The sequence below is a fragment of the Larimichthys crocea genome, chromosome III, assembly GCF_000972845.2.
Source record: "Larimichthys crocea isolate SSNF chromosome III, L_crocea_2.0, whole genome shotgun sequence".
In the NCBI taxonomy this organism is placed as follows: domain Eukaryota; kingdom Metazoa; phylum Chordata; class Actinopteri; family Sciaenidae; genus Larimichthys; species Larimichthys crocea.
In genome coordinates, this window is record NC_040013.1 from 38,316,152 (window position 1) to 38,388,240 (window position 72,089).

General features: G+C 38.5%; 1 protein-coding gene across 3 annotated transcripts; it reads left to right on the forward strand.

Moving 5' to 3' along the window:
- Positions 1 to 8,473: 8,473 nt before the first annotated feature.
- Positions 8,474 to 51,505, forward strand: smarca2 (SWI/SNF related BAF chromatin remodeling complex subunit ATPase 2). 3 transcript variants are annotated; one of them, XM_027277225.1, is made up of 34 exons: positions 8,474 to 8,588; positions 10,132 to 10,395; positions 10,491 to 10,620; positions 10,984 to 11,430; positions 12,286 to 12,387; positions 14,126 to 14,378; positions 16,065 to 16,191; positions 17,058 to 17,231; positions 17,710 to 17,883; positions 18,379 to 18,549; positions 19,209 to 19,259; positions 19,942 to 20,072; positions 20,399 to 20,456; positions 20,676 to 20,761; positions 21,216 to 21,363; positions 23,713 to 23,876; positions 24,811 to 24,877; positions 24,974 to 25,084; positions 26,643 to 26,885; positions 29,011 to 29,124; positions 30,656 to 30,760; positions 31,564 to 31,650; positions 31,879 to 31,925; positions 35,042 to 35,208; positions 37,070 to 37,233; positions 38,782 to 39,009; positions 39,381 to 39,458; positions 40,513 to 40,731; positions 42,600 to 42,823; positions 46,161 to 46,266; positions 46,471 to 46,572; positions 46,903 to 47,029; positions 47,673 to 47,806; positions 50,376 to 51,505. In XM_027277225.1, exons 2-34 carry the CDS (start codon positions 10,162 to 10,164, stop codon positions 50,409 to 50,411), a joined length of 4,809 nt encoding a protein of 1,602 aa, XP_027133026.1. In that variant the 5' UTR covers positions 8,474 to 8,588; positions 10,132 to 10,161; the 3' UTR covers positions 50,412 to 51,505. The 3 variants fall into 3 exon arrangements, with proteins under 3 accessions (XP_027133026.1, XP_027133047.1, XP_027133036.1); XM_027277246.1 differs by lacking the exon at positions 8,474 to 8,588 and adding an exon at positions 8,758 to 8,888; XM_027277235.1 differs by lacking the exon at positions 8,474 to 8,588 and adding an exon at positions 8,889 to 9,027.
- Positions 51,506 to 72,089: the final 20,584 nt, after the last annotated feature.

Consider the following 72,089-nt stretch of genomic DNA (forward strand, 5'->3'; position numbering starts at 1 on the left):
GTAATTATACACAGACATGCAAGAAGTAAATAGACAGCTTCATTCAAATTCAAATTAAAGGTGTCCATTTACTTCTTGCATGTCTGTGTACATTAATGGAAACATACTAATAAAATAAATAATAATAATTAAAAAAAAGAAATAAAAAACCCTAAATCTTACACACTGGACCTTTAAAGAAACAAGCCACAGATGTTAAACAGCGTTAAACAACATGTGTTGGTAGATCTTCTTATGCAAGACTGAAAGAGTAAAGCTGTCCAATAAATTTACTGTAGTGAAAATATAAAATCCCTCTGAAATGGAGTGTAAAGTAGTTTCATAACAACAACACAAAGACACTCAGTGTCTTCATATAATCAAAAGAAAATGTATCAGCATGCTATTGCACAGGTTACAGACAAGAAGAAGTTTGTATATGAACCAGTCACTAAACATCACAGACACCTATGAATACTCCCCCTGCTTAATACCATAACAAAACCTGAGTCTGACGAATATGACAGGTCAATCTGTTTGCGAATGACAACAAGTCATCACAAGATTCCTGTGCAGGGTGAAAAAGTTACATACACATCTGCTCCGAGAGAGAGGAGGGTAAAATGCCTTTTGAATGCGCAGCGGAGGCCTTTAACTGCATCCAGGAGAATGGCGAGGGGATTTGTATTGTGAAAGGCCTGAGAGGAGAGAGGTGGGGCACTTTGACAAGCTCTTTGTGAGAGGAGGAATCATATATTAATTGCAGCAGAGGGCGGCTGCCATCACTGTCAATGGGCTTTTCGTCTGCAGTTCCAGGTGAAATACCACAGGCTTGAATTCAACAACTAAATACTTACCTCGCGTATTGTTCTCTCAAAGTGAGGGCTGAGTCTCGAGTGAAAAGATGAAGGCTGATGTATCTGAAGGCAGTGCCTGATCCCGTTTGTCAAAAACATATCTGTCGTTACCTCAGTAATAGGTTAAGCCTCGAAAGCTGTCAAATAGCACAGGGTTGACAAAACATACATCATCTTCTCACACACTGTTAACTCAGATAAGAATGGTGTGCATTACAGCAAGTGATAACCTGTATAAATGCCTACTAATACACAGTATAATGTAAGTGTGCAAGTATAAGATTTACCAGTGCTACATTTTTGTCCTTTCTGGTTTATAATCCACTTAGAAAATTCAAACTGAAGCGTGATGAATCATTTTTAAAACCTGATTGTGATCAAAAGTGATTTAATCCAACAAAAAACACATTTGTTCGCGCAGCTTTATGTCAAATTCAGAGGTTCAGAGGTTCAGAGAAATGATGGAAAGGGAAAAAATTAAAATAAAAACACCACAAACAGACAACAGACGTGTGACAGACTGTTCAGTACACAGATGAAGGGAGCAGAGTTTGCATAGAGGTCAAAATCCATGTGAAAATACACTAGACAATACCATAATATATCATCCCTGTCAAGATGGTCAAACAGAGTCTACCGGATCTTTTTTTAAATTTCGAGACTGATGTACTGTGGTTCTGTTAAATGTCAGTCTCTCAATCTGTCTTACAGGGATCATCTCACAAAGCTGCTTGTTCACTTTCAAACATTTTCCACCCTTTTACTGTATTTTTGGCCACCATCATACCAGCTCAGGCCAAGGCAGCAGACAAGAAATGCTAAATGTGATAAGTATGCCTATTATACGTCTATTTTTGTATTGATGATTTGTTAAAACCTTAAAAGAATAGTTTACCTTCTTTCCAAGACTTAGAGAACATGCTTGAGCAGTGAATGCTTAGCACAAAAACTTGAAACAGGAGGAAACTATCCTTCTATCCAACGGTAACTCTAAAACTCACTAACCACTAACACTGTATCTTGTTTGTATCATCAGTACAAGAACCAAACTATACATTTGCAATGGACTAGTAAATATATTATGTATATTATGTTATTGTTATATAGTCCACCTGTTTTTGAAACTTGAAATATTTCTGAGATATCAATTTAAGTGAAAAGGAAACAACAGCAAATAAATCAGAAGACAAGTCCAATGATGTCTTGAAGAGTGTGTTTCAGACCGAGACAGGCTACTACAGATTCACTAGACATGTTGATCTTTGGCTTTTGACACCTCACTTTCAAACCGCAGCAGGTCAAACACCAGGAAAACATTTTGACCTCACAAGGACTCATATTTTTACAAAACAGAAGCAGCTGTCTATTTGAATTGTAAAAGTATCCATTTGAACACTGATTACATTTTTATCATAAATTCTTTCTTTCATTTTAGGTGATTTGTTGATAGAAAATGACTTTTCTACAGACTACAAACTGTCCATCGTTAAATTGTTAAATGCTCCAATTTGTGGGTGGAAAAAAAGCAATTAGTCCCAGCATGCCACACATACCATAGCATATCACCACCTGAGTTCCAATACAGAGGAACTACAAGACAAAACACATTCATACATTGTCTCCTTCAACATTGGATATTCACCAACAGACACATTCCTTTACAAATACAGATAGACATATTGTACCCGTCCTTACATCTTAACACCAGTAACCCCATTCCTGTGGATGTGCTTAAGATGAAGTGGTCTTAACAGCTCACAGATGCTCACCATGCACTGATGGTGGGCAGGTATTCAGGGTTGACTTCATCCCCCCTGAGCTGCACCGATTCACTGTGACAAGTTCAAAACACATGCTGGCGTTGCACTTTCAGCCAAGCCTCTGCTACAAGTTGAAAGGGCTGGAAACACATTTGGGTAAAAAGAGCCAAACTAACCATTTTGCTCTGTTTCATCTGTTTCATCCAATTCCAACCCGCGGTGAAAGAAGAGGGCACAACTCAATTACAGATGTCATTAACAGACATGTATCAAAAGCAGTTTCTTTTTTTTTTCTTTCTTTCTTTGCTTTTTTGTTTGTTTCTGAACTTTACTTGTCAGTCAAACTGTTCGGTCTGGTCTGTGATGTCTTTTTCCTTGGCTGATGAAGGTTATACAGATGGCGGAATAGGCTCTTCTCTTTGATGGAGCCCTCAACAATTTAAAGCAGCAACGAGGAACTAATCCACCCCTTAACACTTACATACAAAGAGAAGGCTTAGTGTTGGAGGGACGGTGGAACAAACACTTAAATCTTTACTTGAAGAGAAGTAGCAATACCACAGTGCAGAAATATTCTGTGAGTCCTGCATTCAACATTTTACTGAAGTTAAAGTATTCACATCAAAATATACTCTACTATTACCAAAAGTAAAATTATACATTATGCAGAATGGTGATTCAGAATAATCTATATTTTGTATTATAATTTGTGATGCATTAATGTGTTCATTCCTCAGTTAATTTTAATGACTTTATATTGTTTGGTAATGTATGACTATATTTATTATTGATTATTAATAATCTGTATCTCTAAAGTAATTAGAAATTAAAGTTGCAACAGTAACAGGGTACAATATATGCAAAAAATGTAAATGATCAAATATAGTATTTAAAACTTACAAAGTAATTCAAAATTGTGCTCAAGTACTGGGTAAATGTACGTAGTCATATCACATAGCTTACCTCACCTAAGATGGTCAGGAGCTGGATACAAGATGGTGCCCATTCATCTGAATGAACATTATCTTGATGAGCACATAAGTCAACAAAGTAGTTACTTTAAACGTGGCGCAGGTCCCTTAAACTTAACACAGTAGGCATTTCAAACATAACTAAACCTTTATCATAACAGTGTCTTTTCTTGCAATTTGGAAAGCACCAAGAAAATGTTATTGTTTTGCCAATAGATCAGAAAACACATCTGTGTGTCATTCTGGAGGGCGGGCAAACATATTTTGTTGTTTAATGTGGAAAGGTATTCTGTGATAGCTTTAAAGTTAACATTTATTTACACATAACTGTTACAGATTTCCTGTCAGAGTACCGAACAGTATGCACATCTGCTCATAATCAACATCTGTGCTTATATGTAATCTGTCAGCCGATATTATCAGGCAAGGTCATCCCTGATCATCACGCTTGGCCTGGGCCACCAGATGTCAGGCAGGTTGTAATATTAAACAGGGTGCTTTAACAATGAATGGCAGAACACCTGCAACAAAAGCAACTACAAAGAGGCTTCCTCTGACAGCATTTCCTCTCTTCTCAGCCTCCTACATGACCCCAGCACCATCTTGGAAAAAGATCTCAGCCTTGTTGCTCTGGACCAGACGCCAGTCCCTCGAGAGAGCTCAAAAGCAGCTCTCGCAAATTGAGCACCAGCAGGCAGGAATTGAGGGTGGAGTGACGGAGGAGGGCGCGGTGCACCTGCCCGTAAATTTTGCCGAACTTTTCCTGTCAGGGAAAGCACTTGAAGAGAGAAATAACAAACACTGGTCAGAGGGCCAGGGGATAAACCCAAAAGAGAAAGGGAGCAGCCAGTTGGCCAAAAGCAATGTTTAGGAAATCCTTTTCTGAGACGACGCAACAGCCGGTGCCAAACTGGACACCTCTGAGATCCAAAAGTCAACCATGCAGATACTAAACGCCTGTTTTTTCCAACAGTCTGTCTGAATGTGGATTGCTCTTGTAATGTTATACCCCATAAGTGTTAAGGATGACTAACGGATTCCCATCAATAACTTGAGAATGTCAGACAACAATACTACTGTATACTTACCAGTACATAGTATTAAAATAGCAATAGCATTATTACTATTGATAATGATGATGATGATAATTGAGAAGTTAAATAGCAAAAAGCTGAAAAGGAAGAAGAAGAAGAAGAGGCCTAGCTAGCCACTAGTATACAAATACACAATATACACATATACGTATACAAATTTGTCATTTGTGATGGCACTAACTAAATCACTGTCAACTAGCAAGTTCTGAGAACTTTTTTTCCTCTTTAGTAGCCTGAATTTGTATTGAATAAAATGATTGACAATCCTGAGAACAAAACGCAATAGGAAGTAAATGGCCCAGTAAAGCAAGAAAATAGACACAAGCTTAGAGAACTATTGTTATGACTGACTGGCTAGCGTTAGACAGGCTACCAAACTTCTACAATGACATATTTCAATAAGATGCAAGACGAGTTAGAGCAAGAAGCTGAAAAAGAATTATCAGCATAAATAAAGTAAGAAGTAAAATTTGAAAGAAGAAAATGCAGCGAGGGAACATAAAGATGACAGAAGAAAGGAAAAATAAAAGGGAGACAAAGAAAAAGGACACAAGAGGAAAACGTTCTTTCGGCTCCTAATATCAGTATCATAATTTATATGCAATGCTACTGTAATAAAAATTCTGTGGAACAATGACTGGGGAAAAGCAGCAACAAATCTAATGTAAACTGTAGCACTGGCTACTAAACAAGCATATTTGTTGGTGTCTGACATAAAATAAGTACACCACAATGTAAGCATTGGTTATTCAAATGAGACTATCAGATAACACAGAGTAAAAGCAAACAGCTGCCAAATGTGGCTCATGTAAAACTAATTATAACGCACCCTTTGTTTGCACACACCTGTGGATAAAAACAGAGTGTAGGTGTGTGTGTGTGTGTGTGTGTGTGTGTGTGTGTGTGTGTGGGGTGCGTGTGTGTCTATGTCTGCCTGTTGTCTAGAAATGTATGCCTGATGCCTGACGGTAAAATTTAATCCAAAAAACAGACCAAATTCTTTCATCTTTTGTAGAGCTCCTAAATATCATTTAATACAAATATCACGTCTGAAGAATGATAACACACAGTTTTGTTCCAATATGTTACAGTTGGCAAACTCTTAAAACTAAAGGTAGTACATCATCACAACATCATAAATGATGCTAAAGAACCTGTGCCAGAAATATATTTATTTATGTTTTCATTTCAGAGACATAATAAATGTTTTATAATTGGGCTTTTGCATTAAAATCAATTTTTTGTGGTGTAGTTTTGGGATATTTTCAAAGTAACTGGTGGTTTATTTTAATCTTTTACTTACAGAAAAAGAGAAAAAGTCCACTACTACTGTATGTTTTACTGATATGTAAATGGTACTGCATTCATACAGGAATAACATTTTGTTTTTGTTTTTATTACGTGTATTATAGCTTGACATTATGTACCGATGGATGTCTAAAGGACCATTTTGTGTATATTTATTATGTTACATTTATATATTTTGACAAATGATTGGAAACTGGTTAGACTAACTATATCTGATTTAATTCTGTTTTTTTCCACATCGCTATGAATGTAAAATAAACAAACAAAGAAAAATAGCAAGGCTGCAACTAATTAACCATTTTAATCCATTTTAATGCAGCTCTTCCCAGGTGCAAGGAAACCATTTTTTTTTTCAGTTGAATGTTAGATTAAAGCTATCAACTTTCTATTGCTAAATAACAAATAATTAAATTAATGAATTAATTAATTAATATAGCTGGCATGAATTGTAGTAGAGCAAAATAATAATACAATACAAAGACCCATAAGAAACACTGTAATTTTGTTATTTGAGTTTTTGGTACTCATAACATTTAGAATTCATCTTGATTTTTGTCAGACTTAAGCAATTTATCAAACATAAAACGAGAAGAAAGATGAATTTAAGGGCCCTTTTTTGCATTTGTAATGCATGTTCTATTGTTCAGCTCTTCCATTTAAAAACCTGTAGACTTTGAATAAAATGTCACGCCAGTGATTCACCGGAGCCTTTTTTACGGAGGGTTTCAAGGTGAATGGAAGCCACAACCACTAGTCCTTTCACTGCCAAATGACTGCGGCCGAACCCTTTCCTGGCTCGGTGAACTTGAAAGGAGTGGTGGGTTTTACCACAAAGTTAATTAGGTTTATTTATTTGGTTAAATTTACATTCAGGAACCCTGTGAACATCCTTTATGGAGATATATAAGAAAAGGCAGAATTGTTAAGGAGGGGAAGTTAGGATCAAAGTTTAAATGTGCGGCTTTGTGTATTGATATGTGAGGTATACAAATCAGGATGAAGTGCTTTGAATGTCTTACAAGGTCATCTAGGTGTCATCTCATCATCTCTTACATGCACATATATCATAGAAAGATAGATGATAGATCCTCCCATGAACTTGCTCTAATTTTTATTTCAATTTATTTGGATAAGATACACTTGATGTAAATGCAGACAAATTATGAACTGTGCTATGTAGAAACAAACTGGACAGAAAAAAAATAGATCATTTGAGTTTAAACAAACAAATACCCCAGTAAAAACAGCTTTACCTTTTCATAATGAAAACCAAACAAAGTTTCTATATCAGAAAGATGCAAATGGAGCTTGACTAAACCTGTACGTTATTTGCATGGCTTGCCTTTGAAAACCCACGTTGCTATCAGCAGACTTACTAAGTTAGTGTATGTAAATGAGAGCTGGCACTAAATCACTTTAGGTCTGGCATGTTTGTTTAGAGCTTAGATGTCTGTGGTTATTCATTACCTGCCAGGTGCTCCTGTGTTCAGGTCAGTTTATCGAAGCAACTGCTGATCACTGCTGCCATCTTGTGTTCTTTTTAAGGAGAACACTCGGACCTTTCAGGAAAGTGTAGCCTCTAAATAAATACTGAAGTAGGTTTGAAATGAGGAAAATACATTGTAATTAGGATTTAGGCTAGATTATTGTCTATCATGTTTAGCTATTGCAGGGCAATAGTTCCATATGTGTCTAATAATAAACAAAGGGCGGATGAATTACTCAATTCTTCTAATTAAGTAGTATTTCAGTCCAAACATAAAATAAATAAATAAATCCAACCCTGAATATCTAGGTTCACTTAAATAAAACTTCAGAAGCATTATTAGCAACATGTACATACATGTATCAACAGTAAAACCACTAATTAAGCAGCATAAACTCAGTTTTACATTACTGGATTATTGTTGCTACTTTATATATACAGTTGAGTGGCATCATGTTTTATACATTTGTTGTTGGTTTTGTATATCAAATTGTAATTTGCAACGTAACTAGTATAGTAACAGCTGCAAAATAACTGTAGTGTAGCAAAATGTACCTATTTAAAATAAAGTACTTCAAAACTATACTATAACTACTATAAAAAAAAACTATACCGTACTTTGTTATCTTACACCAGAGCTATGTGTAATAGTTTTTTTTTTTTTGTGTTTGTTTTTTTGTTAAAAGCAGGAAGAGAATAAAGCGCTAACACTCTTTCCCATTTACACTGGTGCTTATTACAGCATTAACCATAAGTTGTTACAATATAACTTTCATTTCATCATGGCGGAGGTCAAAAACACGACCGCCAAAGCTTTCATAGTAAACTTTTACACGAGTATGAGCTTGTTTGAAGTCAAAGTCACTCCAGCAGAAAGTTACAGTAATGGTTACAGGCACACGTTCACGCCCAAGAAACAACATGAGATGATCGACGTGTGATTGAGCCAATCACTGTAGGCGATAGGCGGGATTTCCGGTGACATTGACAAATCAGTAATGGTAGCTCAAGAAAAAAAGTTTAATATGTCAGCAAAACAACATCGAGGGGGAGTGAACTTATAGACAGCAGTCATATTTTGAAGAAACATTATATTTTCAGCTAATTGTGTGCAGTTACAGTTCAGCCGAAAGGTAAAATGACCGGCGGCGCTTTATTTTTCATACACATTGGCATGTAATTACTCAGCGTACTGCTTTATCCGTGCACACTCTCTGACACGCACACGGCGCGCTGGCTCCAGGTCTGTAACCAGAGCAGCCCGGGCTAGCTTCAAGGCTAACTCGCTAGGCTAGCTAACGTCAGCTAGCTCGTAGCTAAGTTCCCTCATCGATGCGGAGCGCCTGAAACGTCCCAGATGTTTGTTTACGTGACACCGTGCGCATCTGGGTGTCAACCTAAAGTTCACGCTCGTTCTTAAAAACATCGACAAGGTCATATCAAGAGCTTGACTTTGATCTAAACTTTGATTTTGCCCGCATATCCGTGATGGCTACCAGTTTTTTTGGGGGAAGCCATGATCCAATCAGAGTTCTACAAAGTGATAGTTACCAAGCTAACGCTGCTGTAACGGTACGCGGGTTGACAGAAAACAACGATATGACGTGAAAGCTTTCACATTTATACACTCTTTATCGCGCTATGCAGTCTGTGTGTTATTGGTAATCGACGTGCTTAGACGTATGTTAGTAACACTGTAAATACGGCCTGTTTTTGCAAACGTTACCTTTGCTGGAATTGAGTGGGCAGCACTGATAGTAGTCGTAATTACGGTAATGACAGCGTAAACGCGCCTATACGATGTCAGAGATGAATCGTGATGTTGTGCTTAAACAAAACAGAAATAAGGAGATGAGACGAACATCGGGCTTTAGTAGCTATGGAAAAGTGTTAGACAGTTTGTAGTTGGACTGAAGTGCTCAGTCTCATATGGCACTGTGTGTGTGTGCGCTCACATAAAAGTTTGCAGGCCACAAAGCCAGTGCATCTTTGCATGTCTGTAATCTACGTGTTATGCTGGATTTAATATATTTATAATGGGATCTTATGATCTCTGCTGATGTGAGGCACTTGCCATTATTCAAGTGTTCTTTTTATTTTACTGACAGTCGATAGAGATGGAAGCAATTACAGTATATAGCACATATTGTGTATGCATATTGCTACAAGATTTTCTATTGATTTGTTGGTAAAATACTTATGCATAATATAAATAATAATATTTTACAGACCTCACCTCAGTTCGTATACAAACACCACCCAAAGCAGATATTTTTTTAATTTATTTTGCACAGTGCTTAAAATGAAATAAAAAAGATACAGTGAAATGCTGCAGACACTGCAACAGCCAGTTATAATAAAGGATAACTATATAGTATAGTTATAGGTTTATTCTCTATAATCTATATATATATATATACTATATATAATATTCCATAAGCTTTTATTCAATATGAGCAGTTAATTTAATACTGAAGGCATGTTTTTTGAAATAAAAAAAGTATCATTCAGCATCTTTCATACATGAAATGCAGCTCATGAAACAAAAGATCAGCATCTTTCATACATGAAATGCAGCTCATGAAACAAAAGAGCAGACAATTTAAAAATGGTTAAGGTACATACTTTTTTATGGTGGTACTGAACTTGTCCTGTCCCTCCCTCTGTTTCCTGAAGCTGTCGGGTGCCCTCCCAGCAGTTCGGTAGATGTCCACCCCTTCAGACACGTCAGGTGGTATGTCCCATCCTGGCCCTTCTCCAGGGGCAGGTCTATCCCCAGGGCCCATCTTGGGCCCCAGCCCTGGACCCGACCCCTCACCGGGCTCTGTCCACAGTATGATGGGACCCAGTCCTGGACCTGGAACACCCAATGCACCTCACGGCATGCAAAGCCAGGGACAAAGTGATTACTCTCAGGATAGCATGTATCCTATGCACAAGGTAAAGTGTTAATACTGCGTATGCAGATGTCTTCAACAGGTAGTAGTAGTTATTACTATTTAATGAGATACACTGATTTTTTTTTCTATTTCCAGGCCATGGAGGGGATGAATGACAAGACCATGGCAGATGCGATGCATTTTGGTCACATGAAAGGTGTGGGTATGAGGTCTCTTCATAGTGGTATGGGGCCTCCACAGAGTCCAATGGATCAACACAGTCAAGGTGTTTTATTGCTTTGTTTTTAAATCTAAAAGCTTTCAAAGCAGGAACATTTAATGTTGATTGTTTAATTAAAGTTTTTTGTATAAAGGCAACTTTGTTTTGCACAGTGGCATCAGAAACTTGATCAGTACTTAATTGCAGTGGTTACTAAACTTTGGCTTGTGTCCCCTCACAAAAAAAAACACCTTACATGTTGCATGATTGCAACCAAACCAACCAAATGGTAATCTTGAGACTCCATAGATTTATGTCAGGACCCTTTAGTTGAGCTCCTACCCCCACACTTGGAACCACTGCGTTAAGGGTATTGATGTGAATTTTGGGCATATAAAATCATAAAACCTCCTTTCCTGTCTACTGTAGGATACATATCCCCCCATCCATCCCCCATGGGTGTCCATGAGCATGCTTCTAGTCCCATGTCCGGAGGTGGAGGTGGTGGGGGACCCACACCACCCCACATGCCTCCCTCCCAATCAGGCCCTATGATGCCCATGGATCCCCAGGGAGCCATGCCTAACATGTCCAACATGGGCCAGCAAGGACGGGGACCTTCTGCTTTCAGTCCAGTCCAGCTGCAGCAGCTCAGAGCTCAGATCCTGGCCTATAAGATCCTGGGCCGTGGGCAACCCCTACCTGAAAACCTCCAACTGGCTGTTCAGGGCAAGAGGAGCCTACCCACACTGCAACAGCAGCAGCAGCAGCAGCAGCAGCAACAACAACAACAACAACAACAACAACAACAGCAACAGCAGCAACAGCCACAGCAGCAGCAGGCACCTAGTGCAAGCCCTTACAACAGGCCTGCAGGTACAAACTGGTCACTGCGATACTGTGGGTTTTATTATGAGCAAATGTATATCGTGCAGAATTGTCTTGGTACAGTGCAGGCTCTCCTAAACCCACAGTTTACAAACCAATTTTTTGTGATCTGATGCAACATCTCTGAACAAATTTCCCACTTTAATATGAGCTCTGTGTCAACCATGAGATGTGATCCAGGTCACTGCCAAAAAAATGAATGGTTCATATTTCATTGTGGCCAAGATCTGACCTGAGAGCTTTCATGCCTGTAATGTAGCCTGGCACGACCAATGTGTCAGCCTACACTGGAAAGACAGGTGTGATCATGACCAGAGACCTGACAAACTCAAGCTCCTTAAAAAAAAAATCAGGTGTCAGAGATGTTTTTTACGGCAAACATCACAATAATGCTGTCAACATAACAGTCAGTTTCAAAGTCAGTAAGTGTTGTAAACCATTGGTATGATGGAAATTACGTGACTGATGATACGTAATATTTAAAATATCGTGTCATGTTTTCTGGGAGATTAAAAATGGTCTAATGGATAGTAAACAATATCAGTACAGATTGTTGTTTGAAATACTTTAGGGTTAGTCAGTTAATGTTTTCCTCATTGATTAATCTGCAGATTTTTTACAAGTAATTGAATAACCGTTAAATCTATAATATGTTAGAAAAAAGTTAAAAATGCCGTTCACAGTTTTTTAATTTTTAGTATAAGGGAGGAGATCTTGCAGTGAGCTGTGGCCAGGCCGAGAGGAGGGTGCTGACCTTTTGCAGGTCTTGTGTCTTGAGAATTTTCTGTACAATCTACAAATGCAGATTAATCATTAAGCTATGTATTGTTATTGTGTTGAAAGGTATGCCAATGGCACCTATGGGTGGTCCCCAGTCAAGTCCCTGCCCTACCCCAGCCATGCAAGGACACAATCAAAGCACAGGACCCAAGCCTTGGTCTGATGGTAAGTCCGTACCCTGTAAGTGTGAGACAAATTGAGCTGTAGGGTTAAATGTGGGGGCTAAAACCATGATGAGCTGCATTAGCTTTGACTTACAATACACCCTTTCATTTCATCATAATCCAGTCAGTTAGTTGAACTGAAAGGTTTGAGACTGACCAGGCTACACCCATCTGTTTGATGTACAGTCTTACTTCAGATTCTCTTTGAAAGGAGACTAAAGTGAATTCTTCGAAGCTTCACTGTGAAAAGATGCTACAAACCAGGGTTGACTTAAAATACAGTGTAATAGCAATGCCTTTGAGATGACATATTATTTTCTGCTGCACAGACGCAAATCTACCCTGAATATACAATATGCATATGTTACTGGTCATCTGGACAACTGTGTTTCTCTCAAAGCCGAAACAATTGAGAAGGCACGTGATGTTGATGAACAAGACCCAAATCCTAACTTGGATACATACAATACAGTCATAAACTAAATTAAAAAAATAAAAATATTACAGTTAATAATTGTTATCATGAAATAAATTCCCAGACTGAAGTCTAAGAGTGTAAAAAGTCACAGAAGCAGCCAACTATTTCTTGGAGACATTAAAAATGTATTATTTGATTTCCAAGCTTTTGAAGCAAGTTTTAATACATATTTTTATGAACATTAGACCTTGTGCCAGGGAGAGTCCCGGGTGGAAGGATCATAGCTGTCATTAAAATTACAGGATTTATCCATTCATTCATCCATCCTAGTTGTCTCCTACTACACACACCAGCAGCAAAAACAACTTTTCCAGGTCTTTGCATCAGTTACAAGTGCTAGTACGTAGGTATCTATAGGAAATCTTATGCTTTACCAATTATTCTGTAATCTTTTTGTAATAATTTATATGAGTCTCTTGAGTTTACAGCTTTCACATATTGAGATGACATAAAGATGTACCTCTTCTGCATGAAATGATTGTGACAACGTGATTTATTCTTGATAGATAAAGTGTATCTTCTCAAAACTTTATTGATCAATCTCTTTAAAACATATCACGTTGAAAACTAAACCACAATTAACCTGGTATGTATAAATCGGAATAAAAAGAGGAAAACTTGCAACTTTATGGGCAACAGTGTATAGAAAATATACTGTATATATAGAAATGTATGCATTTTCAATCATAACCTTAGATTAAACTCAGCAGTTTCACAATTACACGACATATAGTTAGGTACAGGTACAAGTATTTTGAATTACAACAAAAGTTTAGAGAAACTCAAAAGTAACACAACTCTCAAATTTAAAGCTGTTAAAAATTAGGTAGTGACAAAGCGACAGAGAAACTTTCCTGGAGCCAGGCTTATATGAAGGTGTTGGTACAAAAACAAGACCAACACGTATTGACAGTATATCAGTCTTCACAACGATCAAAGAGCCGGAGGAAGCCTGTTACATAGTTAAAGACTTTTCATATTTTGCACTTTTTTAATTTTTTTTTATGGGGAATCATTCTCCTCTTGTGGACAGTACTACAGTATGCTCTGTACCTGTACCTAGCACATGCTTTAAATTATCCAAGTAGTGCTTCTCTTTTGTGTGTTATATTTGTACATATTATACGTTTGTATAAACTCATATCACACAGTACATCAATATTAGAATGACTGGGTTATTTTGTGATTTGGATCGTCCCTGTATCAACCTGCCTGAGAACTGAGAATTGGCCCAATAACAGAAAAAGTCATTGCTGTCCAGGTCAGGGTGGTGAAAATCAAGCCAATTCTCAGAAGCACCTCACCCCGGCTGTCAGTGGACGTCCATCCCCTGCACCACCTCAGGCCTCTGCCGTGCCACCTGGACCCATGCCGGGCAGCTCAGTGGCCCCTCAGCCTCCCGGGCAGCAGGTGTCCCCTATGCTCCAGATGCAGCAGAAACAGAACCGCATCACTCCAATCCAGAAGCCCCAGGGCTTGGACCCAGTGGGGATCCTGCAGGAGAGAGAGTACAGGTATTAATCTGCCATACCTATTTAACACTAGTTTAATAATTTATTCATTTATTTGTTATTTGCTGTGTGAAGCACTTTGGGCTTCATGTTTGCATGACAGATCCTATATAAATAAATTAAGTTTGAGTTTGACAGATCTTCCAGGAAAAGGATGTGATGTTTATGCATGCTCCAAAATGTCTTTTCCCTCTGCTTGCCTACAGTGTCTCTGGTGAGCATCATTGTGAAGTTTTTTAAAATAAAACTGTCACAACTTCTGGTTCTTAGATATACCACAAACAAACATAAAACGCTCCTTTTTTTTACACCAGTTGTCTCTGTTGAAATAATATAAGAGTGATTTCAGGCTGCTTTTTGCATGGTGGGGTCTAATCTTTTTTCAGTAATGGGACTGCTCAAAGTAGGTATGTGGTTGAAGAACTTTGCAGGAAACTTTTGGGTCACAGTCAAGTCAAGACTTTATTGTTTATATAGCCTATTATCACAAATCACAAGCACACACAGAGAGAGAGTTTGGTGTTTAACCGTGTGTGCTATATCCTGTTTTTTTAGTTGATTAATGCACACTAATTGATGCATACTTAATTTCTAAATAGGCTAATTACTAAAACAAGTCTTTACCAACATTACAGCGGTAAAGTAAATACTCTTAACACTGACTACACAGTGCAATATCGTGAATTACAGAGAGAACATCAAGATATTGAGTGTCATGAACTTTATAGCAATAATTTGTTACTTCGAGGGAGCCCTTACCTCCTCAAATGCATTGGTGGGTTAAGTACTTGACTTGAGCTGTGAAGGTGTGACGGAAGTATAACAGGAACATTTTATTGGTATGACTTTTACAAATACATATCCGAAACATCACATCATGTGAACACAATTACAACAGAGACAAGAAAGAGATATGAGTAAGACTCACAGGCCTCAATCTTGCTTTGGCTCTGAGGCTTGTTTTTCTTTATACGACTCCAAGGCTCTTGTTTTGATGATTTCGTCTTAGTGCTCTCAGATCACCCTTGACAGGCTGCATTGATCAAGAAATGCTCAGAGACCAGAGATAGCTGACCTCTCTTCACCTTGTCTGTCCAATTAGGGCATCTGAACAACAGTACCTCTGTGAAACTGTCGGGAAAAGTCCTACGTTGTAATAATTTATTGATAAATGTCTGAGGCATCGTGACAGTTATTTAATCAAATCAGTAATTCCAACAGTAACTTCACTTGTTGAAAACTTGAAAAACTAAATTGTTGTTCATAGGAACAGTTGATAACCATTACTAAAAAGAATGAACTGGTTGTGCATCATACTAATATTTCCCCTATAGGAGGGTATATTATTTTTCTTAAATACAATGAATTATTCAGAATGTCATGCAACATATTCTGAATTATTTAGGCCCATAATGAAAAATAATTAAGTAGACAGATATATAACATAGAGAATAAATTAAAATTAATAATTTCACTGATACTTGAAGGACATTTTTCTTGACTAAACCTGGCTTACTTCTGGTAATTATAACTTTGTATCTGGAAAGTTAAGTTTAATTTATTCTAGGGTAATTAACCTCTATGCCCTGTCATGCATTTATTATGAGATTTTTCCAGGGTAGCTGTTTCTTGTTTTCATAAAGAGTAGTTTGGTAAAGTTTGACCTACCATCTTCTTTACGTTCCTCAGATTGCAGGCTCGGATTGCACATCGAATCCAGGAACTGGAAAGTTTGCCAGGCTCTCTGCCCCCGGACCTGAGGACTAAAGCCACAGTAGAGCTCAAGGCACTGCGTCTACTCAACTTCCAGCGGCAGGTACGCAGCAGTTGCCATGTTTCATGTATACTGTGACTGCACAGAATGAACATTTACCCAGAATGACTCACAGCTGAGGGAGTTCAATCACTGACACATTGCTGATTTCCTTGCTGACTCGTGCTGATCGAATTCCACCCAGTAGGCGTTTTGTTTTTTTTGTCCTTCGTTAACTCTTTAGGAATATTTTAAGTTCCTCTGGAGTCAAACGTTTTGAAAGAGTGATGAAATGAGTTACTATTACTGTATAATACACAAATTACACAAATGTAGTCGTAGTCATCTAGTCATCAACTAATGCTTATTTTCATGATGGATTATTCTGCTGAGCATTCTCTAAGAGTAATTAATTATTTGTTTGGTCCATGAAATGCAAGTAACATCCTCAAATATCGTCCACAACGCTAACATATTCAGTTATAGAGGACCAGTAAAGAAACCAGAAGATGTTCACATTGGCGAACCTGAAATTAGAGACTTTGGCAACTTCTTAAAAATGACCCAAAAATGAAAAATGAATTATCACAACGGTTGGCAATTGATTTAGATGTTGACAACTAATTGAAATAATCATCCAATTATTGTAGCTCAGTCAGTTTGCTTGATTAAACAGTAGAGGTGTGAAAGTGGTTGCTGTTAGTCTCTCCAGTTTCAATTAAATATGATAAAAACAATACTAATAATAGTCATTTATTTTTCAGTTGGAACATGTTTTATTTTGGGCCTTAAAGCACCTCTCAGTGCCATTAAAAACCTGATGATAATTGGTTTCAGACCATAAAATAATGATGCCTCATAAGCTGCAGTTTCATGCGTTATCTTCACTTCTGCTTGTTGTTGTTCAAAATGTACTGTCTTCTCCCCAGCTGAGGCAGGATGTGGTTGCATGTATGAGGCGAGACACAACCCTGGAGACGGCCCTCAACTCGAAGGCTTACAGACGCAGCAAGCGACAAACGCTAAGGGAGGCACGCATGACTGAGAAGCTGGAGAAACAGCAGAAGCTCGAGCAGGAGAAGAAGCGTAGGCAAAAACATCAGGTGATCCACACTTTACTGTTCATGAAAGAAATTCAGAGAAAAGCAAAAATGAAAAAACAGTACAGCAGCAACACTGTTTTCCAACATGTGTTGTTCTAGTTATTGCACAAATATGTCATGAATGCCATGGAAAGAAGTGCTGTCATGGTAACTGAGATTTGTGTAAATCATTATTACTTTGAGCTCAGTAAACTTCAGTGCTTTCACCATCCAAAAGTTTCTGCAAGTAGCAACGGAAAAAAACATTAAAATGAAGAAGAGAAAACATTCAGACACACATTAGGCTGTTTCTAGACAGTGGACAGCCACAGAAGACTTTTATTTTAACGATGTCTGAAAGATGAAGGTTTACAAAGCATCAAACACTCCCTACATGTTCAAATGAATCCATCTAAAGTAGATGACAAAACTGACAATGGAAGTGGACTCGGAGCTTAATGATTTCATGACTTGTTTTTTTGTTTTGTTTTTTGTTCAGGAATATCTTAACAGTATCCTTCAGCATGCTAAGGACTTCAAAGAGTATCATCGCTCAGTGTCTGGTAAAACCCAGAAACTCACCAGAGCTGTTGCCAACTGGCACACCAACACGGAGCGGGAACAGAAGAAGGAGACCGAGAGAATCGAGAAGGAGAGGATGAGGAGACTTATTGTAAAGAAATATGAAATATGCATTACACCTTACAGAAATAATCATGGCAGCCTCTGCCTCATTGAAATTCATTTACAGCTGCAGGAGGTCAGAATAAGCAGCACATTTTGTCACCAACTTAACTGATCATTTAGAGATATACTGACAAACAGCACAACACAACAAACAAACACTGAATATATATACACACACATATAACAGTTATGTCACATACTGCTTAGTTAATTTTGTACTCATTTAAAAGTAAACCAAAATCTGTGACACTGAACAATCTACTGCATGCATTTGCATGACAGTTGTATTTGTAGTCTAAAATATGTATATATTGCTATAATTATTAAATGTGTACGGCCAATTTTATGACAATAACTTGAATTAAGACACATGTTAATGTGAATTTAATCTGATAAAGGCCTAGGATCCGAAACAAACACTGATTTGGTCTATTGGATTGATGCATTAGCACACCAACTCCTGTCACTGTCCCCCACTTAGGAAGAAGATGAAGAAGGCTACCGAAAACTAATTGACCAAAAGAAAGACAAGCGTCTGGCGTATTTGCTGCAGCAGACAGATGAATATGTGGCCAACCTCACGACCCTGGTGTATGAACACAAAGCTGCCCAAGCTGCCAAGGAGAAGAAGAAGAGAAAGAAGAAAAAGAAGGTGAGAAGAGAAATCGATTATTTACAAGATGTTGCTTTGTGCTCTTGGATGTCTGAACACTGGAAGCTTCTTAGCCGTCCGTGTGACATTCAATTTCAAACCTATTCTTTCCTGCAGAAGATTTCAAATTTTCGAAATTCGTTACAAATGTATACTGTAGTAGTTACTTCAGATTTATGGTCAGAATCTAGGCAAACACATTGTAATGTTGTTGTGGTGTATATTCTGAGAAATTCAACCCAACCCTCCCTTAGAGCACCGATTAACTGTGACATGAATAGTGTGACATGGTGGGCTGAGAGTACATACACAGAACTAATCTGTGTTGTCTTTGACTGGAGCGAACACCTGCAGACTCTCAGCTGCTCACAATCCCTGACACTGATGTTAGCCATTTGAAAAGACTTTTTCTATAATCAAATACTATAGAAAATATATTTCGGTACACTTAAATGATCCTTGATAATCCTTCCTTTGATACCTCTAAAGAGCGAGTGACCTTGCCCCTTAATACAGAGGAAACTATGGCATTGAAAGCAACCATTACTGAGAGATTACGTGATGCTGCTATTACCTATACTACCAATAAACCCTGCTGTTTTTTAGAATAACATTTGTAATGTGTGTCAGCTGAACTGGTTTATGTGTTTGATATCTAGAAGGTGGATGGAGATGGCGAAGGCACCAGCGCCATTGGTCCTGATGGAGAGGTGAGCTGCAGTGATTTATTCAGTGAAAAAAGCTCCAGAAATGCACAGCACCAAACAGCCACAGTCAGATACATTGTGGATCATTCAGCAGCTGAAGAATCAGATATTTCCCACAGGAGCTACAGAGAATAAATATTGGATCAGGTGGCCATAAACACGACTGATGAATGATAATGTTGCCCCATAACTTCTGGATGTGTAATTATGAACGGTTTTGGCATATCAACATAAAAGGTGGTTAGGGTTAGGTTCACTGATACATTATAGCTATAATTACCCTGTCTGAGGCAGACTGCACCGAAGGTGAGAGCGCAACAAAAGTTAGTTTATCTTGTAAATGATGAAACGAAACACAAATCTGTAGTGTTGTTTCTCCCTCACAGCTCCCCTCTGCTTTTAGTTGTACTCTCTGTGTCAGGAATATACACCAAGGCCTTGATGAGCAGCAGTTGTTTATCTTTAAATGGGGCTGTTTAAGTCTCAGATATTAGATTTTAATGTGCGCTCATGGTGCATTATTTCCACCTGTAATTATGTACATTTCAGTGAGACCACGTAGTAATCGTAAAATAATGATTTTATCTGCAGTCCAGCAGTTTAGTAATGGCTGCTTGTTAAGGTAGTATTTATAATTGTGATGAGGTGATCAAATTTCATACCTTGTGGATTGTTTGTTGTGCAGCCCATGGATGAGAGCAGCCAAATGAGTGAGCTGCCAGTCAAAGTGATTCAGACAGAGACTGGGAAGGTTTTGCAAGGAACAGACGCTCCCAAATCCAGCCAGCTGGAGGCCTGGCTCGAGATGAACCCTGGGTGAGTAGGAACCGAAATGGTATCGACTGCTGACATCCCCCTGAAATTAAATAGATTTTTGTAGTATTTATAATTGAGTTTCTGTTCAGCCATGGTGGTTATCACTGCTTATGCTATCTTTTAGTCGTTTTAAACGGAAACAAAGCACTTGTGAGGCTTTGTGCTTTTAAAGGATGATTAGTTTATCCAGGTTGAATAAGGATTCATTCAGATGCCATCCCAAATAAAGGATCCACCCCACACCCCTGCCTATATATTATTTTGATATGTGACAGATGCGCCGACTGAACTTGTTATTTTCCTTGGTTTCATGGCGGGTCATCCAGGTATGAAGTTGCCCCGCGATCAGACAGTGAGGAGAGCGGATCCGAGTTTGAAGAGGAGGTCAGTAACTCTCTCATTAATGAGCTCCCACAGAGCAACTCTGCATATGCTGTACGTACACACACTGAATCCACACATCAGAATCCACCAGGGGGCTGTAGCTGTATGCACTTCAGTAATACTATTTCTGATGATTTTTATTCCCAATACAGCTACTTCTGTTATCTGTCTGTTGTCGTTATATGTATCTGTCATGTGTTATCAATTTTGCCCTATAAGGAGGAAGAGGAGGTGGCAAAGCCAGAAACGGAGGAGAAGATCAATGCCAGCGGAGAATCTGTAAAGGCTGCCAAGCACATCATCGAGTATTGTATTCCTTCTCACTATCACTCAGATTCACTTGGCAGGACACTTTTTTCATCCAGTTAGAAAGATAAAAGATGTACTTCCTTTTAGCAAATGGTTTAAATGGATATTAAACATGAAAAGTTGTAAACATCTTCAAAGGATTTCAAAGAAACTCCCTCTGATTATCCAAGCAGGAGCCTCACGTCAGGGTAAATCATTCACGGTTCAACACACTGAGATTAAAGAAAAAGTAACAGAGAATGAACAGAAAAATATATAAAGCTGTGTTTTGACCTTTTACTGGATCTAGATGTTTCCAGAGAAGCTGTTAACAAGAATCTCTGGCTGAGCTTTGAGCTCCCGGCACCAGACACTGCCAGGCCTCAAAACTGATCATTAAAATCAATTCTAAAGAGCACAGTTCAGTTTGGGATAGAGGAGTCTCAAATACTCTCTCGTCTACTTCTACAGGTCGGCCAAGCAGGATGTCGACGATGAGTACAGTGTTCCTACTGGACAAACCAGCTCCCAGTCTTATTACGGTGTGGCCCATGCTGTCATTGAGAGGGTGGAGAAGCAGTCGTCGCTGCTGATCAACGGCACACTCAAACATTACCAGGTACACAGATACACACACACACATATGCGTGCATTGCTTCTTATTTCATAAACTTTTCAAACAGCATTTTGCTGGGTTTTTTTTGCTCACTTTTTTTTTATTCATTTAGATTTAGATTTTTTATTTTCTATCCAAAATGTTTATCACATTAGTTAGTTTAGTTTTGTCTGAAATCTGAGATGATGACTTATTAACTGATAAGATGACGTATTTGAAAGGATACTCATCATTTCTTCAAATGCCTATCTCTACCTGGCCTTTTTCAGCACAGTCAGTATGCAGTGCCGAGGTCAGGCCCTCTGTCATGTGTATCTTGCTACATACTTCTGTTATTGCCCTCCTGGAATTGTAGTTCCACTTTTTTCCTGTAGTTTCTTTTTGTCTCCTTTACTGCTATTCTTCCATTGTATCTTCTTTTATATTTGTCCATGTCGCTGGACTGCAGCCCTAATTTGTAGACTGCACTGTCTGAGTCTATATAGCATGGAAGAAGGTTCTGGCAATCCATAGTTTCTGATTTAGCTGTAGTTTTGGGTGCAGTTGCTTCACTGGCTCAGTGATTCCATTGATGTCCAACAGTGACATTGATGGCGTAGATGGTCTTTGAATGTGCTGCTGCGCTGTGACGCAGTCACATTAACTTTTTAAGGTTAGAAGGTTTTGACTTTTTGTCTCGTTCTGCTAATCAACGTGAAGCCGCTGTTGTGTTTGAAGTGTTTACTCTGACAAACCCATCTTCAGTTGAACTATGTTGGCACAGTATGATCCAAATTATACAGTTTGTCCTAACTTTAAATACAATACACGTCATTCATCATTCATTAGCAGCCATTCTGAGAGACCCTCAAGTTGTAAAACCATCTAAGAATCGATTGGTTGTTTACAGTGTTTACAACTTAGTATTGCTACAGTATGACACTCCTCTGGCGTTTTAGACACACAAGCTGAGCTGCAAACAGAAACAGGGACAACATCTGTCCATGTCTGCTCTCCTCATGCATTGTTCATAAATATTGCTGTCAACGGGGAAGCACTGCTATCATATGGGTCTGGTCCTGTTTTCCAGGGTACGATTATAATCTCCCTACTGTTGTGTAAGTGGGGACGGTAGTGAAAGATAGTATATTACAAGAGATAGGGAACTGGCAGCAGGAGGCTACTAACATTTTTCTTTCTTCTAATCAGGTTGCAGTCCTAGCACTCCTCTGATTTATGATGTGCCAGGCTTTAAATGAGAAATGGTGGCAGCCCCTTGGAGAAATTGGAGAGATTTCATCTGTACAATAATTGGCTCAATTGTCTGCTGTGCCAACAGCGATCTGTATAACAAACCATTATCAACAAGACGCTACTCATTAATATAGGACAGGTTTCACTTCATTTCTTTCAGATTTGACCCTTTACCACACCTTTCCTGTGGATTATCTGTGCTTTCAGGCATTTCATTAACTAACATGCAGTTGGTAATTGGTTGTCGGCCCCCTTTTCTGCTGCTTGTGCCCTCGTGCCCTCTCCTGTTTCTGCATACTGTCCTTCTCTGATTGTTTTCCCCAGGCCACAGGCAAGCTACACAGTTGGTAAAAACATTTGATATTTTGCAACCACGCTTGAATCACTTAGCATATAAAATGCCAAAGTGCATTTGCAAAACTCACCATGAAAAGTATTAAATTTACTTCTTTAGATGGATGTAAAGGTTTGCACCATAAATCTAGGCTTGCAGAAGGAGCTCATTTAAAATTGTTATTTTTAAGAACAGCTGAAACATGCTTGACAAAAAAAGCTATTTGAAGACACCACCTTTGGCGTTAATTTTTCATTATTATTTCATAACATGTTGAACGAATAATTGAGAAAACAATTATCAGATTTATTAACTATTAAAATAATCATTCGTAGCAGCCATATTTTCTATTCAAATGTGCCTTTTCGACTGTCACAGCTAAAAGCTACAGGAGAGACTTAACAAGAAAGAGCAGGATGTGACATGAGACCATAAATTTTGTTTGTTTTGTTTATATATTAGGCATACTATAATTAGCTGCCTGAGCCACTAGCAGAGTTTTTCCTCATTTAGTATTCAGATTTGCACGCCTGCCGTCCAAAGGTAAAAGGCTTCCACATAAAACACTTAGCCTCTTTGACATGCAATTAGACATGCAATATGTAATTTTTCTTCATAATAATTTCCTTTATGCGCTCTCTGTCTTCTGTTAATGTTTTTTTTTTGGTCTTTTATGTGCTCGAAAAGAAATAGTACACACAAATGTGAAGAAATGAGCAGAATGAATGATATTTCCTCTGCAAGCATATTTTTAGGCCTGCCTCTTCTTTCTCTGTGTTACCTAGATCCAGGGGCTAGAGTGGATGGTGTCTCTGTACAACAACAATCTAAACGGCATCCTGGCCGATGAAATGGGCCTCGGCAAAACCATCCAAACCATCGCTCTTATCACTTACCTGATGGAGTACAAGAGGCTCAACGGTCCCTTTCTCATCATTGTTCCTCTCTCGTCAGTATTCCTCAGTTGCTTATTCATCATGGCTCTTATTGCGCAGTGTTATGACATCCTAAAATATTTTTCTTAAGAGACTGATGTACGTAGGGATTATTTTAGATTGAAATACACCGACCCTATTTAGTCTAAATCACATTATAAGGCATTAATAGACACTGATACATCTGTTTGCTCAATCGAATTCCAAGTGTGTGCACATTTAGAGACCACCTTTCCAAGGTCGATGAGGCAGTTGTTTGGTGCCTCTGTTTCAACCCCACTCTACAAAACATTACCAGTGGGTACTCCTGGATTCTTTTCAGCTTATTTAAACATAGCTGATGAAAGCAACCCTCAGTAACCATATTTACCTTTTGTAGATTTAGATTTCAGTGTAGTAGTAACTGCAGGTGTGAAAATGTTTTTTTTATTCCAATGCCCGTTTTTTTTATCATCGCTGATGCGTGCACTGCTTTTTGTTGTCAAACTGACCACAGCAAAGGCTTAAATTTGAGCTCAGGGCCACTGTGTTTAATTTTCTTTCTAATATGCACTGCGAGATAATGTGGAGAAAAGCCTTAACTTCTTTTACTGTGTATAGGGAAATTAAAGTTAATAGGCAGAAAGCTTGATCTTCCCAGGGGGGCTAGTTTTCAACAAAACCCTCTAAGTCTCTCATTGTGAGCTGCAGTCCGTTCGACCCTTTGGAAAGCTATTGAGTTTTACCAGTGCTGGGATATTTTCTTCATGTGATGTTTATCCAGCAAATTATGTCTGAACCTTGATGATAGGCATTTCAAAGAGGACTGCCTCTTTAATGTCGGAGTTGCTCTTTCCTCTTCTCTTCATGTCTTAGCTAACCGCGTATTTAGAATTGCTCTAAATTCAGACCACCTTTTTACAGTCCTCCAACACTTGGTGGTGATTGTCATTGATTTTCCTTTTCCAGGACTTTGTCCAACTGGGTCTATGAACTTGACAAGTGGGCACCCTCTGTGGTCAAAATTGCTTACAAGGTAAGAAAAAAAAGATGTTTTCATGTCAGTTTCTCAAGACATTGTGATTGCTTCGCGATAAGAAGCCGTCTTTTCTTTGTGTCCCTCCGATAAAAGGGCACCCCTGCTTTGCGCCGTGGGCTTGTACCTCAACTCCGCAGTGGGAAGTTCAATGTCTTGCTGACAACCTATGAATACATCATCAAGGACAAGCAAATACTGGCCAAGGTAAAAGAGATTAAAACTTCATTTTAACTTTGTATAATGTACTTTCTTCGTACACTTCATATCACATAAACACTTTTTTTTTACAAAAGCTTTCATTACACCTTTTTCAATCAGTAGTTAAATGACTAATACTGACTGATACTTGAACTTTCCCCACACAAGTGCTAGAGAGAGTTTTAAAGTTACTTTTCAAGTCTGATAATCTAACTGAATTGCTTCACACTTACTGTGATTGTAGAATTCAAGGAGGCAGTAATAACAGACTCCAACATATTTTAGGTAAAGGTAAAACTAAAAAGGCCGCTCCTCGGATCCATATCGAGTTATTTGGGTTTGTTTGGATCTAAAACGGCAGGAGCTTAATCAAGGTTCTTTGTATTGAGTATTTGATACGGTGAGCTGGGAGTCTGCGGATCTAAGCGTCTCTAACAGGAACAAACAGTCCCATTCAGCAGCATGTGTTATTATAATCTGGCGGCAAGTTCATTAAAAGTTTTGTAGACAAACAGTAGGATCATTAGAGACGCATAGGCAAACTTGTTCTTGCCTGTAATAAATAAATGCACAAGCTACAGAGTATTTCAAGGAAAAATAAAAAGTCTGATGTTTGTAACTGTAACTGACGTTTGACTGATTTTCACTTGGGAAAATCATTTATGATAGTCTTTGTGTGCTGCGTGTTCGTGCACAGGTACATACACACTTAATGAGTTGCGAGACTGGCCACAGATTGAAACTAATGGAAATCAATCAGTATGTTTTGCTTCAGATAAGAAGCATTTCAAAGACAAGGCTCTTAACTCACTAAAAAACTCAGACATGCACATTCAGAGACTCTCCACAAGTGGGAGATGTTCATTTGTCGTAACTGTCCGATTGGGGAAGAAATACGGTGCAGCACCATATTTAAACAGGCTGTGTTATACACAGGCACAGGATTGAGTGCCGGTGGCGTTTTGGCAGCACTCAGAGCCCAATATGCCATCACTGCAGTTACATGCTTTAAATGGAATAAAATAGACTTGAAGACTCTTTGGGTCACATTGACATGAATTAATGTATTCTCTGAAATAGAAGTGCATCTGTTCTCCCAGATGCTAAAAAACACGGCTGAAAGCCCCCCTGTGTATACATGACAGTCTAAGTGGCTTCTATGTAGTTGCCATATGCTTTGGTTTGTTTCTCAGCCACAGTCAAGGACTTTTACCCACTACATTATGTCCAGATCTTTGGAGCATGAATGCATGGTCAAACCATTAGGTGGCAAAGAGCTGAAATTACACACTTCTTCACAGAGAAAGCTAAATGTTTGCTGTTTTATTATGATAATTTGTTCAAATCTGCTTTTCTCTATCTTCACAAACAATTATTTTATACATACCAATTTAGAGAGTTGGTTGAGTTTGTGTACCCTGAGGGTAGAGTCCAAAAAAAATCTCTTCTGCAGACACTTCTCCTGCTCCTTTGAGATTAAAAATATTTCAAATGCAAATTTGGACACCATGTTCTGTGTTTTTAATCATACCATGAGGTCCAATTAGTCTTCTTCCAAATACAGATTCGTTGGAAGTACATGATTGTGGATGAGGGTCATCGTATGAAGAACCACCACTGTAAGCTCACTCAGGTGTTGAACACTCACTATGTGGCTCCCCGCCGCCTCCTCCTCACCGGTACTCCACTGCAGAACAAGCTCCCCGAGCTGTGGGCCCTGCTCAACTTCCTCCTGCCAACCATCTTCAAGAGCTGCAGCACCTTCGAGCAGTGGTTTAATGCCCCATTCGCCATGACGGGAGAGAGAGTAAGTTTTAGGAGCCATTTCCCATCTTAAATTCATCTTGTACAAATTCACCCCTTGGGAGTACTCGGAGAGAGAATCTGAGCCAGTAAGGTTGGACATATAGCTACACGGCTTTTGGCTAATATGATGACATCTTCTGAAAACTGATAAAAGTTTTCTTTAAAACTGTTTCCCTGAGAGCTTCACAGTCATCACCTCTGTCATTTCATTGAAAAGATATAAAGTTTAGTATAACTGTCATGAAGTTTGAATTTTTTTACAAAGGTTATTTAAAGGCATATGAAGTTTTATTTTATTTCAGGACATACTCTGAATATAGATCAATGTTATTGTAATTTCCCATAGGCAAATGGGAAAGGACACTGGAATTCTTATTTGCTGTTCAGAGGTCCTGCAATATGAAACTTTCTTTTTTGTTTTTTTCCACAAGTTCGTTGCATGATCTTTGCTTACATAAGGTCACAGCCTGAGGCTGAGGAAACCTGTAAACAAAAGAAAATACTTCTGTTTCCAAACAAGCTTGTTGTTGTTGTTGTTGTGTGGGCAAGCAAGTGAAACAAAGTGTGTTGCAAGGCAGAACTGAACACCCAGCAAGTTTAAAGAAAATTAATGAAAGTTAATAATAGTTCAGACTCCCCTTTTTTTATTTCTGTGGCTCTTGTTTTCGCCATTAGATTCATATCAAAGTCCCCTGGAGAGTTTTCTTGTAAATAAACAAGAGCTATGTTCATGTTCATTCACCAAAATGCATTATGTGTATCCTTGAGGTCTTAAGGCACATTACGGGGGAAAAACAAGGGTCTGTGCTGAAATCAAATTAAAAGCAAAGAAAAGCAATTGGCTGCATCCACAAAAGTCAATGCAGCTGCAACCGTGTTCAACAAATTTTAACTTATGCCACATCCCCACTCCACCTGGTGTCATCCATGCAAAGCAGTCGCGGCACACCAAATGCATAGAAAAGGTGACTTTTTCTATGATGATAGATGTTTATTGCATATATTCCTCATGAAACATATATACAGATTCTTTTTTGCATTGTGCACTGTTTACATTCAGGTTCATTAGCTTGAACTGTATGTTTCATCGCTTGCACATACAAACAAAACGTCAGGTAAAAAACATCACACGATACTAGAGCTGCACCAATATATCAGTGGGCCAATATCGACCCGTCGCAGACATATAGGTATCACTGTACATGTTGTCCATTATGCACCAATAAAAAGTAAAAAGTTAATTAAGCAGAGTGAACTTATTTGATTTACAAAATGATTTTTTAATTAAAATATTCTTTAATAAAGTTATTTATTTGTCATATTAGTGCAGATAGAAAATGTTTTTATTTCACTGTATTGGCTACCATATCAATAATCTGTAATTTAAATCACAACTTTTTTTAAAATATTCTATTACGGCAAAAGAAATTGAAATTAGGTTTATTGTTGGGGGCAATAAGAAAAAAAAAGGCGATTTTTCCAGTACAGATCCCCCCAAAACATGAAATTAGTGAAAGTAAACTAGCTTTCCTCTGGTATTATAATGTTTGTTTTCCCAGCTCTATCTTATGTGACTGGTTGAAGTTAAATCCCTGTACAGTTTGCCTGTGTTGCCTTTATTGTTATTTTCTAAGTCATTCTTGAGGGCTCAACAGAATCAGAGTCTATTTCCTTTAGAAAAATGCGTCAGGTCTGTAGGTACAGGTAAAAATCCTCTTTGCCCAGCTCATAAGACTGGCGTAAATCCTCAAAACTATTAAGGTTTCCTTTTCATTATTTGGCAAAAGGCAGTAATACCTTTGCTTGGTCCATTGTCTTAATATATGATCTTGTGGCACTGGGAGGAAGTGTGATTCATACGCCAGCAAGCTCTACTTTGATCTCTCCATGTAGCTGAAATCTCTCCATTACTTCTGGCCATGCTTTCATTGACAACCCCACTGAGTTTGGAGCTGCTGCAGCAGCCCAGGACTGCCTCTGCTGGCATGTCTATTATAGATAGCTCGATGTCTTTCCAACCAGCCGCTGGCCAGTCTTGTCTGTGTTGTGCTTAATCCTGCTGCCCACTATGCAAACAGCAGCACATTTTGTGACGTATTGTAACATACACTTTCTGACTTGTTTAGGTCGACCTAAACGAGGAGGAGACCATCCTGATCATTCGGCGTTTGCACAAGGTGCTCCGCCCCTTCCTGCTCCGCAGACTGAAGAAAGAGGTGGAGTCTCAGCTGCCAGAGAAGGTGCGATTGAATTAAGTGTTTCCACTTTGTGGAAATACATTATTTACTTTATAATTTGATGTAGCAGGATTATATTTGCTGCATAGTGCAGAAACCTCTGCACTTTTGTTTGACTGAACTGATTATATAATAACAATAATAATAATAATTCCCAGCAGTGTGGCTATTAAAACTGACTGACTGACGGAGTCAGAGATGTTTTGCGAAAGTCTTTGTCTTTTTTGAGAGGTGTAAACATATTTTCATTTCATTAATTAGCCGTTGCGGGTCATCACAGTGCAGTTTCCTAAAAATAATGGGCATCCTTGTAAGGATCAAGGATTCACTGTGGCCCTGTTTGCAATTGTTTTAACAAGGCAATTATATTATTAACTTACTTCTGACACTGTCATGTTCATGATAAATGTCTCATCCCATGAGGCTGACGCAGAGCCCTAAATCAACAATTGTTGAAAGAGAGTACTGTGACCACCCAGTGTCCCAAGGCTAAAATCCATTTTACAAATCTTCTTAAGCCTAAGAATGCTTTACCTGAAAATGGTGTCACTGAAGTTGCTCTTTAAAATGATCTTGGATTACTGACTGACCCTGATTTTTGTAAGAGGGGTTAACAACATCTTGAGAGACCCTGGTAACCAAAAAAATTACATTTTGTTTATTTATCTTTTATTGTTGTGAAATTAGTGCTAATGGTTAACTAAACTGACTCACACACAAATTATTATTTTAACAATTCATCGCCCAACCCTAATGTTTAAGGTTTAACATGCATTTAAGAGTAATGCCTGGCTCGAGCAACCGATAAATACAGCATAGTTCGCTCTCTGACTTTCCTGTCACATGAAATAGAAAGGATAGCGAGCTGAAGGCTGTGGTGCAGGGATCTTTAACTGGCGGCCAGTGGGATTTTTACCATCCAACAAGCTGACTTTTATTATGAAGTAGTAACAGGAAATGCCATAGCGAGGTGTTAGATGAAAGGCTGCAGGGTGAGCAGCATCCTCAGTGGGGGTGACTTTCATTTTTAGCAGACTCATGACATGTGCAGCATAAATCAGACAGTTTCTCACAGAATCATGCAAACATTTATTGCCTGACCTCTTTATTCAAACATGTATAGTTTGCTTTGCTGCCCTCAGAGGGTTAGGGCAGTATTATTAACCAGGTCAACATGCATAATAACTGTGCATCTGCATAATATTTCCTGCCAGTGAACTGCCTCCTTGGTGGAGGTATGTGAGCATTTTCTAGTGGGCTATCTACTCATCATAATGGACCGTTTTTAGGGGTCTGTCACACTGATATAGGCTCACAAAAAATATCTGTTGTTAAATTAAACAATAACAGGCTAATTAAGCCAAAAAGATTGTTATTTGAAAGTCTGCATCTCACAGTGTGCGCTTAAAAAAAATTCTGTCCCTTTAAAGCATTTCATTGTACGGTTTACAACACTTGTTATGTATGTGAGTCTGTGTGTGTGTGTGTGTGTGCAGTGTTTCACTATTGTATATCTTTATTGTCATTAACTCAGGTGGAGTATGTCATAAAATGTGACATGTCTGCTATACAGAAGGTTCTGTACCGCCACATGCAGAAAGGCATCCTCCTTACTGACGGCTCAGAGAAAGACAAGAAGGTAAAAAATATAAAGACCCCTGTGGCTTCACTGTATATCTACGCTTTGTTGTATCAGTGTCTGTCACGCTAATGAACGTATCAGCTCACCATATAGCTCAGTGATATTTACAGTTTCCTGCTGTTTAACATCAGAAGTTTGTAGTTCTGTTTTTTTAAATAAACAATATATTGTGTGCTAAAGATAAATAGTATAGTAAAATTTGTATTCTATATCTGAGGGAACATTTTGGCCTTTAGCTTTAGTTTAGTACGAGTGCAGGAAACTGTCTGTTATCCAAAGCACCCGGGGATCCAGGTTCCACAGGTTTTCAAGTTCAAACCTGCATTACCTGACAAGACTGACTAATGCAACTGAGCTCCTCTGAGGGTTTTTAGTGCTTTTAAAGATACTAATAATGGCTTTAATAGGAAGCTAGACAGAAATGGAAATGAGACAATGTGAAAGGTTCACCCAGAGCGATAAACCTACAGAGATTTATCACATTAATCTGCTCACCTCTGCTTTCCGGCCCACAACTTTATGCTAGCAGGCAGACGCAGTTGGAAACTAGCTGGTGAACATAGTGGAGCAGCTGAAGCTCGAGACAGATATTTGCCTCAGAAGTTGGTAAAGACTAAAAACAAAGCTAAAAGAGAGTAAATATTGGACTCAGTTCATCATATCAACCTAAAAGTTGATGATGTGTTTGTAGTGTATTCACAACTTGTCAAAAATCAGTTATTGCAAGCTCCCATCCAAATAACTCTCATTGTTTTGATCTGTCATACAGTTTATTTCATCTATGTTATAATTCTCCCCAGGGCAAAGGAGGAGCAAAGACCCTGATGAACACCATCATGCAGCTGAAGAAGATCTGCAACCATCCATACATGTTCCCGCACATTGAGGTGAGTCATCACTGATACTCATTTTCCTAGAAGAACTGTTTGTCTGTGGGATTAGAAGTCCTGCGTGAGAAAAATGTAGCAAACATGCTGATTTAATTAAAGAAGAAACAAATAAGTAATCTAAATGAACGAAACACCAAGGTCCTGACTTTTTTGTTTTAAGGACAGCTCAGACACTTCTTTAGATCATCTCTGCTTATTGAAACCAGTTCATGTTCCCTGTCGTAGGAATCTTTTGCTGAACACTTGGGCTATCCAAACGGCATCATCGTTGGGTAAGTCAAACCAAAAAAAGTCTTTCTAGTGAAACCAGAGGTGTCAAAATTATTCACATTCATTACCCAAGCAGAAGTATAGATACTAGGAACAGACATTTTCGCACTAGGCTACATAAAGTAATTTGACAGTCAGTCAGCTCCTTGATTGCGTGTGACATGATTTGCCATGTGCAGGAGCGATGCATCACGTACAAACCAATACTGTGTCGGAATGGTATATGATTATACTTCTCATCCAATCACTAACAAATTCTCACTCTATCATGGATTAAAGCAAAAAAAAAATCTTTTGACAGAAAATTTTCAAGCTGCAGCCAAGTCATCTTCCCTATTTGCAATTTGTGAAAGATGTTACAGGTAACGTTACTTGACACGTGCTAAAAAAATAAGATAAGATTTACAGCTCCACTGCACTCATAACTATGTTCTCTAATGGAGACATCAGGTTTAAATACTTGACCGACACAGTTTTACAGCAGGATGCTTTAAAGAGCTCTTCTGTTCACACTTTTCTTTATTGTCATTTCAATGTAATTTTTAATCTATGAAATAAAATTGATAGTGTTGTTTTTTTTTGTTGTTGCCAAGATTGTCTCAAGTTTTACTTTTTCAAAAAATCAACCATCTACAGAACTTCAGTCTGCCTCTTGTCATTTAACAGAAAAATACATCAAACAAACAGCACTAGGATTAAATAACAATAAGAGCAACTTTTGCAGCCTTGTGACAGTTTGAGTGTGATGGTGAGCTCTCGCCTTCCACCTGCCATCAATATATACTGTTAATAAAGGGAAGCTCAGAGGGTTTACAATTGTTATATGTTATAATGATTTCAGCAGTGAGGTACAATCAGACTACATTCATGATTTTATACAGTCATACTAATTAAAAACCTCTTATTGATTATTATAAAGTTTCAGGGCATTTCTGTAACCATGGTAACTCACGGTGCCAGAGGATAGCCGTTGAATGAAGCCGTTTACACAGATACACCGCAGACACACAACAGGAGACTATCTGTGTCAGACAAGTTCTCACATGTTGACTAAACTTTACAAACCGAGTCTCACAATGGCGTCACAGCTCTGTGACACAGTCAAAAACTGATTGTTACGTTTCGAATTGCTCCATGTTTAGATTCCGCCCTGTGGGTCACTATACTGTCATTGGTCAGGCGCGCACGTGCTATAAATGATACCATTAGCTGTAGAGTGTGACAATCTGCCAATAAAAATCAGCCATCAGCCAACACTTTTTAGTTCTCCTCCGATCTACATTGATCTCATAAGTCACCTCTGTGAAGTCTGAATGACGGAAATCGAGTAACGAGGCTGTTTTAAAAATGTAAGGAGTAGAAGTAAAAAGTCGGCTGAAAAATACTCTAGTGAAGTATAAATACCCAAAAATTCTACTTAGGTAAGGTAACAAAGTATTTGTACAAAAAGCACTTGTTTATAAATATATTAATAAACACCTAGATAATATATGCATGTGGCTGACAAATGCTAAATTAAAATGTTACCAGTGTTTTAAGCTCTCACTCCCTACAGATTTAGCCTTGCTCTCTATAAATAAATGATGAAGAAGCTAGTGACACACTAGTCACCAACATACACACTAAACAAACATTTTCAGTGCTACTGAACAACACATGACTGGCTTACTGTCAAACACTGCCTCTTTTGAAGTCAGTTTTTTTTTTTTGAAGAAGAAGAAGAATTTGATTTACTTGCTCCTATACTAAGAATGCTTGGTTTGGAGAGAACATTTCCAATCAACATGTCCAATTTGTTTCTGATCTTTTTTTTAAGCTTCTCATTTCTGAGCACGTCCCCACATGACACACTGAGGCCTCTTCTCTGCATTTCAGATGTCTTTGGTGACGCCATCTTCTATAAATTCCTCCTTATATTTTGGTTTCAACGTCATGCTCGTGATCAAGAGTGAGGGAATCACAGAAGTCACACTCAGTATTACCTACAGCTACTACTACTTCTTCTACTACTACTACTATAGCCAGAGAGCACAAACACACTTTAAGATAAGAGAAAAAAGAGGCCCCTCTCACAGCAGCTGAGCTGAACCGACAAGCGTAGCGAAAAAATTTGTGGCACTGGATATACGTGCATAGCCCCTGAATTTAATTTTAATGTTAAGCACTCCATCTAATGCGGCACCTGGCAGGATGATGTCTTCTCTGTGTTAAACCAAGTGTTACTTTGCTACTCTCATATCTGTTCATACATACACAACCACAACTACCCACACACACAAGTTCTCGTGTCAAACCTACATATAGTTGAATTTGTGTTACGTCGGTTAATAAAGAACATTGCTCTTTTGGTAGTAGCATTTTGTACGATAGATCTTAGAAGTGATGGAGGTTTCTAATAATTAACATTTGTAAATGGTCACAGGGCTCTTGTTTGAAGACGTTAGTAATAAAAGTTACTGGCAGTACAAATGGTTGTTGACACAGGGGGCGGTATCTCTGAAGCAGCTTGTTAACACGCTGAAAAGAACTAATTAAAAATAATGAGCTGTGTCGTTTCCCCATATACCAGTGTAAGAGTTCCACAGAAGCTTAGAAAAAGCTGTTATTAACTCATTCCTGTATATAAAAAAAAGAATATTACAATTTTTTTATTACATATCTGTGCTCCTAGAAAGCAGGAGATATGCAGGACTGCATTTTTATATTTCTCACACAGTTGTAGGCATTTAGCTGACACTTTTATCCAAAGTGACTTACAGGGAGCAATTTGGGGTTCAGTATCTTGTCCAATGACACTTTGACATGCAGACTGGAGGAGCCGGGAATCAAACCACCAATCATCATCATGGTGGACGACCCCGCTCTACCTCCTGAGCCACAGCCACCCCACACTCAATAGCCTGAAAGAGAAACTCTTTTAAAGAAAAGATGTAGAAAAGATTTTGTGGCTCCAGAAGGACCAAACAAATCAGTACACTATGCTGGAATGGGCAATTATGTCTCTGCTAAAGTGACAACATTGCAACAGAGCATTAGTGGGCAGTTCATAACCGCTGTCAAACTAGATGCCACAGAGATTTTAATAATTGGTACGATGATTTCTGTTACCACCACCCAGGCATGATCTGTATCGAGCTTCCGGGAAGTTTGAGCTCCTGGATCGCATCTTGCCGAAGCTGCAGGCCACCAACCACAGAGTCCTGCTGTTCTGTCAAATGACCACACTCATGACAATCATGGAGGACTACTTCAGCTACCGCAACTTTCAATATCTACGTCTCGACGGTAAGGGCACACCTCTACTTAATGTTGAAAATTTCTCTAATCATTAAATATGCAAGTGATGACAACCTAATACCCCAGAATGAGCAAACTGAACACTGACCCTCGATAGAACCTTTCACATGTTTCACCACCACCATATTTTTATTATACACTGCCAGATGCCACTACATCCTACACACTGATCCTCGCATTTCCCAACCATTTCTCCTTGCTGAAAAGCTGAGCTCCCCCACGCAAAACCCACGCATGCACACCAGAAGACTAACATGTCAGGTGTGATGTTTTCCTGATGTTGTTTATTGGCTTCATGCTGTCAGTGGCTAGCGTCTCACCACATGAGTTTTTTTCATCCTTGAAACTCTAAAGCGCTGACTAAGATTGAGAGGTCAAACCTCTGTGACCTATTATCGCTATTTTTAAAGAGTGAGGACAAAAACATTGCTGCTTTTAAATCGTTAAACAATACAGACTTCACAATTTTCACATTTTCACTTCACATTTTGTACAAATCTAATCGGATTTTGATAACCTAGTTTCTTAAATTAGCTGTTTCATGTCGACCCTACTGATAATCTCTCCTTTCTTATTAAAAAGAAGTGTACAAAAAAAGGTCATATCAACTGTTGCTAACTAATACCTAAGGTAAGGTGTACAGGATAGGAATTAGAAAAAAAACCTAATTGGAACAGTCTATATGATTACCATAAGTGATGTACAATAGAAAACATAATTTAGTTTTAGTGAAGGAAATACCATTCCATGTTCTTTATCCATTATTTTGTAAATCAGGACACCTTGTTGTATATTATTGTTTACACTCCAGAGGAAGCAGTAGGAAGTTGCTGGTTTATTACATCTCCATCATCTCCATGTGCTGTGGTAAACCAAGTGTATGTAGGGACATACAGTACACACATAATATATTATGTAAGGAAATAATACTTTTTCCAATCTGTCCCTGCAACAAGACACATGATCATGGTCTGAGATTAAGTCAAATTTAATGATCTTGTAATCCCTTTATCCCTTTATGGATTAGGTGTATTGAAAAGATTAGTTTCTCATTTCTAATTTAGGTTGACTCGTATTTGTCACTGTAAAAGAATAATAATCTGTCACACTGAGGTGTCAAGATTCCCATCACATAGACTCAGCATGATACCCACGCACGGCATCTCAAAGAAAAGGAAATCCTATTAGCCACTAGGTCTGACAACAAAGACCCGAGTTCACTAAGGAGATGTTATCGATTTTCAATGCTGGTTTTGGGCTCTTTTTTTTAAAACAGAATTAAATGCAAAATGATACAGAATTTGTTTCTCCCTCCAATTTTCCTTGACTGCTGTTTTTGCTGATATGTTTTCCCAAGAAGTGACAACAGGTAGCAGCATGTAGCGAACGTGACGAAAAAGAAGAGCAGAGTGTTTTTGTGACTCTGGGTTAAAGTGGAAAGTTTTGATCATTTCATTTACTTAATTAGTATTTTGGTCTTTAACCAAAAAAGGGAATTATTGAAAGAAATCAGCTAATCATTTTGGTAATTATCTTTGTTCACACAGGAAGAGGGGAGTCTTAGATATGCAACTGTGGACTGTGAACTTCCTTGGTTATCAAACTTTAATCAGAAATATAAAGTGGCTGTTTTTAGCACATTTTGACTTGCTTAATTAGAGTCACTACATGCCCTTTTCAGACTGTCTGAAACAGTTTAATTGGTCATATGAGGCACAGTGTACAGGTGACATTTTTACTTTCCTGACAATGTTATGCTTAAGATCAGCAGACCAAGAATTATTTGAAAAGCAAACTCAAAAGTGAACTTAGTAGAACCTTCATTCATAAATCATTTTTGGTCTTTTAGGAACCACCAAGTCTGAGGACAGAGCAACCCTGCTGAAGAAATTTAATGAGGAGGGATCTCAGTACTTCATCTTCCTGCTGAGTACCAGAGCTGGTGGCCTTGGCCTCAACTTGCAGGCAGCCGACACTGTAGTCATCTTTGACAGTGACTGGAACCCACACCAGGTATGTCTATCAGTAGATTATACGTGCTTGACCAATGACACGCTTTCAGTCATGGGCACATTATACACATGCAATCATCACTGTAGAGAGCCGCTGCATGCAGTGCCAGCTCTGGGGCCATTATTGTATCAGAACTATTTAGAAATGTGAGTGGGTAAGTTGTGTGACTGTATCTCAGTGCGTGCATGCAAAATCAGATATGGAAAATTGTAGAAATCTCCAAATCTCTATTTAGATTGGCAAGAGTATTGAGCAATTTGGATTTATTATTAGTATTTGTGCAACTGGAAAAATCTGTACATGTGCACGTTTCAGTGATGATGCTGATCCATTTAAACTTCCATATGATGAAAGCCTTGGAAGCATATGTGTCATGACCTGGCTCTGAGAGTCATGGCAAAAAGGGAGTTCACACAATGTACGTTTGTTTAAACAATACTTTATTAAATCAAATTAAACAATCATAATGGATTTAAAGTTATGGAGTGTGTAGAAGCAGTGGTATCAGTGGTGTAGGGTGTGCATGAGTGACAATTGCGAGTGTGCATGTGTTGGTAATGTGGAACAAAAGCAAAGGATGACCAAAAATGACAAACTGAACTGAACTAAACCAAACCAAACCTGACTAGGGACAGAAGAGCCCAGAACAGGGCCCAGCCAGAGAGAGATCAGAGAAGAGAGTGAGTACCAGCCTGCAGTGGTATAAATACCCAAAGTAATTAATGGAAAACACCTGCAAACAGAAACCACACCCAGAGAAGAGGAGGAGAAAGAAAGAGACCACACCCAGGAGAGGAGGAGGAAGGTACACACTCAGGATGCCACATAGGGCATCACATATGTCAGTTACTTTTACAGTTTATAGACAATAGCTTGGAAAATAAACACAGACTGAAACTGAACAGCCTCTGAGAACAATGGAAACAGTGTGACAACCGGCAGTACAGTACAGAGGTGATTTACAGCGGCTCCAGGGACAAGGAGAGCTACAAACAGGCCTGAGAGGGAAGTCGTCGGCACCTCCGGAGGCCTGATCAGAGTTTACATCTTTTAGTTTTGGTGAGCTGGTTCTCAAACTGTGGTACAAGTACCACTGGTGGTACACAAGCTGCCTTGAGTGGTATACGGAGGAATCTTTGAAATATATTTTTGAATTAAGTAAATGTATTTAGAAACATTTATACTATTGATACTACAAGATTTTGAATGAGAATACTTAAACTATGAGATCCTGTAATATTTTGTTTTAGGTAGCTCGTAGTGCACATCCATGATTAGTTACGAAGGGTTCCAAAACATTGCAATCATGACTCCAAATGGGAACTATAAGGAAGAGAAGTGCAGATTGGGAGAACTCCTCTTCCACCCAAGTAGCTCTTGCTCTTAAACTGGTTCCGTTCAGGATTCAACAACAATCAATCCAGGTTGCAATAAAGTTATGAAATTATTAGCAACTGTAATCCAGCTATAAGGCCCTGATATGACAAGCCATCACATCAGAAACCGTCTAAAATGATGTAATATTTCTCTTTGATCTCCTGATTCCAGGACCTTCAGGCTCAGGACCGGGCTCACCGCATTGGTCAGCAGAATGAGGTGCGTGTGCTTCGTCTCTGCACCGTCAACAGTGTGGAGGAGAAAATCCTAGCAGCTGCCAAATACAAACTCAACGTGGATCAGAAGGTCATCCAGGCAGGCATGTTTGACCAGAAATCCTCGAGTCACGAGCGGCGTGCCTTCCTTCAGGCTATTTTAGAGCATGAGGAGCAGAATGAGGTAAGGGTTAAGCATGTAACTTATGTTTAATTTCAAAAGCACGTTAGAACCAATATGCTTGATCAGGCAGTTTTATATAATGAATGCAAGAGGCCCTAAGTAGATTTTTTTATATCTAGTGAAATTATCCATGCCGGTCTTGATTGAATTACTGCAGACCGCTCTTGATATGATCATCGAGTTAACCATCCTTCGCTTATAACATTACATGGTTCTGCAATGCAATCTCAGCTCTTTAATTGGTATTTGATAAAATCTGTCATACTTGACTGACTTGTTTCCAACTGAGCATGTGTCTTTCTGTTTTTGCTGAAATAGATCAGACTGAGACTCAAATGTCTTTCTGACATTTTTCCCAAATGTAAATCTAGGAAGAAGATGAAGTACCCGATGATGAAACCCTTAACCAGATGATAGCCCGCAATGAAGATGAATTTGAGCTCTTCATGGTGAGAAAAATACACAATTGTGGCAGATTTAAGTGACATTTAAATTGCAGAGTGAAAATACAATACAGAGAAGAGAGTGACAGCTGGTTCTCTTACATCTACTCCCAAAATAATTGTAGGGTGTCCATCGTGTCAGGACCATTATTCTTATGAAATGTCATCATTTGTTCAAGCATCTTCAGTCTTGGCAACAAAATTCCCAAGACAGAAGCGTCTTCTTAAAACACCAGATGATGTTACAAATTAAATTATGTAATACTTGTATTTAAAAAAAGAACTTGGCATTACACAGTCTCAGGATTCACAGGCTCCTGGTGTCGCCTCATCTTTTGGATTTCATACAGCTTGTGTTAGCTTGTTCCATGGGTAACTGCAATGTAAGATATCAAATATTCATAAGCATCTGGAAGCAAGCCATAGAACATTGTTGGCACCAGGTTGGTAATCTCGAAGGATTCATCCAAAGGTGCATATGTCATTACTCAATACAAAAAACTGTATTTATAGTTAAAGGAATATTTTCACTATATTGAAAAAGAGTTGTGTGAGGTACAGAAGGCACCAGACAGTTTCTCTGTGGCACTAACCATAGTACTGTAGTTCTGTTTCTACAAATAAGCCCAACTGTGCCATGTACTCTTTTACGCTGCAGATCAGCTGTCAGATATGGAGACTGCAAGAACTGTAAATTGGTCAGCTTGGCTCAGAAGTCCCCTTCTTATATACAACTAACAAAGCCATCTCTGAACCATGGCTCACCACAGTCTTAGTTCTCTGTCACAGTGAATGAAAGGACGTAATGATGTGAAATAGTCACCTGACCAGTAACTCCAGTTATTTTAGTACAAAAATTGTAAACACAATCTTTAATTCATGAATCTGATCACACATCTATCTAATGATGCATTGGGGGTGTAAATCAGTACCTAGGTTATAGGTATCTATGGCGAGACTGCTGTAAACCCCTTGATTCCTATATAAATCAGAGCTAACCTGGCTGAAAAATCATGTCAACTTCTGCTGTTTGACCTGATGTGGTTTCACTCCTCTGTAGCGCATGGACATGGACCGACGCCGGGAGCATGCCAGGAACCCAAAGCGTAAACCTCGTCTAATGGAAGAGGACGAGTTGCCTTCTTGGATCATCAAAGACGACGCTGAGGTAGAACGGCTCACGTATGAAGAGGAGGAGGAGAAGATGTTTGGCCGAGGATCACGTTGTCGTCGGGACGTGGACTACAGTGATGCGCTAACTGAAAAACAGTGGCTACGGGTAAATCAATCTATGACTTTTAATGTTTTTCACAAGAAATTATATTGTGATATATGTTACCGTTAATAACTTAAAAAAATGTTAAAGTGTGACTCTACACTGGCGGCACAGTTGGATTTACCTCTTGATGATTTAAATGATTCTTGATGCATCTCAGTGTATCACATCCTCAAACAAAAAACATGACTAGTTTTTCACCAGTTAAGATAAGCAGTCAGCACTCCATTACCTGGGCTCTGGTTTCGCTGCAGAGTGCAAGTATCAGCTTTTCTGTAATGTATTGTTGTGTGCCAGAGATTAGATGATTCTCTCCCCTCTCTCAGAGTTGGATGGCAAAGTTGACAGCACCTTCTGAATTCTTGGCTCTGGGCTATTTTTATGGTGGCAGACTTCAGCTAACATGGTTTTATACACAGTGTGCAACTTGTCCAGTTTGCACTCGCCAGTAAGTTCATAAAATTTTAATGTGCCCAGAGGTCCACTTCTCAACAATGTTTGTTCATAATTCATTGCAAAGACAGCGACATAACTTTACAACATCTCCAGTCCAAAAAATATATGCATACATAATATGCAATACTAGAATCTTTGTTACTAATAAAGAATTAAAAAATCTAAACTACCTTATACCACTGATGCCACTGCAAAATATTAGCAAAGACCTGACACTCCGAGGGAGATGGGCTTTTTTTCAGATACAATGCAATTCTCGTTGTACTCGCCGTACTGGGTTCAGTGCACCAGCAGGACACTGTGCTGTGTGGGCTGCTTAGCTTGGCGCAGCAAAAAGCCATCATTGTGCTTTCAGAGCACACTGGTGCCATTGTCACATTGTGTCTGAAAGGGCCATTAATGTCATAAAAGGATATGCTATGCTCAGGCTCATGTACCTGTTTCAGTCCAAAATTGTTTTTCAGAAATCATTCAGTCTGAAAAATTCTGGACAGAACAATCATGTCTGACTTTTCAGACTGTCATTGACCTGTAGTTTAATTTCTGTTCTGTGATTCAAGAGATTTTTTTCTTTTGTGTTTTGTCTCAGTGTTATTCTCCAAAGTTATACACAAGTTTCTTTCTTTCTTTCTTTTTTTCTTTCTTTCTTTCTTTCTTTCTTTCTTTCTTTCTTTCTTTCTTTCTTTCTTTCTTTCTTTCTTTCTTTCTTTCTTTCTTTCTTTCTTTCTTCCTCTTCTTTTTTTAATATTCTTTTCAATCCCATTTGTTGCAGCTGAAGACGTAAATCTTTTAAACAAGGTCACCGATATATCATTTTTAGTTTTATTTTTAGGCCTGGCCATTTTTTAAAATAGCCAAACAGGAAACAAACAGGAATAATTTCATTCATCGTAAGCAGATCAGGCTTTGACCTATGACTGAATTTCATGCCAAAGTTAAGCTCAGCCTGATGTTAATGACACCCAGTCACCCACACCAAATATACTGTGACACTCGCCACTAGAGAGACATGTCAGGCCTGGCAGATCTATTTTATTGACTGTGGCTCAGGTGTTCATGGAAACAAGAATAGAACAGAAAGAAACTTCAAGACCGGGGTGACAGTATGTTGGAAGAGTTAGCTGTAGCACAGATTTAAAAGAAGAAGGAAAATATCTAAAGACCAGTAGGCACTGCTGCAAAGGTTTAAGGAATGATATAGAGCATATCTACGGGAGCTTGTCAGCCAGAGTTACAAGTATTACAATCAGTGAAGGAACTTGCTGCTGTCAAATAATTTGTTCTTGTGTTGCCTAAGGACTTTTATATCTGATGGCAGATATGGTTTGTAAAAATTGTACATGTATAGACTGATAGATCCTACAGTTCCATATCATGTGTGTAAAATCCACATTAACATTTCTTTGCTACTCCAGGCCATCGAAGATGGAAACCTTGAAGAGATGGAGGAGGAGATCCGACTGAAAAAGCGCAAGCGCAAGAGACGTCAGGACAAGGACTCGTCGAGCAGAGATGACGGGAGCTCCAAGGCCAAGAAGAGACGTGGACGTCCACCAGCTGAGAAGCTCTCCCCGAACCCCCCCAAACTCACCAAGCAAATGAACACCATCATCGATACTGTCATCAACTACAGAGATGGGTAAGGAGATTTATTTACGTCATGTTGAACTTTTAGCTACAGTAGGTGTACCCAATAAAGATGCAAACGAGTTTATTTCTGGTGTCGTGTACACCATCTGGTGCGGAAGGACATCAGGGGACAGCGGCTCTCGGGTTACAGTGAGTGTACTGAATGCACTGCCGACACAGGATGGCCATGAGCTGTGCTTAAGTTACTCAGTGCAGTTGTCTGCTTGACGCAAGTGACTGCAACCTCAACATCTTGTTAGGTGTCAAATCTATGTCCTTACATCTTACAGCATTGATTGTGCATTGGGCTGTGAAGGTCCAAATGCCTCTGAGAGCACAGCTGTATCATGCGGAACACATCCTGGACAGACACTAATGACGAAGGACTATTTTACCTCATGTGCAGAGCTGTAAGCTGAAGTAAAAAAAATATATATATTAGTTATAATCCAAAGGTTTGAATGAAATGTATTCATTTTTTTAGAAATTGCTCTAAGCTGTACTTTTACCATCTGCTCCAACAACAAACTGACACTTTTCACACAAATTATGAAACATTCAGAAAATTATGAGGTTTGATGATTTAAATCAAAAGCTAGCAAGTAGAAGCTTATCCAGTGATGGACAAGTGTGATCTAGAAACTAGTTTATTTGGAACATATTTTTTACCGTAAACTCTAAATATTGTAGTTCTATGGTGAATTAAAAGGTATTCATTCCCGTTTGGTACGTGTTACGGTACATGTGTAAAGACATCTCTATTTGTGAGAGTCTAGTCTGTTCCAATGGAAAGTACCGATTTCTCCCTGGTCAGTGGGTTAATAATGAATGAAGTCATGTCTTAGGAACAGTACATTGTGGTAAGCTTCCTTGTACTCTTTCAGTCCTGAAAGTGTGTGTGTGTGTGTGTGTGTGTGTGTGTGTGTGTGTGTGTGTGTGTGTGTGTGTGTGTGTGTGTGTGGTTGGTTGGTTGGTTCTGTTGTGTCTGCATTTTTTCTTTTTTTTTTCCCCCCATGTGCAAAATCATAAGAACGTGAGTGTCTGTCTGTCTGTAATATTCACCCGTGCTTGAAAGAACATGTGCATTTGTGTTCCCATTACCCCAAATATGCACTGGCTGTCTACTATGTCGGAGCTTTTCCAGGAAACTGCTACCTGCCTTTCCAAAAAGTCAAATTCTTTCCTCTCCCAGTTGATGGTTGTTCATCCCAGAGTATCTCAATCATAGCTCTGGCTCTCCTCGTACCCGACTAGATTGGGACAGATTTGGGAATTTCCCCTCCAAGGCAAGTTGCAAAGCTTTTTCCCCAAAACTAAACCTTCATATTGCATTAAGTCGAGTGCAGCCTAAATTTGATTTTCAGCCTTAATAAACTCGTATCTCATCAATGGAACTAGACAACAGGCTAGGCTCAGTTTCCTCCATTAATCAGATCAAGATATAACAGTGTAGAGATACATATTGCAGTAGAGATCACTGTGATTTCAAATATAGTGTGTCACCTCTTGGTCTCACAAGCCATTAGAAGAACCCACCCATGGCACTCGTTTGAAGCCTCCGTGATCACATTTCCATTCATTCCAGTGTCATTCACAGAAGTCAACAATTGGGTCTGTTCCCAGAGGTCCCTGTTGCCATGACACCGGGGTGAGAGGCATTGCACTTCATACATCAAAGATGCAAAAAGCCATTTTGAACATACCATCCACCTTTGTGGTTTCAGCGCACTTTACACAATGGACCTAAGCTCACAGCACGTTCCAAGCTCAGAGGCACCACAGTGGTGTGATTGTAAAATATCGAAGTCATCTGAGATCAGCAGCCTTGAAATCAGGCTGAACTATTCTGTAGCTGCAGAGTGAAGCTTTAGGTCGTAGTTTATATCTTAATGCTCATTTTTGGGTTTCATTTTTAAAGGTAGATAAAGAAGATAAAGAATCCAGGAAATTCTTATTTTGTTTATTACAAAGCACTGAAATATAATTTTTTTTCTCTTTATATTAGTGAACGTAGACCTTGTTTACGCTAAACCAGACATGTCCAAAGTCTGGCCCGGGGACCAAGCACAGCCCGCAGACAGATTTTATGCACCCCGCAGCTTTGTTTTTATAATGTATTATTCATGGCCTGCTGGGATTGTCAGATACTGTATGGCTGGCAGATAACGAAGCATTTGATCCTCTTAAGGACATAACTGCTGGTGTTATATATCTGTAGATTTGACACAAAATATTATTTTCTGAATGATTTGAAGATGAGCAACAGTGACACGTTTTAAACTTAAAAGTTAACAGACTTTGCATTACTTATAATAAGTCATCAACATGATGTCAAGATTTGTATCAACTTCATGCGAGTTTAACGTGTTCCATACAATTTTCTTTGTTATCTGACTCCAGATGTGAAAGAAAGGAAGAACTGGTTTTTAGTTTTGTTCATGCCTGATTGGTTTAGATTTGGTGACATTGCTATTAAAAAAAAGATTATTGTTACAGAACAGTGCATTTGTATGTGAGTTTTATTGGTAAATTGTACATTTTTAAAATGTTAGTATTGGCCCCGGGTATTTTCACATTGTCAGATCTGGCCCTCTCAAAGTTTGAACACCCCTGCTCTAAACTATACTGGTCTGTATTCTATTCTTCCACAAGATGTTGCACATGTATGGTGCATGCGGACATGAATCCATGTGAAAATCAGTTTAAACTGATATGTTAATGAGTTAGATGATTACTCTCTTATGAATCAATCAACAGAAAATGAATTGGCAACAGTTCGTGCAGGCTCATTTTTGCAACCATGTACTGCGTATTGTCTCAGAAGAAACCGGAAATGATAGAGCATCGAACATCTTTAGTTTATGAATATGATCTTGTAGGTGAAAAATGGAGAGACGAGGTGGAAAAAAAGCTTATTTGTCTTCATTGTCTCTTTGATGCTGCCAATTTGTAATCCTTTTCGTGTACTAAGGTGCTTATTGTTTATCTTGCTGACCTGGCCCCAAGCATAAACACTTTATTATTAATGGTTCTATGCATTATTCATATTTATTAAAAATTAAATAAATATACATACTTTGTATTACTTGGGTGTTTTGTGAATTACAAAGCTTTAATTGGATTGAGATGAGAGATGATAGTTGAAGAGGCAGGCTGCAGATTTACTACCGAGACTCGTCGCCTCACTTAAGGATCATGCTCTCCATGAAAACTCCACCTTGTTAATTCATTTCGCAGAAGTCCCATTAACGTCTTGCCAAGAATTAAATACAACATTTGTGTCTAAACTCTGAACACACTAAGGTTTTCAAATTTCATAATGATGTGAAATGATTTTGTGTCACCAGGTCAGGAAGACAACTAAGCGAGGTCTTTGTCCAGTTACCATCCAGGAAGGAGCTCCCAGAATATTATGAGCTAATTAGAAAACCTGTGGATTTCAAAAAGATCAAGGTATGTTGACCACGAAGGCCCGGCAATTAACGTGAATGAGCAAATAGTACGGTGTTGATGATGTTAGTGAACAGAGTAAAAAATAAACAACTTTTAAGTTAATGATTCTACTGAACAAAGTGATGTACAAAATAGAAAATGGATGTTTTCAAGTCAGTTTTTAAGCAAAATGTGTCAAACGAACAATTTATTTATTTTCATCAGGATCGTGTGAGAAACCATAAATACAGGAGTGTGGGAGACCTGGAGAAGGATGTGATGCTGCTTTGTCACAACGCCCAGACCTTCAACCTGGAGGGATCCCAGGTCAGAAACTGTAAAACTGAAGTTTTCTCTAATTTGCTTCTGTTTTTTATTTGTGTGTACTCCTGTGATGGAGAGTCAGGACTTAAGGTTTTCACACTACTTAAGTAGTGCCGAAAATTGAAAAAAACAACAAAAAAACCAAGAAACAATTGTGATAGCTGAGCAACACTCCAAATATTTTTGATATGAAGATTTAGTACCGGTAATTTACCCCCCCTGTATTTAATAGACAAAACAATGAGTCATCCTCGCAAGTGACTTATCTTTCATGCTCCATTGGTCAAAGTTTGACATCCATACACTCTGTTCTATTCATTCATTATATTACAGATATATGAGGACTCCATTGTCCTTCAGTCTGTGTTCAAGAGTGCCAGGCAGAAAATCGCCAAGGACGAAGAGAGCGAAGATGACAGCGACGAGGATGATGAGGATGAGGATGAGTCAGAGACTGAGGGTAAAACAGCATTTTTTCAACATGCATACAGACACACACACACACACACAAAACATACAAAACACGCCTCAGTGAAGGCTGCTCTGTGTTGCACTTAGCCATATTCCCACTAGGAGCAGTATGGACTGTTGCAAAGAAATAAAATATTCATTTAAAAACAGGGATACAGAATACAGAGAATAAAAATATTCATTTAAAAACAGGGATACAGAATACAGAGAATAGTTTATAGATAGTTTATAATAGAGTTTATTTTAATTGGGCTTTTTTTAGATTTTTTAGGTCTGCAACAGATCTTCATCAATGTATCTACTAATGAAAAAGCTCCATATGTCAGAGGTCAAGTGCAAAAATAGTCAGTTTACAATTATATGAACAGCATAATCTCATTTAAGAAGATGGTTGCTGATTAATTGTTTATCAAAATGTGTCACTGGCCTGGACTGAACAAATACATATTAATTTCTGTGTTAGCTTAACATAAACCGCTGACTCCAAACACAATCGTCCCGTCCCCTGAGCCTGAATATTAGTAGAAACTTAGATGAGCAGAAGTTATGTTTTCTAACGAAGCGCACAATGATAAGACCAGATATGTAAGACTTGACTGGTGGGACCTGATTTTCCCTTGTGCCTCATTCAGCCAAGTCAGTGCGGGTCAAGATCAAGCTGAGTAAGGAGGCACGCAGCCATGACAAAGGCAAGAAGAGGCAAAGCCGAGGGAAGGCCAAGCCGGTGGTCAGCGACGACGACAGCGATGACGACCAAGATGACAATGTAGGTCATTCCACTTCTTGGTATTGCAAGACTAATTCTTTCAAACTCAGCAGCATCTAAATAATAATTATGAAAAAGACACTGACAAAAACTGCAGCTATCAAAATATTTTAATAATAACTGACTACCACATCTTATCCCTCATTTTTTTGTCATTGAGAAACAGCACACGAGTGCTGTTTGTCAATATTTGTCCAGTCAGGTGAATCTGTGTTCTGGTCGTAACAGTCTGCTGGTTTCCTTCCAGACTTCTGATGAGCAGCCTTGGATACCAGGTGCAGGCAGCTGAGTGCATTAAATTCTAGGCAGAAGAAAAAACTGAACTGGATCACCCCAGACATTTACAGTAAAACCCCAAAATTAGGCTTTCTGCCCTGGATACATTAAATATAAGCTACGATCCAAATTGTGTACTTCAAACTGTTGTTTGGGTTGAAGCATGTGACTTAAGAATCAGGTATTTCCTGCCACAATCTACCCAGAGAAATGTAATTGCTAGAACGCTGCTTCGTTATTTTGAAAAACAAACATTATTATATATATACACGTACTTTATTTACTGAAACTGCCTCCCACAAACTGTAACATTAATGCACTCAGTGCTGCAACTAAGAAATATTTAATTATCAATTAATTTGTCAAAAATGTTTTCTATTAATTATTTAGTTTTTAGTCCATAAAAAATTTATTAGTAAAGAAGAAGCTCATTATATTCAGTGTATAATAAATTGATGACTAGAATAATGATAATGAAATGCCAGGTGTTTTGAGGCTATAGTAGGTGGACCTCGGGCCTCGGAAAATATTGTATATTTTAAGTTAAGTGCATCAATCTGGTGTAAACATTTAATCACAAATACTTTGGTTGCATATGAATGGAAACATGGCAAAAAAGTCCCCCAGATACATGTTCAAACATAAAATATGATGGTTTTATGGTTACTGTAATTATTTTATAAAGCTGCTTTACAAAGTTTCATTTAGTCAAAGAACTTTGCAGTTGTGATCTTGTGTTTAAACTTTGATCTGAGGTTTCCATGCAGTGTTATGCCCTATAAAAACTTTCTGAACCATCTCTGAGCTGCTATCCACCGTTGTTTTACTCTCTCATCAGCAGTTCACAGACAAAGCTCCACCAGAAAGTGAAAGTGGCGCTTGAAGTCTAAAAATATCTTTGGTTCATTATGAAACTATGGCGGGACAAATTAGACTGGCAGGCTGCCTGGAATCAATGTGAAACACTGCAACAATGGCTGCTAAACTATTCATCGTAAACTAGGTGTGAACAGGAGGCATGGAATAAAGTCCACCCAGTAAATTTGCCATGCAGTAAAAGTAATTGAGCTTTGGAATGATATGAAATTAAATATTCTACTGTCATGACTGTATTTTACTGTATTACACACCTTCTGTTGTGTTATACTCTTCTCTGGACTGGTACAAACAGTCCACTATCATTTCTTCTGCAGCCAGCATGCATTGAAAGCAGTAATAGGACATTAAAGCCATGGCAGCCACCACTAATGTGCTAATTTTCATAGAATTAGCACCTAATAGACATCCTGTATCCCCTTCTGTGTCATCCTGCACTGATTACTCGATGTACTTCAGTTCCTGGGTTCTATTGTTTGTTTCATTATCGGCATAACCTGCGAATTCAATCCCAATGCATAGCTGTCAGATTCACAACGAATTGTCGCCTGTCACTTGCTGTAGCTACCGATCTCCATCAAACGTGTGACACATGACACCTATCCTTCACACCAGAAATGACTGTGAATTCAGGGTGAAGCTCTTTGATGTCCAGGTTATTGTTGTTAGACAAAAACTTTTACTCCGATACAAATATTACCGTAGCTGGTGAATTCAGTGCAGCAGTGTCATTAGTGCTTCCGACAATCCTGCGTGAAAGTAGGCAATCTCTCTGTATGTTTGCCACAAAACCACTTTCATCGCTTTGCATGAGAAACACCGGGAATGTGTTCAAGAAGACTGTTTGAAAGTGTTTTTCACCTCACCTTTGAATGTGGCATTACAGCTGTGTGACTGGAAGAATAGAAAATAAAAAGCAAGTTTTCCCAAATATAGATATCTCTCTAGATATTGGCATGAATGCACATTTGGTTCATTCATTTAATTAATCAGCCTTAAGAAAATGCTGACAGCCTGCTAACGCTAATCAGCATTGTGTTGAATGAGAGAATAACAAATAAAAAGGCAGTAACTGGTTTATATGTTGCACAAATGCACAAGGGATAATAATCCAGTAATATGATCATATAAATACTACTTTGAATCTATTAATACATTTTGATCGATACCATTACTACTCTTAATGGAGAAGCTGAATATATCCACACATTGAAACAAAAAATAAAGAAGATCTGTTGTCCTTTCCTTTTTGTATCCTCTCCTGTCTATATTCAGTTTGTGGGGAGAAGCTGATGAGGGGAAGCTGTGAGGGAGGATGAGCAGGGCTCCTGGCTGCGACTAAAATGGTCACATATTCCTCCTCGTGTGTTTGTCTGCCTTAATGCTCTTTGTTTTTCTTTCTCTCATCTCACTGCAGGATCTGTCAGACAAGAGCAAGAGTGACGATGAGTGAGTGAGGACGTGATGATATTGTTTATAGCACTTAAAACAGGACAGTATCTTCCATTACTGTTGTTCAGGTTCATATTCTGTATTTCTTTTTCTTTCATTGTCTGAAGTTTGTATTGTCACCACCAGCTTGGAAATGTATTACTAATAATCAATAAGCTACAGCAATACCAATCTGCTTTTATTCCCGTTTTTAAGACAATTTTGTAGTAGATTTTTTTAACTCCGCTTTAAAGATTTAAGCCGTGTATGGGAAAAAAGAAAAAAAAATGTCATGCTACATTTGCTTTTGCTTTATTTGTACTTGCTTGCTTGCACTTTTAGAAAATTAAATTTGAAAAATGAATTTCCAAATTTTTAAAAAAACAAAATACAGTCTAAAGATATAGCCAAGAACTTCCAAGTTCATTTGAAGAGCCACTGGTGATTTTAAAAAGGCAATCAAATTTTTAAACCTTTTCATCTTGTTTCACCTTGTGCAGTGCCAAAATGTTGGGATTTATTGCCTGCTAAACCCCTCCGCCGACCAGCGATTTTCCAATCATAGCTTAGCAGCTTTAACTAGGCAGGGCAGGCCTGTCGAGCTTTAGATTTCTCCACACTTTGAAGCAGTAGGTATGTGGCTGTAGGAAGAGAAATGTTTGGAGTGCCGTGGTATCCTTTTGTTTTCTTTAGCCTTTCCAAAAGCAAAAATAAAAGATTAAGCAGTGTGTTCATCAGCTCTAATCGTCATTTTTAACACATACAAGTAAGTCCCTATAGTGGGGTAGGGTAGTAGTAAGTACAAGGAGCCAGTCATAAAATACTATCAACATTATTTTTTCATTTGCTCAAACCAAACCTGTAATTAACAGGTCTGGCTAACTATCTCACAGTAGTTACTTCCAAGGCTAGGAAACCCATCCATAACTAATGATGCAGGAAGCCAGAGCTGAAACATCCACTATATAATATTTCTTTCCAACTGAGTGAATGTGGTACTACCAGAAGCCTGTCTGCCCAAGACGGAACTTGCAGTATTTTTGTTTGTTTGTTTTTTCTTCCCTTGTCGTTATAAACCATTTCAACTAGAGCTGATGATACCATTTTTACAGACAGGGGCAGCTGATGCAGTACAGTTTTGAGCTGGAATAAAAGTAGAACTTTTCTATGTGAATTGTGCACTGATGACTATACAAGGGTACTCCGTTATCAAACAGTTATTTAAGTTTGAGTCATCACATCATTACTGTACATTCAGTATCAGCCATTGGCTGATCATTTAAGAATTAATAGAAAAAATAATCTTAACATCAGTACTGTAAAAAGTGCTATATTTCCCTCTAAAATGTAGCAGAGTTGAAATATATAGTGGCTCTAAAGTACCTCTAAATAGTACTAAAGTCCAGTACTTATTTCTACCAGTACTCTCAACATATCCACATACTCCAAACCATTTTAACAGGCTCCTGTGACTATATGTGGGCATTATTTATTTACTTTGCATCACTGTAGCTCACCAACTAAGGCCCACATTTCCCATCATGCCCTGCCTAGTGCTGAATAGTTTTAAGTTAGCTGTTGTATGTTCGAATTGTTACTTAGAATCTCTACAGTAAATGTGCCAACATCATTGAAAACTGTGGGAATGGAAAGCTTGACAGACATAGCAACAGTAACTAAGAAGGATGGAGAGTCAGTTACAAGACTGTGTGACCGAGTGTGAGCTCTTACTCTAAAGTTTATATATCTTACAGCCAGCACAACAAAATGTCAGTTGTCGCTAGCTGACATAAAAATGGATTTGAGACGGCCATCAATGTTGAATGCTTTTTTAAAACTGCTTTTATTAAGAAAAATGTAACCGTGCATTATGTAGGCGGCACATCATTTAGGTAAGTCCACGTGTTTCATTTATCCTTCCTTGTAATTTCTTCAAGGCGTGTATCAGAGCAAGAAGCTTTGATTTATTTGAATTTGAACTTTTTCGCTCACAAAAGAGTGTTTGGGTTTTTTTGACTGCGAAACTGACCTTCAGAGCAGTATTTGATTTTAAGGCACAAATTGAATCAAACACTTTGTCTTGTTGAATAAAACCAGCATCTATCGTAGCAGTAAATGTAGCTTTTTAAAGCATCTCAAATCATGTTGCACCAGGCAGTCCTAAACAAGTTATAAAGAATCAGGTCTTGGCTGTATTTTTGCAGGCTATTTAAGACAGTATAGACAACCGCAAACATTACAAAGAAAACAGTATTATGGGATTCAAAATTTGAACGACGTTGAATATAGTTATATTTTAAACAATGCATTGATTTATACATTTGGATCGAGGTGTTTGTGTTCCTATGTTAGTTTCAAGCATTCATTTGATTGATTTCTATGTCGTTTGCAGCATGAACTCTTGACAGTATACCGTGTACATGCCGATATATATCATTTTTGTTTTTGTGTATTACGTGCTTCCCGTCTCTCCATAAGTGTGACTTAATCTTTGCTTTCTTTGCACAGTGTCTTTGTGGTTGTATCTCATAGCCCAGGGCCAATAAAATCTCACCGATTTTCAGCACAAACAATGTTTCCTCATGTTTTTCTTTAACATGTTTTCATAACTGGTTTTGCAATACTTGTTTATTGTACAAGCCCTGAAGTTCATTGATCAACTTCACAGTTCAGAAACAGCATATGAAAGGCCATGGTCCATTAAGGGTATGCACTTAAAAATATTATGTTTCATTTTAATGTGCCGCTCTTTGGTTGAAAGAATAAGCAACCAGAGCTGATGTGTCACTAGTTGCTCTCGTTTTCTGTAACTGTTATGTTAATATTTCTGCTAAATTCTGTTGTTGCAAACGCCTTTCTTCATTCATACGTGTACCACCTACCTCTCTGCATGTCTTTCAGATGTCGAACAAATGTCTAGACACTACAGATTGCGGTCCTTAAATGTTTTTTGTTGTTTCTTTTTTCTTTTCTCTTTTTTTTTGGTATTGACACATCTCTTTCACGATTATTCACAGCAAGAGTCAACAGTCAAGGTTTAGTTTGTTGCTGTTTTTGTGTGTGTGTGTGTGTGTGTGTGTGTGTGTGTGTGTGTGCTTTCTGTTTCTCACAGCAGTGTGTAAATGTGGCATAGAGCGTGGCTGACTGTGTTGGTCTGTGCAATCGTTGTCACGGCTGGAACGAAAGCTTGAACCTAAATGCTTGACTCAGGAGACAAAGTAAAAAATAAACAAAATATTTTATTATCAAAGTACAACAGAAAATCGCTCACTGTGAGGAAAACACTAAATGCTCTAAGAAAACAAAAACCACTCAAGAGAGGGAAAACTTATTAACAAAATCAGGGGAAAAGGTAACAAACTAAAAACCTCTTACTGTACTTGCTCTTACTGTATGAGGGAAAAATCTATAAAAATGCAAAGGCTAGACAAAGTAACAAAGCAAAATACAAAAGCTGATAAGACACAAACACGAGACAGGGACTTTGATGAGACTAGGGTAAGGAACTGGTTCTCTGGCACAAAGGACAAGACGAAGTGGCAACAGACAAAGGGGGACGCAGACAATATATACACAGGGTAACGGGGAAAAGGTGGAAACAATCAGGGCGGGAAAGACAGTCAGACCGTTGACACATGAGGAAGGGCAAGTGACCTGAAACGAGAGGAGAGTTATTTTTCAAAATAAAACAGGAGATGACAAGACAACCTAAACCTAGCGAGGTTTATTAGTCATGACAATCTGCTATAAAGGCCTGGACAAGACACGACTGCTATGCCAGATTATCCCGTCTGTATCCTGTTGCAGTCAGTAATGTGCCGTTTGAACTTCTTGTGATTGACCAGCATTACTCTTGTGTGTTCTAGTGTGTTTTCTGGCTACAGTGTCTTTCTAGTTTTTATTTTCTTTTGACATTGAGACACATTTCAATTTTCGCGCAGTTCTCCAGCACAACTTGCTTTGTTCAGCTGGTGTTCTCCAGTGAATCCTCATATCTGCTGGCATTGCTTCGCCACACCAGCCAGCCTTCAGCCACCACCACATGCTTGTTGTATTAATTCTCACAAAAAACTGTACAGGTCTCTCCTCCATAGTAATGAAGGGACATGTCACTCAGCAGTATGGCCCACTGATGCGTTTTTCAGTTTTAGTCTTTTTTTTTATAGGATTTGTTGACGATAAAAACAGTGCAGTATACAAAATGTTGTTTTATCCTTTGAGCCATTCCTCACATAAGGGATGGCTTATGAATAGTGATAGTGGCTGACTTACACATGTAACAGATCGCTTATGGCAGAGTGAGAATTTTTCAAAATTCTATAAAAATAGCTTCATACTGTTTCATTTTAATAGAACAAACCTGAAAACAGCATGCAGTTCAGTTCAGTAAAGCTCTGAACTGAACTGAACTGAACTGCTGAAATTGCAGTACATTTAGTGGCTTTTGGTTGTACATCATACAAAGGGTTAACTGGCTATCAGCCAGTTATGAGATGTCTGGCAAGGATAATTGTCCTTTTGATAAAGCCCTCTGATTTAGGCAACAAGATGTTCTTTTCCTTGTTGTCACTTCAGGATAAAGAATTGGCATATTAGAATTTTCTCTCCATTATTAATTAATCCAATTTGGCTCTCTGATGTATAATCAGCGTCGCAGCCTGCTGGTATGGCTACTCAAGGTTTCTTTAGACTTTTTCCTCTTGACCTGAGGCAAAACACTGTCCACAGTCTGTTGTTTACACTACTCAATACTGTGTACTCTGCCATTCTTGAGAAAAGAGTCCAGTAAACAAAACCTGATGAAGGGAATCACGGAAACAGCGAATTACGTTATTTGGCTTGTCTCCATGTTGTTGCTCTGCTTGAGACAATCTGTCATACGACACGAGAGAGAGTGTGTGTGATGTAAATTGGAGCCACTTCTACTGTGAATGGAAAAACAGACCAGCTTATTTTTTTAATGAGCTGTACACTCACATTTGTAATACATAAATCATTTAAACTGCAAATTCCAGTTATCACCCCAAAATATAAAGTCAGATTTTTAATGCCAAATCTTTAAATATTTAAAATCAGAATATTTAAGTGCTCCTGCAGCAACTCTGACAAAACCCAAGAGTCTACCACCCTTGCATGTAAGCCTAAGCATTTATCCCAGTATTCAGAAGTTAGCTGGCACATTATCACTCTGACTGACAGTTAAGGGGTGGAAAAGTGTCTTTGTGAACAGTTTTAATTAGTAATGATATGCAGAAATAATGAATGAGGGTGAAGCAGCTTTTTTTTTTAAATTCATGGCATCTGTCAGGTCCACAATGGGAGAAAATGGCTCATAACATATTTTTTCCAACAATAATTGTTGAAAGTGAATTAATATCTCCATGCAGTGCATGTAAAACATTCAAGTTCTTTAGTCTGTGGACAGACTGCTGCAACTTTTCATTGAAAAGTTTTAGAACTTTTTTGCGTCAACTTTTTGCATTTCAGTGTATTATTTTAAAATGTTACCTACCGGTTCAACAGGTTTTCCTTGACAGACTGTATTTCTTGGCATACACACCACATTTACGGTGTTGTTGCAATAATCTGGTTTGATGTCCCACAAAGCAGATTACTAAAAGCAACAAATGCAATTTAAAGGTGAACTCTTTGTTAGTAACATTTTTTTTAGCCAAAGAACTCAACAAATCAAAACACCAAGGTGATATATTGCATATGGATGACTTTTCAGGAGTTTGATTCCGTCGCACACACACACCTGTCTAAACCACTTGTCCTCTGGTGGATTCATACTGTATTGATGGCATCATGGCTGTGTTGTGCCGCTCAGACACTGGAGGGCAGAAGAAGGGGGCCGTCATACTGTACAGCTGGCTGAAACCTCACACACCACAGCACATCAAAACAGCTTTCCTTTTTGTATTCCTGCCATTTTAAACAGAGCCTCACTAAGCCAATTCCCCCTGAAGAATGACCATCCATTGCCCCCCTTTTTATCTCCCTCTTTGAAGTGCCGAGCTGTTGGGATAGACTTGAGCCCAGGAAGAGAGGGGCAAATTGGATGTTAATCCTTGTCTGAGTGCCAGAGATGTCAGCTGGAAAAAGTCAGGTGCTATTGCGATCTCTGCTATTCCTCTGTAGCTTTTGTCCAGAATCATCACATTCTCCAAGCAGTAGATGCAGTTCATTCCAATCGCAAACTGATTCAATCCTAATGATTCATGAATGGTGATCTGAAAGGACCAGGTGCTCCCTATTATTGAGTCCACTATTATCTGGTGCTGTAAACCGTCTTATTCAAGGCGGTAAACGGGCGCTATCAATGCTAACTCTTGCACAACTTAAAAGGAAGAGCGGGAAAAGGCTTTGTCTCCCTACGGATTCCGGGGTTCACTATCAGTTTAACGCATGATCGAGGAAAAGGCTCATTTTTCTTTGCAGCGCTGAGTCCTAGTGAGTTGAAAGGCTGCATCACAGACACAGGGACAATGGGGTTTTCATGGACAAATAGGACATTAAAAAAGGACATATAAATGCAAATATACCTGGTTTCTGCAACAAACAATTCTTTTATTGACTAATCAGCCACTTGCTTAATCTATTAAATATCAGAAAATAGTGATATGCATGCGGAACAGCTCCGGAACGGAGATGTCATATTTGACAACCTAGATAAGCAAATCTTCCATTTTTTTCTTTTAAATAATGTAATCAAGGTGTCAAAATCATTGACAAAAAGCTTCTTCTTTTTAGTGTCAGATCAAGATTGAGCATGATACAAGGTTCATACACCAGTAATGTTTACAATAATTTTAGGGACTAACTTTTTTTTTTTTCATTGTTTCATTTTCATGTGATGTCTTAAGTAAAATGACTTTGTCTGGCCAGGAGTCCAAAAGAAAGTTGATGGCACGTGGCAGTTCTGTAATATCTTTTTTTTTTTTTTGATCCACTACCTTATATCGTCATTCTGTCTTCAACAGAGAAGACCAAAAAAGAAATAGTTTTCCTTTTCTTAGCTTTCAGAGTCATTCAAGAGAATCAAATCAGTTTTTGATTCCGTTTTTTTTTTTATTGAAGCAGAAGCCAAGTAGTCAAAATAAATAAAGTATTCTATCTACATTTCATTTCCCTACAAATGCAGCTCTGTGGGCTTTCACTGAATTGAAATGGCAGAGTAATGCAATACTCATTTCTCCCCACAGCAACATAAAGAGAGGCAATGTTCCAACTTGCACCTTGTAATGAATGCATACATGGAATTTTCCCAGGGTTCAAAATTGCTGGTTATTAATGCATTTCATATCTGATAGATTAGCAACAGCAAGAATTTGCATAAATCACAAAATGTGCCGCACAAAGGAAAGACAAAGTGATTTTTGTTCAACTCCCCTGATGTGGAAGATTTCACCGGTGGAAGTGATTATGTGAATAAAGATGAATAAAAGCGATGCCGTTACCTCAGGCGCCGGGTGCTTTGTCATCAGACGAGCTGCTCCTTGGAGCTTGAATCGGTCACACTGGCAGCAGTTGTGCAATATGAAAGCTAATTTGCAACAACAGATTTCATAACATATTTTAACTATCGCTTCAAAGAGCCCATGAATAAATTCTTCTCTGAGGGGTCTATACATGTGCCCTGAAATAATGAGTCTGAAAAGAATGTTTATTTTACCATAATTTGAGATGAACAGACCTCTGATAATTTGGATGAAATATTACCTAGTTGCTTCATTTGTCTCTAAACCAGCCAAGCACATTGAGTACATAGTTTTGAGCATTTCATCACGTGCACCTTTGGCTTTGAACTTTGTTCATCTTTACCACAGTTCTTTAACACTAATATGATCTGGACATGAATATTTGAATGCAAAGCTACAAATATACTATACATTCATATGTCCTTCTTCAAGTGAACTTTTAAATTAGCTCCTGATCAGTTTGACCCTGGCCACAGATCTTAATTTTAACTTAAACTTAGATAAACTTTCAATCAAGAGGTAGCGATCGGTTCAAATGACGGCACTTGTCGTGTGTCTGAGAAATGATTAACACTGGAGGTGAAGCTGGCAGGTGCTCTGTAGGTTCATCAGGGTCTGTGCGACAAAAGAATGGAGGTGGAATGAAAGAACCGTTTAGGGTGAAGTAACTGACATAAAATTAAAGATTAAGTGCTTACACTGAATAAATTGGTCTGTTTAGTTTTTCGAACACGTGTGTCAAACAAAGTCAAACACGTTGTTTGAGGAAGCAGCTCACATAATCCCTGAGCACAGTCTTGAAAACAGACAGAGATAAGTAGCCTGTTTTATTTGTGCCTGACTGATCTGACTTATAGCTGCACTGGATCACATTCCCATTGTGCCAAAGGCAGATAAGCTGCTTACAGCAATGTTGAATTGGTTTCCTATTATCACTAATAATTATTTATGAATTGGTATTTAAATCATATTGTTTGAAGTTGTGGATTACTCACGGGCTTCAATTATTCTGTTATTCCATGATAATCCAAAGTTGATTCATGTTTGACATTTAATCGAGGCATTTAATGATTTTAAGGAATACTGAAGGACATCCCAAGAAGTCTGCACTACAGGTCATCTTGCATGTATATACACACGCACTATGTACTAAAGTTTTACCAAACTATCCATCAAGTCAGCCATAAAAACTGCAGAAATACACCAGACAACTCTCTTTAATTTCCTCAGTCATTAAGTCATTAAGTGAGTTTTTATCCAACCGTTTTCATGTTCATGTTTAATTTGCCCGTGGTAAAAATCTGATCTACACTTGGCTGAGGTGAAAAATATAATTTATTAATAGAGAATTTGCAGATTGCAGCTAACTGAATACCTCCACTTCCGAACCACAGAGACTTTGAAATGCACGAAAACCCCTGTCTAGAGGCAGTGTTTGGTTTGTCCGTTCTCGTACACTGTAGACAGATGGCAGAATCCATGTACGAGGATTTGCTTCCTCTGAATACAAAATGTTCATCCTAAGGTACACATTAAAATATACTTATGAATCTTACATATTCTATTTCTGCCATATGCTGTCGTGACACCTGACTGTAGATTTAGCACAGCTCAGTATGCCAAACTCACATAAGAAAATGGAAAGGAAATACAAGGGGATAGAAATGCATATAAAGTTGGATTTTTTTTTTTTTGTTGCAGATTTTCTCGAATCACAGTAAAAAAATTTTAAAATCTGGATTCTTGGTGCCAAACTGTTTTTAGGTTGAATATGTTGTTGATTTTGTAGGTTAAGAGATGTCAAAGGACATTTGTATCCTTTTGAGAAGTGTCTTTGTATTTCAGCACTCTGCACTGACTGTGTATCTACTCACATTTTTACATTGCACATCTATATTCTTCATTCTAAAGGGTGTAACTACTGTAAATCTGTGTTGGGTGACACTTAACACTAACACAGCGTGAACCCATCCTGTGTAGATACAGATCGAGCACTGAAGCTTGTTACTTTCTGTGCGTTTTTCACTCAGATGATGTTCTTCTGTCCTAGCTGTACCAATTGGCATGCTTCATGCTTGGCAACATCCATCTGTCCTTGAGTCACAACAAGTAGAAGCAGGTCAGAGTAAACAGGGCGAGTGGGATTTAGCTGAAGACAGAGCTATAATGCACCATGTTTTCTCAGGAGTTTCATGTGGGATTTTCGTTAACACCATGAGCCTACACCACATTTGTTGACATTTGGGGTTTTTTTCAGTTGTTTGGGAGGCGGATTTATTTCTGTCTTTGTTTACACATTTCCCCCCAAAGAATCGCCACCTTAAAGGGATTTAGGTTAAGATTTTATGTGAAGTGGGGGTTATGAGAGGTTCTTATCTACAGTCAGTGTATTATTTCCTGCATTTATACACCACCTATCCTTTTAGATTATGTCAAGAAACAGCAGTGCATTTAACCTACACTACATCCTAAATAGTAAAATTAACATAATATAGAAAATATATATAGCCACGAAAAAGCTGAATCTTCCATTTGGCCAACACATTGGTGGTATAACGAGACTTTAGGAGTTGCCTCGGTTTGTTTGGGTTATTGTGTAACTTGTGTTTGTCATGTGGAGGCTGTTTGCCTCCTCCCTTCCCAGTGTTCCCCGGTAGTTTTCGCCTCCCTTTGTGTTTCTGACTATCTTGTCAGTCTGTATGGGTGTGTGTGTGTGTGTGTGTGTGTGTGTGTGTGTTGGTTTCTGGGCGTGGCCTCCAATTACCCACGCACCTGCTTGATTGATTTACCACCTGATCCCCAGTCACGATCAATTACTGCAGTATAAAAGGCTGGCTCTGTTACACAGATGCTGCCAGATTGTTCCGTCACCAAGCATTACAGCAAACTCCTTAGAAACCTTGCCGAGATTGTGATTATTTTGTGTGTGTTACACTGCAATATTGAATATTTCACACGCAACACTGTCAACAACCACATGTAGACTACCTGTAGTAGACCCATTGTTGGCAAGTGTGCATATTAATTAACTATTGTCGTTATCTAGTCTTTCATCTCACATTAGTGCAGCGACCTTCCAGTGCATAGGAGGGGTGTCCAATTACTCGGACACTGCACTTGCTTGGATCCTCAGTAATATACTCAGCAAGTGTCAATCAGATGAACATTTCTTAATTTAATCCCTCATGGTTGGGTTGATCTGAATAATTGATGTCCATCCAATTTCCTGGCCTGTATTTTCTGAAAGTTTCCAACAACTTTACAAAACAAACCATCTGGTGCAGTCAGGTTGTTATGAAACAGGACATCGGTATCATCAGATTTGCAGCCATATGCCTCACTTGAATAGACAGAACAGTTACACTGTTGACTGATCATGACCTGGCAGTGAGTTGGATCAAATGTCGAGAATCTGCCAGAGAGACCTTGTTTAATCTAAATGTTTCAGTGTGCATAAACAGAACTTCTGGATGTGCCTGTCCGTGAGGTCTTCAACTCCCATCTCCTAAAGAATATCATGTGCATCCTAGCAAAGGTTGGGGACACGAAACCCGGCCATGTTCAAAGCCTCAGTTGTAGAGGTAGCTGGTAGGAGCTGTGGTCATCAGTGCCTGATGTGGCAGCAGCCTAAGAATCCACGGTGAGCCTAAGTATAATGACTGGAGAGTGTGCTCCAATCTTCAGAAGGTCACAGTGTTTAACCTCCTCAGGAGAGCTTATTCCAGTGTCCTGGAAAAGAGGTACTTCCTCATCACTTGTAGGGCATCTGTCTCATCCTTTTTTAAGGGAGTGTTTTCAAAACAGGAGGTATTCAAGGAGGTTCACTGCAGCCAAGGTGAAAAGGATGATGAAAGGCTTTTTTTTTCAGCATCAGCAATGTTTTCACCCACGCAAGGGCACACTTTCCACTCAAGATGGGGTAAAATGTCCCCTCCCCACTTCCCCAAACCCCTTTTTAAGGCTTCTGTCAGTTAATCAATAAATGTCTTACTCACACTCTCCAAACGTTATCACCTTACTGTCTAGCTGTCAATATCCTGATAAGAGAAAAGACGAGATGACTGTTGATAACCCCCATCTGAATAGCCTTCAGTTCTAAACTTAATGATCAGAGGTGAATGTTTTTCAGACTTTCTTTGCCTTGGGTTTTTCCTCTTAGGTTACATACAGTGTACTACAGGTAACAGAAGAAGAAAACAAACAAAAAAACCCCACTACAAACCCTACATGTTTCCAGGTCTTTTTTGTATCTGTCAGTACAGTATGGGGTTTCAATCAACAAAACTAAATGTAAAAAACAAATATCTGTTGTCTGTCTAGTATAATATAAATGCTGTGAGCATTATAGCATGTGATGTTTTCCAAACTGTTATGTAAAATGCTGAATATATACAGTACATGTACTTTTTTCCCTTTCATCCTCATCCCCATAGAAATTGATATTAACACAAAAAGTGCTGCAGAGATGCAGATGTGGTCTAGCAAAGTGTTTTAAACTAAAATGGCTGGAGGGATTCAGCGATTCAGCCCTCTGCTGGCCTCTCTCATGCAGTGACTGACAGAGAGAAATTTTTAAATGACCAGAAAGGTCTTATCTAACCCCACTCTCCTCTTTTTGACAAGGCAGTGAAGCAGTAATGCACAGGCTTCATACATTACCATGTGCTAACCTTCAGCCGTTGTCAAAGCGTGTGAAAGCTGCCCACATTCATTCCATCAACATGATGAGATGAGGCCACCATATGTAGGAGTTGGAAAGATAATTATATCTGAAGGGTATGACATTTGGCCCGGGGATAGGAGCAATGTAATAAACCTACAACAGGGGAAATACGCTATGTTATGACATGTTTGTGCATTTCAAAGTATTATATGTGTATAAATTTGGAAATTACAGTGAAAGTCAGTTGACTTTTGGTATCAATATTTGAATCCACAAGCTTGTCCTAACATCTTCTACTGCAGAGGTAGACTGCGAGGTACCCAGATACTGTTGTAATGAAGTAAACAGGTGTGCAATATATATTTGGCAGTACATGGGACATTACAACAGGTATGAAAAATAATCTACATCTGTTTTGTTTAAACTTTTCTCTTTGCTGTCCGTGCAAGAGGTTGTCGCGGAAATTCGATAAAGACTGAGAACACGATCAGTATACAGTAAAGTAAGCATAAAAAAGGAAAACAAAGGTTAAAAGAATTTTTCCACTACAAGGTCCTGTGAGGCTGTAATGCACATTAACCACAAGCAAAACAAAATTGTTGAACAGATTGAATTGAAGAGATGGTGGCCACAATCAAAAGCATTTATTCTCTGTATGGTGGCCATTCTATTTTTTTAAATTGTCATATAAGTTGTGACACTCATTGTGTGAAGTCCTCCTAGGAGTATTAAAACGTGCTATAGAATAGGACAAAAGTTCTTGTGAGACTGCAAGTTAACATTTAAGATAGGGAGCTACCTTATATTTATGTTAAATCTTGGAAAAACAAAATTTGACCTGTTGCTAGTAGTATTTCAGTGAAATGTCAATCACAAAGAGGTTCTTTTTCTGTGGAGATCACAGATATGTGTACCAAATTTTAGGGCTATCCAACCAATAGATTTGTCCTTTTGGAGCAAATTGTTGGATTGACAATCCCATTGTGCCCGCCTGGCTGAAAAGAAGCTTTAGTTATCGCCATGATATATCGACTTTGATTGTGGTTGCCATAAATGTACTATATATTTGATTGTACCATCATTACACCTGAAACAACCAGCATAAATTGCTGTCAGCAGCTGTTGCTGATGTACAACTCTTGGCTGTGTGTGATTTCTTTTTCACTTTACTGGCCAAAACAAACATGAAATTTGATTCTTCACCTCAGTAACAATTTTCTCTCAGTTGATTATGTTTACCCATACCCTAGCTGAAAGATGATTGTGTGAATGATTTTAATTTAAATTGAGACCAGTTTCTGCTCTTGAAACAATATACTGTGGAAATGATATAGGGACCTATAATGCAGGCAAATAAAATCCACTGAAGATTAAAGACGATTACGCTACAGGCTTTTTTGTTATGATTAGTTTACCTATCTTCACATGACTTGCTGAAGTGTGGGGAGGGTGCATTCCCTGATGATTAATTTGATTGGTTGGAAAACATATACCACAGAGAATTGTAAATATACAGCAGCTAGTAAAATTATATGAAAGCCAGATGCAACCAACCAAGCAAGACTTATGAATGAAATACAAATGACAAAACTTCACACATTATGAGTGCTAACCCTTCCCATCCTGTGCTATAGTTAAGCCATAGAGCATAAAATTGTTCCTGCCAATTGTAATGAGAATATTATATGAGGAGCCTCTTCATGACTTATTTACTAACTTTACACTTTGATTTTGGGCTGCCTGAAATCAAATTTGACAGTCATGAGAGGAAAAAATGGCTAAAATCTTAGGTTTTCAATCAAAAATGGTTCTAGATTTCACTGTGACACGTCAACAAACCATCAAGTTCTGGCTGGGGATCGGCCACATGTGACCGCTCCACATTAAACACAGTTCCTTCTGATGAAAGAGAATGGTTTACAATGGAGGCCATGTTTTACTTTATTTATTGATGTCTTTGTGTGGATGCGCAGAGTGAGTAACACCAGTGAGAATAGCTCAGGATGCAGCATGTTTGGTGGCTGAGCTCTCACCTTAATGACTGCAGTAGGTTCAAAGAGAAACCTGATTGAAAGGCAGCAGGAAAAAGAAATGGACAGCAGGAGAGGGCCTGACATGTTGATCGTGTTCAAGTCATCTCTTCATTCAGCTGTTTGACCCTGATGTGCTCAGGAGGAATTCGAGGTCTGAAAGGGAATTGTGATTTGAAACGTTTGCCAAAGCAGGTGGCTGGATTGTAGAAAGAGCTGATTGCAGGCTGTTGGCTCTGCCATTAAATGTTCTGATAACATTTGCCCAGCAGCTGCACCATCTAGGCTTTTTTTTTAAAATCCAGTTTGTTAACAGAGGTACTACAAATGAGCCACCAACCCTCGCTGCTCAACAATATGTCACACTGCCAAGGCAAAGTACGTGCATACTGTTTCATTGACACTCATGAAGTGGAGTGGAAGATAGTTACAATAAAACCAAAATAATCAGATATATCTATTTTATACCACACATTCCTCCAGTTCAGTCAGAGAATAAGGTGTGTTTTGGCTAAGGAACACGCCATCAACAGATGAGATTGAAAGGTTTATTGACAAAAGCGGAATGGTGAACGAGCTAGGGTCTTGAACTTTGGGATGCGGCTGCATTGTGGGGAACTCTGGTGGGAAATCTGCTGTAGTGCCTGGGCATGACGGACCATGTAGGACCCTACAGTTCAGTGCCCCATTATTTGTAACAGGTTCTCTGGGATGCCATTGCGGGAGACCGAGGTGAGGCGGCTGCTTCTATCCTGACTGAGTGTCCAGTGTACTGGAGAGTATTAAAGGGAAAGATGCTGAAATGGTACTGAAGGGAGGCTGGGTGACCCTACTACAGCATTCTGCTATAGTTGGTGGATGTCTGCTAAACGCTTATATAGGGAATGGCACTACAACAGGTTTAAAAGGAATGAATGTCAAACTTTAGTTCATAGTATTAAATGCTAGTGATGTTTTATACTTTTATGTTGAGCGAAACACAATTAAGCTCAATCAACTAGTGCACAAACCTGATCTACTCCCACCACTTTCACATTCAGAACCTCTGTGGGTAACCACTGAAATACAGCAGCAAAGGGAGGAGAATGACACAACATATGGTAAATCGTGATGGACAGAATTTGAAAATTCACGAAAATAGAACACAGGAGGTATAAATAATTAGACTATTGATGCAACATAAAACGTGAGGAGGTCATTTGTCCCAGTGTGAAAGGTTCTGCTATGTGATATGCTTTGACTTCAAAGCATTTGTTGCTGTGTGATGGGTTGGTATGAATCAGATGGTGAGTTTTGAGAAACAAACCTCTTTCCCAGTAACTGCTCAACTTATTAAATAATCAGTTAGTAAAATGACATGTTTTCCATCCCAGAAAGCAAATGACTGAACAGTATTTCTCGTTCCCAAATTTTTCTTTTTTTCTTTTTTTTTATTTCACCTTGCTTCCAAGAAAATAGGGATTTGTGAAAAGACCATTTTCTGCTGGATGAATTAGAGGTGACTTGAGGCTCTAACAGCACCATATTTCTAATTTTAATTCATGTTTGACAGGGAAATAATGAATCTGTATTTGATTATTTTATGAGTTATCAAAATGGAAATTGGAGCTAGATTCATGGTCACAGTGGCATTCACAATCCAAAATAGTACATTAGAAGATAATTTGTCTCTTTGGTGAAGCTGCCTATTTCTGTTAATCCATATATGGCTATGGGATAACTTGATTGATTGACAGTTTCAAATCAGCCTTGCACATCCAGAATTGGTGACTTCTGTACTCATATCAGGGCTGGAGCGGGGCCACTTTTCAGCCCAAGAGTTTCAGGCCCAAGACCGACCCACTTCATGGTAGTGGAAATTGAATAAATGAAGCATTTTCTGCATGAGTATTATATTGTTGTGATCCTTTACTACACCCACTTCTGAACAAGGCATATACAGTAGCCTTATCGTGTACTGCTGTCATATCTGCCCTTTCAACTTAAATGGATATTGTTTACTCTGTTATCCTCTCTAACCTGTTTCTGTACTTATGGCTTCCTTGTGGCTAATTTTGGGCTCATCATCCGTTTCAGTGGGGGACTGGCTTATCTGCTGCTCAGAGGTTCAAAGTCTATATATATATTGGGTGATTAGGCGTATATATAAATTAATTTCCTATTTCACTTGCAAATAGGTTGACAACGCTACAACGTCCAATATTAGCCCAATAACTGCGTTGCTAATCTTTAGGCCTATATCTCTCTTTACCGGTTGCCACTCATGGCTGTCCTCTTGGCACATTTGGCAGCGTCCTCCTTGAATGCCTTTCTTTTTTCTTTTTTTTTACCTGGCCTTTTCTGTCGCTCCTGCCACCTTTCTATCTATCCTCCGTGACACTATAAGTAAAATCAGTAAGACATCTACATTCTTATCAAGACAAACATGAAGCTGCAAATGGCTGGAAGATGCAGATAATTCGATCTTTCAAATTCTACTGAGGTAAGTCCAGTTTTATGGTCCAGCAGTTAAAACAAGCTCACCACGCGGATCTTTTGACATTGACATTGACATTAAAACTAAACAAATTACTATGAACAATCCAAGCTAATGTATAGTATATCACATTAACACATACATTTTGAGATGTCAAAATGTAGCAAAGGCACAAACGTAAATGATAAAATTGATGACTTCTATTTAGCTGCTTTGCTGCTGGCTCACTGTCATACTGTCATGGCTTACTGTGGCACATGAATAAAACCCGTTCTAGAGAGGTGCTTCATTTAGTCACGTAAGTGATTTGAATTATGCAAATTTACTCAAGAGTTAGACTGTGTTCAGACTGGCATCGCACTATGTTGAAAAATGCAAATCCAAAAATGTAAAAGTTTGTCAGAAATCCCACGGCGCAGTGATTTTATGTAGCAAAAGTGGGTAGCAAATGTTAAAGTAGGTAGATCTTTTATTTGAGATTGATGAAGAAAGATGGAAGAAAGCAACAAAATGACAGAGAAAGCGTGGTGGATAATAAAAAGAACAAATGAAATGAGGAACTTTCATTTCTCAGGATACATTTAATAACTTTCCAGGTCTCCTGACCTATTTGAAATGCTACATACAGGAACACCACAAATCAAACAACAAAAACATCAACAACATCATTACTCACTCATTTCCATTTCCATCTCATACATGCCTTTCTAACAATAGGGAAACAGTAGGCACATTCAGCACGTAGAGTTTTCCACAGTTTGCCGAGGCAGCAGGTGACACACAGCTTCAACGTGAAAGCAGTTACAAAAATCAATCAACAAGTGAAGTTTGTTCTAACGAGTGTTGCAGCATTCTTCTGTAATTATTGTACTTGTACAAAAAAGCTTTTGTGATGTGACAAAGCCTGACACTTTTGTCTTTGGACAGCTAACTGATTGTTGGATATAATGTAAGCGTTGAAAAGTGTTTGTCTGTCATCAGGTGGAGCAACCTGTTATAATCAATTAGAGTCTTAAGTGGCAATTTTGTGCTCGATGACTGAGGCTGAAGGAGATTTTTTTGTGAAGGGAAAACTTTGTAACATTTGTAAGTGAAAATTGAACAAGGCCGCAATATGTGTGTAGGTAGGGGTGAGGGCCAATAAAATGAGCAACTAAGCAAAGAAGTACATAATACTGCACTTTTCAATCACTCAGTGCTGGACTTCAAAAGGGTGAGTTATTTCAGATGAAACTGGTCACTGGTCAAAAGCCTTCATATTGAATTTTCCTTCACATTACACTCCATTTAAAGTTTTTCATGGTGTTTAAACAGACACACTTTCGATCATAGTGACACAGAAGGACAATTCAGGGGAAAAAAGTGTAATCAGAGAAACTAGTAAATGAGCTATCTAAATGGCTCACAGGAGATGAACTGCCTCTGGACAGGAGACAGAAGTTCATTCTGCAGCCTGCCCACACATACCCTCCTGACCAAATATTCAGCAGGCATGTAGGCAAACCATCTATCTGCATTCCTGCAATCCTCTGGGGTCTGCAGAAAGACGAGTTTCATGGAAATCACATGAGGACTGTGAAAGAAGACTTTCTAAAAGCGAATGCTGCTTCACAAGGGAGGCGGGGCGGGATCACAACTAACCATCAAATGAATTCATTTTGAAAGACACGCTGGCTATAAATAAATACATTAAGCTCAGTGTCCAAAATACTCGGCCTCGAGCTGTAAATAACAGTTTTTAAAGGAAAACTGTTAAGTTTTTAGCAGAGGGCTCAACTTGAGGATGACAGCTAGGCTCCAGGGTATGCGTGGTAAAAGCGGAGCATGAAAGCTTTTCAGTCTCTTTTACATGTCACTTGTCTTTAGTTTCACTCTTAAAAACCAAACCGCAGAGGCATTGTGTCAGTTCAAAATGCGCCTGGGAAACGCCAGCTGGGAATAATCCCTCAGCATAATTATTTTTTATAAACTGTCAAATTGCTGACAATATAAAGTGTAGTGCTTTGTAACAGCACATGTATCACTGTTTTCAATTGTTAACAGCTTAATGTCTGTTGAAGCTTGTTGATCATAACAACTCTGTAATTAGTACACAAATATAATTCATAGTTTTGTTATGAAAATGAATAATTTGAAGTCAAGTAATTCAATGATATATTTAATGTCAAAGCAAGACTAAGACACTGCAGCCATACTCAGCTCTGTGGCTGTAAATTAAAGCCAATGTGGAAGTGCCAAAACCTGCAGTTCCTCAAATGGCCACTTGAGGCTGGCTACTTGAAAAGTAAATCTCCATAAACCCCTTTATCAAAATGCCTGTAAATATGTTTACAGTCTGGTACAAAATAACTGTTTTGATCTCTAAAGTCATGGATAAAGAATTCATTATTTAGTTTAAAGGAAAAACCTGAATAGATGAGTGGATAAACATAACAAATACCAATGCTTCCACACAGATGCACTGCATGGTACAGTTCTGTAGTTGACATCCAATCATGCTCTGTGGTAGGTACAAATACATTTTTCGCATGGAGGAAAGGAGCTTCAGTTACAAAGACTGCTCAACTGGCTGCTGTTTAATAGGAACAATGATTAAAGCAACACCTGCATTTAGATCTACGGGACAGGTAACAGTAAATGAGGTTGAAAATTGTGGTTGACAGTGCACATCTGATGATTGTGATGCTTGTCCAGTCGTATATGTAAGGAAAAATAATAATAAATAAGAATAACAACTGTGACAAGTGACTGAGAATGTCAGTGCAGGACGTGATCAGACTGTCTGTCGACAATTACACAGACAGGGTATTATAGTAGGGGTGCAGAGCATAAGGCTTTCAATACAAAGGTGAATGTACACTTGAGTTAGTCTTCAGAGATGTGGAAAAACATGACATGGTGAGATAAGTCAGACCTCACCACAATCTCGAAAAGTGCATGTGTGACAAATACCAAGAGAACGGTACAGGCCTGCATGTTTGACCCCTCCAGCGAGGAGATTCAGTGACACTGTTCTGCTTTGGAGGGTATTTTTCTGGCGTGGTTTAGGTCCACATGTCCCCTTAGAGGAAAGGGTCACTGCAAATCCATACGAAGTTGTTTTGCATAATCACCTTTATCCAATGATGAAACATAGTGCTAAGGGGTCACTGAATAGTTTGATGAGTATGAAAATGATCACCACATCTCAACCCAACTGAACACTTCATTTCACTCAGGGAAATTTTGCACCGATGGGTTGGACAGCGCTTCCACCACCATCATCAAAACACCAAATGAGGGAATATCTTTTAGTAACAATGGTGTTTATCCCTCCAGTAGACTTCAGAGACTTGTAGAATCAATGCCAAGGTGCATTTAATCAATTTTTTTCTGGCAGCACATGATGGCCCAAAACTTTGTTGCACACACCATGTTGCTATTTTGTCACCAACATTTCACATTTTAGAAATCGTCCATGCTGAAGACGATTATGCAATATTATGTATTTTTGCTTCTATATAATCATTCTCACTCTATAATCAATAAAACTTTTATTCAAGCTACATGAAACCAATAAATGCAATGTTTTGTCAGTGTCACTGTCCAAACTTTTGGTAATTTCTGTTTTATATACACAGAGATTGTGTGATTTGTTTATTTCATGTGATGACAAATCAAATCACCAAACATGTAACACTGAAGGCAAAGCATCAATTCCAGTGGTCTCAGATATAATTTAAATACATGAATAATACTGTACATTGGACTATGCATGATATATCCTAGATTAATGTATCTAGAGTTTGCACAAGGAGCAAATGCTCTGGAGCCTCTTTTTTATTGAGTGGCCAATCTTTAAATTGGGAAGGCATTTTCAAATGGGAAGTCCAGCGCTAAAGCAGGTTGGACTGAGTTCTCTGGACATAAATATTCATATGAAGCACCAGACAGGATCTGTCTTTATTGTTTTTTTTTTTTACCTCAGGCAAAAATGAGTTTGATAGTAAAACTCTCACAGTTTGCTGCATAAAGGTGACAGAATTAAATTATAATCCCTTTGTCAGCAATGTAGGGAAACAGATGTTATTCAGGTCCTCAGGTCTTCTGCATTGTACAAAAAATATGAGATTCTATCCTAAGGGATGACCTCTCATTGGTGTACTATTGACAGTAATGCAAATCATACATGTGCTGCCTAACTTGTTGCATTCAAGGGCAGATGGATAATTAAATTCAACACTATGTATGTGCATTTTTCTTTTTTCTGTATGAAAAGAACGGACTGTTTTTCAGAGGAGCTGTATATTTTCTAAGCCAGGTCTCAGCAATCAGTGGGGTGCACAAGGTAATAATTTGTACTCTTATTTTTATGATTTTAAAAAAAGAAACCACATAAGGTATATGCTGTGATAAATTTCTTAAAGTATGAGGTATGAGCACATTCAGATTCTCCATGCCCTGACAACTTTTACTCTGCACTTCATCACAAAGTGGCATATGTTACTACTACAAACCAACCACCCAGATCAGTCCCAGTGCTTTGGATGAATCAGCTGACATTATCCACCCATGACAATATTTCCCTATGTCAGCTTGCTAGCAGTCTGTCCCCATTAGTAAGCAATCCAACATAAAGCCAACTAAAACCTCAATATCACAATCATATTATTTGCAGTAATTGCTGTATTGGACTGGACTCTTTGTTTCAGTGGGTGTTACTTAATCTCAGCCTCAGAATCTCACATATGGCACCGTTGTTAAATAATGTAAGGACACAATTCACACAAACAGTACCTGACTCTCCTTGTTTGTGCCCATGAATTTCACTTTCAAAGAAAAAGAAGAAAAAGAGTCTTACTCATGGCAGAGTCCCTCTGCTTTAATAATAGACTGTATAGTAGATTTTCAAAAGGCATCATCATTTCCACAGTGAATTATTATATATCACTTCTCTGCTACTTACTTGCTCTCAGAATTCCCTTTTATCTCTGCCTTCAGATCAGTCTATATTCCATTATATTCAGTTTCCTTCTGCCTCTCATAGCAAGCGTTTGATGGACAGCTATGT

Coding starts and splice junctions, on each gene's coding strand:
- smarca2 (XM_027277225.1), top strand. CDS start 10,162: ATGTCCACCCCTTCAGACACGTCAGGTGGTATGTCCCATCCTGGCCCT. Junction 14,379..16,064: donor CTGCAGGAGAGAGAGTACAG/GTATTAATCTGC, acceptor TACGTTCCTCAG/ATTGCAGGCTCGGATTGCAC. Junction 21,364..23,712: donor GCACACTCAAACATTACCAG/GTACACAGATAC, acceptor TGTGTTACCTAG/ATCCAGGGGCTAGAGTGGAT.